General features: G+C 37.0%; 1 non-coding gene across 1 annotated transcript; it reads left to right on the top strand.

The window, feature by feature from the left end:
- Positions 1-28,031: 28,031 nt before the first annotated feature.
- LOC136401652 (small nucleolar RNA SNORA53) lies at positions 28,032-28,169 on the top strand. Its single transcript, XR_010750669.1, has one exon. It is a non-coding gene; the product is annotated as a small nucleolar RNA SNORA53 (small nucleolar RNA).
- Positions 28,170-72,089: the final 43,920 nt, after the last annotated feature.

The following is a 72,089-nucleotide window of genomic DNA, read 5'->3' as shown; positions in this document are numbered from 1 at the left end:
GTAGATTCAGATCTTCTTTTATTTTTGCGATGTTTTAAAAAATTGCACTTAAAAATAATAATAATCCTGTTTCACTGCATTGTTTTGCTTCTTTAGGGTCTCCATTTATACATATGTTGATTTTTCATTACCTAATTTTTATTTCAACCCATTTCTCTCTGATTTCATTTAAAAAATTTTTTCTTTGTTATTTTCCTGTTTTTATTCAATGCTGCTCATTAAATTTTCACTCCAATCTATTTTAAATATTATCTAGGTGCCATATAATTGAGCTTACTTTATGATAGGTTATTATCTTTATTTCTTTCCTGAAATCAACCAACTACGCTTTCATTTCTTTTTATTTTAGGCCTAATTTTGGTTATTAGATTTTAAAGTTTTAATTTTATATGTCTTTTTTGTATCTTCAATAGTTTAAAGATAATAATTCAGTTTTGTCTATTGTGTAAGTTTACTTTGAATTTAAGGTAATTTGAGTAAATTTTATCAGCTAAAATTTTTAACTTAATTTTTTTATAATAGCTTTGTATAGAAGAAAACTGCACATACCTATGTATTTGTTTGATTGTTTTGGCGGATTAGAGTGGTTTCCCAGATTTTTTTGTCTAAGGTTGCTATCTTCTGTCAGAGTAGGAGATTGCAATTTTTTAAATAGGTGGCATAAGTGAGGGCAATAAGGTGTGATGTTGTTTGTATCTTTGATATTTTCCTTTAAAATATGTTGTCTGGAAGGATATTAACATAACCTTCTTCATTTTTTCTCTCATCAGTCTTTCTTTCCCTTTTATTCTCTTTTCTTGAAAAAAATTTCAAGACTGTCTCCTCTTTAAGCATTGCATCCAATTTGAAGTCTCTTCCCTGTAGTCAGTGCTCTGCTCCTCCAGTACTCTTAATTAATATTTATAGTTTAGAATGATTTTAACTTAATTCCCCCTTCCATTTTTTGCATACTTTGTCTAGATACTATTCCTTCTCCATTTCTGCTCCTCCCCCATCCTACTCTCTGAAATAAACTGAGTTAGGAGTTTCAGATTAAGCTTTGATGAAAAATTGGTATTTCTTTTTCTAAACACAGATACTTGGAAATTATAGTGTTTTTTTCCTCTATATATGCTGAAAGTATAATATTTATATAGATTTATTTGTATTTGTTGATCTGTATAGTTATTTTTGGAGTATGTGTGGTGAGATTTGTAGCTGCAATTTATCTTGGATTTCCAGAATCAGTTCTCTTAACCACTACAGCCCTCATTAATATTGTTGCTTTAGATTTTTCCTGCAGTTTCTCTTGTGATAGGCTCTGGTATAATTTCCATGAGATCTATTTATAAAACTGGAGAAATTGCTCAATTTGCATATGCTTTCCCCAGTGGATATATGCAACCTTGCTTTCTTTATAAACTTTAGATAAAACACTACACCAATATATACAATCAAAACATAACGAAGCTGAGAGATGACGTCAGAGTAATGGCACGGTAGGAAGCAATACTGATAAATCTCCCCAAAAACACAACAAGATCTTCAACCAGGAACAGAAAAATCTATCTTTGGAGCCTCCAGATGTTCCGCAATACACCCAAAGGTATGGTCGAGCAAAAAATTGGCTAAATATATAATCAAACCCCGAAGGAAATAGGGAGTAAGAAATGCTCTGCCTTCCTCACTAACCTAAATAGGGCTGCCTTCACTGGGAACTGAGAGTATAAAAACTGAGGCAGGCAAAGGGGGCACATAGATCCAGGCTGCGGCACAAATGGCCGAACCAGGCTTTGGCACAGAGATCCAAGCCAAGGAAAAACGGTGCCTGTGGCAACCCAGGCAATACAAGCTAACACTCATGCCAAACCCAGATGAAGAAAGACAAGTGGGGCAGCCATTTGCCCCATCTCCTGGTCGGCATGCGCAGATAGTGGGTGAGAGATTCCTTCGAAAGCCCCAGGAGTGGGCAACCGTGTTATCCCACAGAGAGGCAGAGTCAGAGGTCCTTGTGTGGGCTGAAAGCGGAATCTCCAGGCTTCCCCAGTGCCCTGAATAAAATGCGCATGGGAGGGAGCGAGAGCCAATTCCAACACTGGAAGTTTTCCGTGTGGGTGTGGGTTTCACTCAAAGTGTGACGCAGCTGGCCTGATATCCTGGTCTGCATACACAGATAGTGAGTGAGAGATTCCTCTGAGCACCCCGGGAGTGAGCACCCACCTGCCCGCCCATGTTACCGGACAGAGTGGCAGAGCCAGAGGTCTTTGTGTGGGTGAAAGCCCCACCTGATTATGCTATCAGCTCTGACTGACTGAGCCTTACCCAGAGCCCTGTGCTGAGTGGGAATAGAGTGGGGAGTTGCCAGCTCTTTGAGCCTCTTGCTCTCCAGGCAGAGGCAGCAGCAACGCCATAGCTGGATAATCAGGCTACTAATTGAGGAAGGAAAGACTAGGAGAGCATTAGACTACAAATGCTAATGAGCCTTGACTGCCAACGAGACTGAAGCCCAATACATGACATCGCCATAGAGACTTATCAACTGCAAACCTCTACCTGAGCTTGCCACAGGGGCAAAACCCGGGTTACAGAGTCACCGACCAGGAAGAGGGAAAGAAAAGAAAAAGAAAGAAGATAACCTCTCAAAATCAAGAATAATCCACAGACTTTATAACCTATCCCATTTTATTCTATTTGTTCATTTGTTTCTCTTATCTTCATTCTTGATTTTTTTTTTCCTCCTCCAATTTGGTCATTTAATTCTCTGCCGGTCTTACTCTCTCCTCTCCTTGAACTACACTACCCATAAGTGTTGCATCTCCCATTATCTTTTCTTTCCTCTTTCTTTCTCTCTATGAGGGTTGCACTCCAAAGCCCTTAACTCTCTCTCTCTCCTCTTTTTTCTTTTTTCTTCTTTTAGTGTTTCCCTTTTTTTTCTCTCTTTCCTATCTCCCTCTTCTTTTCTCCTTACGTCTCCTCTCATTCAATACTCAATAACAAACAGATTGTCTTATCTGGGACTCAAACTTATGTTTGTGGCATTTTAGGGTTTTTTTACTTAACTTTTTAAACTCACTAGCAGTGCTCCCATCCCTGGCTCTCCATTTTATCTAGTTCTTGTTCCACTAAATAAAATAGTAATTTTTTAATCCCCCCCCCCATTTTCCTGTTTCCCTCTTATTCCTCTCATCATATCTCTTAGTCAACCAACACCTAAAAGCAAATCATTTTATTCTTGACCCAAATTTTTTTCTTATTTGCTTTTTGGGGGTCCATATCCCCTTTTTTACCCCTTTATTACTTCTTCCCAATTCAGGCCCTCCATTACAGGCATTGTTTTTTCTATTTAGTACAATATAATTCACAGTTCACCACAAGATTTTCTCAAGAAAAAGGGGAGAGGAGAGGAGAGGAAAAAAGGAGGGGGGGAATAATTTCCTTTTTTATTTAAAAAAAAAATTTTTTTAAAAAAACTATTTTTATTTTTGTAACTTTTTATTCTTTATTAAATATCATTAATACTATCAACCAAACCACCCTCAGATACCATTAAAGGAGAGAAAATTGAATATCATGGATACAAAAGAAAGAGAGGTAACAGATAGATGGGGAAAAATCTATGGAGAAAAAATTTAATATACTGAAAACCATGGAGTTTAATGACAGAAAATTTAAAATAGAAATCCTAAAAATCCTCTGAGATATACAAGAAAACACAGAAAGGCAATTTAGGGAGCTCAGAAAACAACGCAATGAACACAAAGAATATATTTCCAAGGAAATTGAAACTATAAAAACAAATCAAACACAGATGAAAAACTCAATTCATGAGCTGAAAAAGGAGGTAACAAGCTTAGCTAATAGAACAGGCCAGATAGAAGGTAGGATTAGTGAAATAGAAGATAAGCAACTTGAAGCACAACAGAGAGAAGAAAAAAGAGACTCAATAATTTAAAAAAATGAGATAGCCTTACAGGAATTATCTGACTCCATCAAAAAGAATAACATAAGAATAATAGGTATATCAGAGGGAGAAGAGAGAGAAAATGGAATGAAGAACATACTCAAACAAATAATAGATGAGAACTTCCCAAGCCTGTGTAAAGAACTAAAGCCTGAAATTCAAGAAGCAAACAGAACACCGAGTTTTCTTAACCCCAACAAACCTACTCCAAGGCACATCATAATGATATTGGCACAAACCAATGGCAAAGAAAAAATTCTCAAGGCAGCCAGGGAAAGGACGAATACAACATATAAAACAAGGCCCATTAGATTATCATCAGATTTCTCAACAGAAACTCTAAAAGCTAGAAGAGATTGGACCCCAATATTTAAAGTCCTGAAAGAGAGGAACTTTTAGCCATGAATACTATACCCATCAAAGCTATCCTTCAAATGTGAAGGAGAAATAAAAGCATTCACAGATACAGAAAAGATGAGGGAATTTACCATCAGAAAACCCCTACTCCAGGAATTACTAAAGGGGGTTCTCCAATCAGATTCAAAAAAAAAAACAAAACAAAAACAAAAACAAAAACAAAGCCACAAATAAAAGCTCTAAGAAGAACACAACAAAACCAAATTTAAACTGTGACAATAACAAAAAGAAAGGGGGGGGGTAGAGGATGGACATTAACAGTAGCAAAGGATGATGGAGTCCAAAAGTACTCACAAGATAGTGCACTACAATAAACAGGGTAGGAACCCTTTTCATTACTTAATGGTACCCACCATTGAAAAAACCACCACAGAAGAACATGATTTAAAAAACATAGCAACAGAGGAAAGATGTATGTAATACAACCAAATAAAAACAAGAGATAAAAAATGAAAGAGAAGGATCAAACAAGACAAAAAACTAACAGAAAGCAATCTATAAAATGGCAATAGGGAACTCACAAGTGTCAATAATTACACTAAATGTAAATGGATTAAACTCACGAATAAAAAGGCACAGAGTAGCAGAATGGATTTAAAAAAATCCAACTGTATGCTGCCTACAAGAAACTCATCTAAGCAACAAGGATAAAAACAAATTCAAAGTGAAAGGCTGGAAAACAATACTCCAAGCAAATAACATCCAAAAAAAGCAGGCGTAGCAATACTCATATCTGATAATTCTGACTACAAGACAGCAAAAGTACTCAGAGACAAAAATGGCCATTTCATAATGGCTAAGGGCACACTGAATCAAGAAGACATAGCAATTCTTATTATATAGCACCAAACCAAGGTGCACCAAAGTATATAAGACAGCTACTTATTGACCTTAAAACAAAAACTGACAAAAATACAATCATACTTGGAGATCTCAATACACCGCTGACGGCTCTAGATCGGTCATCCAAACAGAGAATCAACAAAGATATATTGGCCTTAAACAAAACACTAGAGCACCTGGATATGATAGACATTTACAAGACATTTCATCCCAAAGTGACAGAGTATACATTTTTCTCCAGTGTACATGGATCATTCTCAAGAACTGACCATATATTAGGCCACAAAAACAACATCAGCGAATTCAGGAAAATCGAAGTTGTACCAAGCATATTTTCTGATCATAAAGTCTTAAAACCAGAATTGAACTGTGAAAGGGGGAAAAAACCCCACAAAAATGTGGAAATTAAACAACATACTTTTAAAAAATGAATGGGTCAAAGAAGAAATAAGTGCAGAGATCAAAAGATATATACAGACAAATGAAAATGACAGTAAGATATATCAGAATCTCTGGGATGCAGCAAAAGCAGTGATCAGAGGGAAGTTCATACCGCTTCAGGCCTATATGAACAAACAAGAGAGAGCCCAAGTGAACCACTTAAATTCACACCTTACAGAACTGGAAATAGAAGAACAAAGACAACCCAAAACCAGTCGAAGAAAGGAGATAATAAAAATCAGAGCAGAAATAAATGAAATAGAGAACAGAAAAACAATAGAAAAATTAATAGAACAAAGAGCTGGTTCTTTGAAAAGATCAACAAAATTGACAAACCCTTGGCAAGTTCTTACCAAGGAATAAAGAGAAAGGACTCATATAAACAAAATCCAAAATGAAAGAGGAGCAATCACCACGGACATCATAGATATACAAAGAATTATTGTAGAATACTATGAAAAAATTTATGCCACTAAATTCAACAACCTAGAAGAAATGGATAAATTTCTAAAACAATACAATCTTCCTAGACTCAATCAGGAAGAAGCAGAAAGCCTAAACAGATGTATTAGTAGAGAAGAAATAGAAAAAACTATTAAAAACATCCCCAAAAATAAAAGCCCAGGCCCAGATGGCTATACCAGCAAATTTTATCAAACATTCAAAGAAGACTTGGTTCCTATTCTACTGAAAGTCTTCCAAAAAATTGAAGAAGAAGCAATACTTCCAAACACATTTTATGAGGCCAACATAATCCTTATACAAAAACCAGGCAAGGATGGCACAAAAAAAACAACAACTACAGACCAATATTTATAATGAATACAGATGGTAAAATACTAAACAAAATACTAGCAAATTGAATACAACAACATATTAAAAAGATAATACATCATGATCAAGTGGGATTCATCCCAGAATCTCAAGTATGTTTCAACATATGTAAAACGGTTAACCTAATACACCATATCAACAAAACAAAGAACAAAAACCACATGATTTTATTAATAGATGCAGAAAGGCTTTCAATAAAATACAACACAACTTTATGTTTAAGACTTTCAACAAAATTAGTATAGAAAGAAAATATCTCAACATGATAAAGGCCATATATGAGTAACCATCAGCTAACATCATATTAAATGGCACAAAACTGAAGGCTTTCCCCCTTAAAGCAGGAACAAGACAGGGTTGTCAACTCTCTCCACTCTTATTTAATGTGACACTAGAGGTTTTAGCCAGAGCAATCTGACAAGACAAAGAAATAAAAGGCATCCATATCAGAAAAGAAGAAGTAAAGGTATTACTTTTTGCAGATGATATGATTCTATACTTCGAAAACCCCAAAGAATCCACAAAAAGACAACTAAAAACAATAAGCCCATACAGTAAGGTCGCAGAATACAAAATTAACATATAGAAGTCCATAGCTTTTCTATATGCCAACAATGAAACATTTGAGAACAAACTCAAAAGAATAATCCCCTTCACGATTGCAACAACAAAAAAATAAAATACCTAGGAATAAACATAACAAAGAATGTAAAGGACTTTATATAATGAAAACTATAAACCATTGTTAAGGGAAATCGAAAAAGATATAATGAGATGGGAGAATATACCTTGTTCTTGGTTAGGAAGAATAAATATAATCAAGATGGCCATATTACCCAAAGCAATATACAAATTTAATGCAATTCCCATCAAAATTCCAATGACATTTTTTAAAGAAATGGAGCAAAAAATCATCAGATTTATATGAAACTATAAAATACCCCAAATAGCCAAAGCAATCCTAAAGAAAAATAATGAAGCTGTGGGCATTACAATACTTGACTTCAAATTATATTATTCGGCCACGACAATCAAAACAATATGGTATTGATGAAAAATAGACACTCAGACCAATGGAACAAAATAGAAAACCCAGAAATAAAACCACATATATATATAGTCAAATAATTTTTGATAAAGTGGCCAACAACACACAAAGGAAAAAAGAAAGCCTCTTCAACAAATGGTGCTGGGAATGTTGGAAAGCCACATGCAAAAGAATGAAACTGGACTACAGTCTTTCCCCCTGTACTAAAATTAACTCAGAATGGGTCAAAGATCTAAATATAAGACTTGAAACAATAAAGTACATAGAAGAAGACATAGGTACTAAACTCGTAGACCTGGGTTTTAAAGAGCGTTTTATGAATTTGACTCCAAAGGCAAGAGAAGTGAAGGCAAAAATTAATGAATGGGACTACATCAGACTAAGAAGTTTTTGCTCAGCAAGAAAAACTGATAACAAAATAAACAGACAGCCAACTAAATGGGAAATGATATTTTCAACAACCATTCAGATAAGGGCCTAATATCCAAAATATACAAAGAACTCATAAAACTCAACAACAAACAAAGAAACAATCCAATAAAAAAATTAGAAGAGGACATGAACAGACACTTCTCTCAGGAAGAAAAACAAATTGCCTACAGATATATGAAAAGATTTTCATCTTCTTTAGTTATTAGAGAAATGCAAATCAAAACTGCAATGAGATACCACCTCACACTTCTTTAATTAGCTATTATTAACAAGACAGGTAATAGCAAATGTTGGAGTTGTTGTGGAGAAAAAGGAACCCTCATTCACTGGTACAACCATTATGGAAGAAAGTATGGTGGTTCCTCAGAAAACTGAAAATAGAACTACCTTATGACCCAGCAATCCCTCTACGGGGTATATACCCCCAAAACTCAGAAACATTGATACGTAAAGACATATGCAGCCCAATGTTCGTTGTAGCATTGTTCACAGTGGCCATGACATGGAAACAACCAAAAAGCCCATCAATAGATGACTGGATAAAGAAGATGTGCACATATACACTATGGAATACTACTCACCCATAAGAAATGATGACATTAGATCATTTACAGCAAAATGGTGGGATCTTGATAACATATGAAGTGAAATAAGTAAATCAGAAAAAAACAGGAACTGCACTTTTCCATAGGTATGTGGGACATAAAAGTGAGACTAAGAGACATTGATAAGAGTGTTACAGTTTCAAGGGGAGGGGGAGAGGGAGAGGAAAAGTGGAGGGGGAGGGGCACAAAGAAATATAGATAGAAGTTGACAGAGGACAATCTGACTTTGGGTGATGGATATGCAACATAATTGAACAACAAGCTAACCTGGACATGTTTTCTTTGAATATATGTATCCTGATTTCTTGATGTCACCCCATTAAAAAAATAAAATTATTAAATTAAAATAACAAAGCAGACAAAGAAATTTCTTCAGTTCAAAACCGATGTGCAAATCTCGCCCACCAGATAGTCCTGTTGGCCAGTTTAGGCTAATGCTGGGCCATTCCCTGTGGAATCATGGACCTCCTCCTGACTGTGTGACAGACTCTGAGAGAATGTGTGTGTATGTAGATGGGTGCGGTCAGAGAAAGTTTCATAAAGAAGGTACATTCGACTTCAGATTTAAAGGGTAAGCTGGATTTTTTCCAAAGTGAACAGGAAAGCCCCCCAAAATGCCCTTTAAAACAGAAATTTTACATAACCAAAACCATAAAGATATTAAATTAGTGAGCTGTTTACACAGTTAGTCATATGTGGCTTTCCCGCACGTGGCTGAGAGTGGGGAAGGAGCAAGGTGTAGGAGTCCTGGCAGGTTGGGGGGTAGTGATGAGAGAATGTACTGGAACAGTGGCTGGATTCTAATATGAAAGCCTTTGCTTGCCTCCTCACTCACTCACAAAGAATTATGTGATTCAGGACTGCCTTTTTTAAACTAAGAAAAATGATGAAAATTAAACGTCTGCTGATAAAGTTGATATGTTAGGATGATAAATTTGTAACCTCTGAAACAAACTGTTTTTCTGGGGAAAATAAAAAAATATATCCTACAAGCTTGTTTTCAGAACTAAGTGAACCATTTTAAGCAAGGGAATATCAGTTCATTGTTTTTAAAAGCTGGTTGATCAAGTTAAATAGTTTATTTTAAATTTCAGTTTAGGGCTATGAGAATGATCAGGCATTTGAGTCAAGGATCTTTCTCACTTAAATAAGAGACCTCTAGAGAGTGGTTTCACAAGTCCCAGTGGTGTTGACCTTTTTAACCTTGTATTCTCAGTACCTAGTACTATGGTGTAGACCAGTGGTCCCCAACCCTCGGGCCACGGACCGGTACCGGTCCATGGGCCATTTGGTACTGGTCCACAGAGAAAGAATAAATAACTTACATTATTTCTGTTTTATTTATACTTAAGTCTGAACGATGTTTTATTTTTTAAAAATTACCAGATTCCCTCTGTTACATCCGTCTAAGACTCACTCTTGACGCTTGTCTCAGTCACGTGATACGTTTATTTGTCCCACCCTAAAGGCCAGTGCGTGAAAATATTTTCTGACATCAAACCGGTCTGTGGCCCAAAAAAGGTTGGGGACCACTGGTGTAGACCCTAAAAGAATAATAAATATGAGTTGAAAGAGAGAGAGAGAGAGAGAGAAGAGAAAACAAAAAGGAGGAAGAACTTTGCCTTTCTTTGGAGACTAAAGTAAGTGGCCTGTTCAGCCATGACTTTCACATGGAGATTTTGGCTCAAGAACTATTGAGTGTTCATGCTTTTGAACACTTTAGAACATACTTTAGGTGGTTTATTTGTGTAAGGCAACATTCTTCCACCTCCAACTGAAGTATAAACTCTCCTGAGAGTTGTGAAGTTTTATCAACCAATGTAATTTAGAGATAATGAATACAGAGATAATAACAAATGGGCCACAAGATAGGTGCCAAAGGCCAAATCCCATTCCCTACCTTGATATGGGACATTTGATTCCATAGGGCACTGATGAGGGGAGTCAAGAGGAACTGCAGACAGAGATTTTCTCTGTTTTTCTTAGCATTTGTCCATACTGGGCATGGTTAAAATAATGCTCCATTGCTTAAATTATGAAATTATTTGAAAAACAATTTCAGAAAAGATATGAAAGTCATATGCTCTGTCAGTTTTTTTTCAGGATACCCAGAGTTAAATGACAATCTTATTCATATAGGGAAAGAAATAATTTTTGATGCTTACTAGGTACTCATTAATATAAAATTGGGGGTTTGTATTTGAAACAGAGCAAGTCAGACTCAACTATGGAGGAAGAATAGTTAACTTTTTGTTCAAAGTATTTTCCCAGATTTAGTACATTTAAATATCACCTGTTTCTATTTTAATAAAATTAAGAATATTCCTAAAAATTTATTTTCTCCAAAATAGAATGATATCTAATTTCTGAATATTGCACCATGTGTGTGTGTGTCTGAGGACTTAAAGAGTAGTTCTGCTGTGTAAGAATTTTACCCAGAGGTGGTAGACATGGAATTCAAACTGGCATGAACCTCAGGGCACATGGGAGTAAATTGTGAAGGGGACTAATGGTAGTGGTTGTTCATTACCAGTAACTTTTTAGAATTATAGAAGCAGGGCAGCAAGATGGTGAGAGTAGGCGGATTTTCCAACTCCCACCTCCCAGAACCAAAGTGGATTACAACTTAATTTTAAGAACAATCGTTTTGAAAAACCAACTTTAGACTAAACTAAGAGTATCCTATAATAAAAGACCACCAAAAAAATCACACTGAGACTGATAGGAATTGTGGTGATGTGGAAAGGGCTGCCCTACTCTCAGGAGTGAGTGCGGCCCAGAGGGACTCTCATGGCATGGTGAGTTTCCTGGAGAGTTGTGTATCCTCAGCCCCAGGACTGGATCCCCAGCCTAGAACCCCAGAGACTAGAAGAGGCATACAGACAGTACTTAGCTGAGAGAAGAGCTGGGTAACTGCTTACGAGAGGGAGACAGAACTCTCAGACCCAGGCTCCATCTTAAAGGGGTCATGCAGAAATACTTATTCACAGCCACTTACCCAGAACTCCTGGAGCGGGGAGTGCTGAGAGGACTGGAGTTGTGGGAGGAGAGTATACTCTCGAAAGCACAGGGAGAGACACTTTGAGGGACAGTCACCCTAACCCCTGGGCTGAGTCACTCCCCAAATCTAAAGTGACCATTTTTCCTGGAAGCAGCAACACCAACAAAGGGAAGAAATTACCCAGCACACCAGAAGCTCTCCTACTCAAGTCAGAGCAAAGAGGCACTTAGAAGCAGGGAGCATGTCTGGGACACAAGTAGTGAGAGCTGAGGTCTGAGCTACACCACCCTCACATGTTGCTGAGTACTTGCTAGAGGGTGGGCAGGTGGGCTATCAGTGGCAGGGTGCAGTGGCAGAGGACAGGGAAGCCAGAGCTCGCATGCACAAACCTGCCTGCTGTGGCAGCAGTGGTGGTGGTGGACCAGTGGACAGATCACACATCAGGAACACAGCAGCCACACTCACTGGACTCCTGTGGCCACACCCTTATGAGGGCTGAAAAAGAAAAAAAAAAGTCTGAATAGAATGACACCTGAGGCTAAAGGACAAGCCACATCGAATACCATACCTGATCTCTGAATTATAGTACTGAGCCCAACAAGTAGTGAGCAATAAGAGGCAGAAAAAAGTGGATCTCAGGGGAACTTGAACTTTTAAATGAATTTCCTCAAGGTCAAGAGTAGATAAAAGCTAGCTTAGGAGTGCCGCTGATATTTACAATGGCACCTAGTCCCAGCAGAGGCAGCTACAAGATCAGGATCGCCTGTATCTCCAAAAAGGTTGATAAGGGCCAGTCAAAGGTAGTGAACCCCACTGATCTGTGCCAGACTCTGGCCAGGGAGGTCCAGGGAGGGCACATCCAGTGGCCAGGTACAAAGAGCATTGGTTTGGGACCTAATAACCCTTGCTGGAGTGGTATCTTAAGGAAAGGACTCCTCACACCTGACCCAGCTAAGACATAAAAAACGCTGACACAAATAGTAAAAAGAACAGCGACAGCAGACAAGTAGCCCACAGCAGATTACAAACAACAGCTGATGTCAACCCAAGAAGATCTAGAGACAACAGAGCTGAAAATTGGAGGCAGACAAACCAACCCTAGATTTAGCTAGCTACACAAACAACACACCCAAAGGAGGAGTCTATACACAGACAAAATGAAAAGGCAGATAAATGCAATCCAAATGAATCAACAAGAGAAATTCCCAGAGAAAGAACTGAATAAGATGGAAATAACCAAATTACCAGATGCAGAGTTTAAAATAATGATTGTTAGGATGCTCAAAGATCTTACAGCAACAGTGGATGGACATATGATCATGTAAAAAAGAGATAGCAAGCATCAAAAAGGACATTGAAATCATAAAAAAGAACCAGTAAGAAATGACAAATACAATATCAGAAATGAAGACTACATTAGAAAGAATTAAAAGTAGGCTGAACAAAGTGGAGGATCGAATCAACAATTTAGAGGACAAGATAAATGAAAGCATGGAAGTGGAGCAGCAAAAAGAAAAGAGGTTCAAAAAGTCTGAGCAAACTCTAAGAGAACTCTGTTACAACATGAATGGAAACAACACCCACATCATAGGGGTTCCTGAAGGAAAAGAGAAAGAACAAGGGATAGAGAACCTGATTGAAAAAATCATAGCTGAAAACCTCTCTAAATTGATGAAGTAAAAAGTCACACAAATTCAAGAAGCACAGAGAATCCCATTAAAGCGGAATCCAAAGAGATCTACACCAAGACACATCATAATTAAAATGTCAAAATTAAGCGATAAAGAAAGAATACTAAAAGCTGCAAGAAAAAAGCAGTCAATTACCTACAGAGGAACCCTCATAATGATGACATATGACTTCTCAAGAGAAACACTAAAGGCTAGAAGGGAATGGCAAGAAATATTTAAAGTAATGCAGAACAAGAGTCTAAAACCAAGACTTCTTTATCCAATAAGGCTATAATTTAAAATTGAAGGAGAAATAAAAGCTTCTCAGACAAAAAAATACTCAAGGATTTAATTACAACAAAACCAATGCTGTAAAAAATGTTAAGAGGCTTGTTGTAAAGAGAACAAAGGGGGGAAAGCATCTAGAGAAAAAAGAATGTAGATTTAAAGAACAAAATGGCAATAAACAACTACAAATCAATAATAATCTTAAATGTAAATGGATTAAATGATCCAATCAAAAGACACAGGGTAGCAGCATGGATAAGAAAACAGGACCTGTAAATATGCTGTCTACATGAGACCCACCTCAAAACAAAAGAGGCACACAGACTAAAAGTGAAAGGATGAAAAATAATATTTCATACAAATAGAAATGACAAAAAGAGCTGGTGTAGCAATACTTATATCTGACAAAATAGAATTAAAAACAAAGGCTATAGTAAGGGATAAAGAAGGTCACTACATAATGATCAAGAGAGCAATCAAACAGGAAGATATAACCATTATAAATATCTATGCACCTAATATGGGAGCACTTAATATTTATAAAGCAGATTTTGATGGACATAAAGGGCGAGATAAACAGCAATATTAAAATAATAGGGGATTTTAATACCCCACTAACATCAATGAATAGATTCTCAAGAAAGAAAATTAACAAAGAAATAGCAGCCTTAAAGGACATAGTAGATCAACTGAATTTAATAGATATCTTTAGAACCTTTACCCTAAAGTGGCAGAATATACATTCTTTTCAAGTGCTTATGGTACATTCTGTGGGATAGACCACATGTTAGGACACAAAACAACTCTCAACAAATTGAAGAGGATTAAAATTATATCAAGCATTTTCTCTGATCATAATGGCATGAAACTAGAAATCAATTACAATAGAAAAACCAAAAAACATTTAAACACTTGGAGACTAAGTACCATGTTATTAAATAACGAATGGGTTAACAATGAGATCAAAGAAGAAATAAAAAATTTTCTTGAAACAAATGAAAGTGAACATACAACAACTCAAAATTTATGGGACACAGCAAAAGCAGTCCTGAAAGGGAAGTTCATAGCATTACAGGCATACCTTAAGAAGCAAGAAAAAGCCCAAATAAACAACCTAACCCTATATCTAAAAGAACTAGAAAAAGAACAACAAACAAAACCCAGAAGAACTAGAGGGAAAAAAATAATAAAGATCAGAGCAGAAATAAATGACAAAGAGGCTAAAAAAAAACCCAAACAGAAGATCAATGAAACCAAGAGCTGGTTCTTTGAAAAGGTAAACAAGATTGATGAACCTTTAACCAGACTCACTAAGAAAAAAAGAAGACTCAAATAAATAAAATTAGAAATGAGAGTGGAGAAGTAACAACTGACACAGCAAAAATACAAAGGATTGTAAGAAAATACTGTGAAAAACTGTATGCCAAAAAATTAGACAACCTAGGTGAAATGGAGAAAGTCCTCAAAACATATAATCTTTCAAAAATCAATCTGGAAGAATCACAAAACTTAAATAGACCAATTACATCAAATGAGAGCAAAACAGTTATCAAAAAAGTCCTAACAAAGAAAAGTCCTGGGCCAGATGGCCTAACAGGGAAATTCTACCAAATATTCAAAGAAGAACTAACTCCTATCCTTCTCAAGCTATTTCAAAAATTCAAGAGGAGGGAAGACTTCCAAATTCCTTTTATGAGGTGAGCATAATCCTCATTTTAAAACCAGGCAAAGATACTACAAAGAAAGAAATCTATAAGCCAATATCCGTGATGAACTTAGATGCTAAAATTCTTAACAAAATATTAGCAAATTGGATCCAGCATACATGAAAAATATCATACATCATGATCAAGTGGGATTTATTCTGGGGAGGCAAGGCTGGTCCAATATTCGCAAATCAATCAATGTGATTCATCACATAAACAAAAGGAAGGAGAAAATTCACATGATAAAATCAATAGATACAGAAAAAGCATTTGATAAAATTCAGCACCCATTCATAATCAAAACTCTCAGCAAAGTGGCAATATAGGGAACATACCTCAACATGATAAAGACCATCTCTTATTCAACATAGTTCTGGAAGTCCTAGCCACAGCAATCAGACAAGAAGAAGAAAGTAAAGGCATGCAAATTGGAAAAGAAGAAGTAAAACTATCATTATTTGTTGATGATATGATACTGTACATAGAAAACCCTAAACCCTCAGTCACAAAACTACTGGACCTGATAAATGAATTCAGTAAGGTGGCAGGATATAAAATTAATATTCAGAAATCAGTGCTATTTTTATACACCAACAATGGACTGTCTGAAAGAGAAATTAAGAAAACAATCCCCTTCACTATTACAACAAAAAAATGAAGTACCTAGGAGTAAATTTAACCAAGGAGGTAAAAGACTTGTACTCAGAAAATTATAAAACATTGATAAAAAAAATCAAGGAAGATACAAACAAGTGGAAGTATATACCATGCTCATGAACAGGAAGAATAAACATCATTAAAATGTCAATATTACCCAAAGCAATCTATAAGTTTAATGCAATTCTTATTAAAATACCAATAGCATGCATACTTTAAAGATATAGAAGAAATATTCCAAAAATTTATATGGAACCAAAAAAGAACACGAATAGCCTGAGCAATCTTGAAAAGGAAGAATAAAGTGAGAGGCATCACACTTCCTGATATCAAGTTATACTACAAAGACATTGTACTCACAACAGCCTGGTACTGGCATGAGAACAGGCATATAGATAAATGGAACAGAACAGAAAACCCAGAAATAAACCCACACCTATATAGACAATTAATATTTGACAAAGGAGGTAAAAACATACAATGGAATAAAGACAGTCTCTTTAACAAATGGTGTTGGGAAAATTGGACAGGTACTTACAAGACAATGAAACTAGACCATTAACTTATACCATACACAAAAATAAACTCAAAATGGATAAAAAATTTAAATGTAAGTCGTGAAACCATAATCATCTTACTGCCTAGGCAGTAAGCTCTCTGAGATCTCTTGCAGCAATATATTTGCTGATTTATCTCCACAGGCAAGTGAAATAAAGGACAGGATGAACAAATGGGACTATAACAAGTTAAAAATCTTTCACACAGCTAAAGACAATATGAACAAAATAAAACGACAAACCACACAATGGGAGAACATATTCAACAATATATCTGATGGAGGTTAATAATGAAAATTTATAAATGACTTGTAAAACTCAACACCAGGAAAGTTAACAATCCAATCAAAAAATGGGCAAGAGAACTGAATAAACACTTCTCCAAAAAGGACAAACAGATGGCCAATAGGCATATGAAAAAATGTTCAACATCACTAACACTAGAGAATGTCATTTCAATTCTTGATGTTAGTAAATTGATTTAGGGAGTGATGGAATCTTAGGACATTAAAAGGATTCAAAGGTTGTGTTGTTACCTTTCAAATTCCTTTTTCATTGTTGATAAAAACACTAAAACAATTATTTTAAATTGAGTTTTACATAACTTTAAACATCATGAAGCAATCAACAAAATAGTAACCAAATAACTCTGTATGTTGAATCTGGTTGTTGCAGCATTCTCTCTGTGTGTGTGTGTGTGACAGAGAGAGAGAGAGAGAGAGAGGGAGGGAGGGAGAGAGATCCATCTATGCTATAGCAATGAAGTTTGCCTATTAGAAAATGCAGGAAAGAGTTACATTGTCTGCATTGCAGGAGTTGGCATTTACTGTTCCAATAGTCTTTGGCGGTTTGCAGCTGTGCATCTACTTCAGAGATAACATCGTATCAAGTTCAATACCTGTTTTCCCCCTTAACTGCTGTGGAGGAGCTTTTCAGCTCCTTCACAGGCTTTGCTCTTGCTCTGGACAGTCTCTTTAATGGGATCTAACCAATTTTTTTGACACTACTTTTGTTCAATTTACTCAGAAAATCATGGTATGTTTGTCCTCTCTCCTTTTATCTTTTCTTATCTCCCCCAAATGCAGGAAAAAGAAGAAAATATAATAAAATTATAGAATTCACTATAAAAAGAAAGAGAGACTGAGATCATGAGTTACTAAACCAATTTTCCTGCCTAGAGCGTGTAATTTAGTGATATTTTTATAAACGTGATTCAAGCAGTGGCTTTTGTAAAAGATCAGGAGCCACATTACAAAAAAGGGAAGGGAGGGTCATAACTTCTCACAAGCAAGATGGCCCTAATTTTACTGATAAGAGTTATGTAATTTCAGTGACACTCATGTCGACATTCATTTATAAAATACCTAGCTGGAAAATGAAGCTCAAGATGAAACCAGGACAATTAAACAAGTAGAGAGCATTTACCTACTTCTGTCTTTGAAGATTAAGAGCATTAGGAAGTATCTATAGCATGGGTGTGTGCTCTGAGCAGAATACTGGGCTTTGCCTTAGAAAACCTGATTTGGTAGCAGAAATTTTAAACATGTGGTTTAACATCTTTAGATGTTTAACTTGACTTTATTTTAATTTGCTCAACAGTTAATCATGTGAGGGTAGAAAAAAACCCCAAATTTTAAAGTGATACATGAAAGTTTATGTTACCGTATATTTTTGCAGCAAAGTAAGTGTTGGTTGCTTTGACCTTTCAAGGTGGTCTAAACTCAAGGGGTGGGAGAGGCTCCTGCTAACTTCCCAGACTAGGATATATCCATTTTACTGAAGAACTGAATTTAAATACAGGCTTACTTTGTAATTTCGAACGAATTACCTAATTTCTTTGAATCTCTGTAAAAAGAAAATAATACCTCACCTAGTGAGCATGAAATTAAAAATGTTATAGGTAGAGGCATTACTTAAAATTACTTAAAATTGTTGTCCTTCCACACCCTCTCCCCAACAGTTGAATTGCTTTGGGAGATCAGCCCAAGTAATTCTTTAATGTGGCAACACCAGTTAACACATTTAACCAACACTAATGTTTAGTTAGCTCAACTTCAAAAGTGAAGAAGACAAGTATTTTATATATTCTGATACATCTTTTATCCCAGTCAACCCTGGATCATACTGATTCTGTGGTGATGCTGGGCTATTTATTACTGCCTGTGACAGTGTTTGCAATAGTTATGTGCTCAAACTCTGAAGTCAGGTTCATCTTGATTCTAATCCTGGCTCTACTGCCTATAAACCATGAAAACCTAAAACCACTTCTCTAAGTTTCTGCATTCTGGTATTTGTCAAACATTTTTAATAATAGTATTTACCTCAGAGCATCTTTAACAGGATGATAATGCATATAAACATTTAATGAAGGAATTGTACCTAGTAAGAATCTAATAGGCATTGGCTATTATGACCACTTCTATTATTACTGCCCTCCCTCCATAGGGAGCTTGCTCTGTTTTGTTTGTATTAGCAGTTCTAGCTCTGTCTATTGCAGAGATTTCTCTTATTTATTTATTTTTTTGTTTCTAGCTTTAATGAGATATAATTGATCACTGAAAATTGTGTATATTTGGCCTGACCTGTGGTGGCACAGTGGATAAAGCATCAACCTGGAACATTGAAGTTGCCGGTTCGAAACCCCTGGCTTGCCTGGTCAAAGCACATGTGAGACTTGATGCTTCCTACTCCTGCCCTTTCTCTCTCTCTCTCTCTCTCTAAAATGAATAAGTAATAGAAAGAGAATTGTGTGTATTTAAGGTGTACAACTTACTGATTTGGTATACATATACATTGTGAAATAATCACTGAATCAAGGGACTTAATATATCCATCATCTCACATAGCCGCCTTTTCCTTTCTTTCTTTTTTTTTTTTGTAATGAGAAAACAAATAATATACCCTTAACAAATCTAATTGTACAATATAGTATTACTATAGTCTACTTGTTTTACATTAGATCTTCAGAACTTTTTTCATCTTGCAATACTGAAATGCTATACCCATTAAACAAAATTATCCATTTTCCTTCCCTCAGCTCCGTCTGCTTCTATGAGTTTGACTATTTTAGAGTCTATGTATTAATGAGATTGTGTGGTAGTTGTCTTTTTGAATCTTCTTTTTTTCTTTTTTTTAAGTGAGAAGAGGGGAGACAGAGAAACAGACTCCCACATGTGTCCCCACCGGGATTTACCAGCAAGACCTCTATTGATGATGCTCTGCCCATCTAAGGCCATTGCAGGACAACTGAGCTATTTTTAGCTGCTTGAGGGGAGGCTCCATTGCGCCATCCTCAGCACCAGGAGCCAACCTGCTGGAACCAATCGAGCTATGGCTGCAAAACCGGAAGAGAGAGAGAGAAAAAAAGAGAAAGAGAGAGAAAGGGAGGGGAAGGAGTGGAGAAGCAAATGGTCACTTCTCCTGTGTGTTGTGTGACCAGGAATCTAACTTGGAACATCCACATGCCAGATCCGTGCTCTACCACTGAGCAAGCTGGCCAGGGCCCTGAATCTTATTTCTTGAAATATATTCTTTATTTCCTTATTTGATCAAGTCTTGGCGTTTTCTCAGTTCCTGAGCTGTTCTGCACAGTTGCTAATGTTTTAAGGGAAAATTTTCACTTTCTTTGTTTGCAAATGGAAATAACAATAATATTTGTTAATTTGCACAAAATAAGCACCTACCAACAATTGTTAGCAAATAAAATTATAAACCAATATACATTTGTGCTTAGATTTTTAATAAATATTGCTAAATTTCTTTTAAGAGGTGTATCAGATTATATATTACAAAACATTTTAATTGATGACAATATAATTAAAGGAAAATAGTTTATCATAATTTTATTTGCATTTTTATTAATGGAACTGATTTAGTGTCTTTCCATGTGATCAGAACATTTATGTTTTTCATGAACATTTGTTCAGATCCTTTGCATAAAGTTTTTTAAAGATATCTTTATATATTAAGGAAATTAATATAAGGTTCTCTGTGCTGTATTCTTTAGAAATTTAGAAATGTTGGCTTCTCCTTTTTTTCTTACTTCTTCCCCACCACACTCATTTATATCTTTTGACTTTAACTATAGTACTTATGTTTTAGCAAAAATATGTATTTTTATGAAATCAAATTTATCTTCCTTTATGGCTTCTGGGTTTTGTACGATACTCAGAAAAAATTTTGTCATTATGCTTGTATAGTTTTAGTTCTTACAATTAATTCTTTGAGTCATTTAAAAAATGGCAATAAATGTAAAACTGGAGGAACAAACTGTTTCATAATTTTTAAAATCAAACCAATAAGGTTTATTGTATTTTTTTTTGTTTACTATAATGGCAAATTTTTACAAGACCCATAGTGTCAAATAGTGTTGAGAAATTTTACTGTAGCCCCCTCCATACCCTCCCCCATGGTTTTGCTTTCTGTAGTTTCAGTGACCTGTGGTCAACTGTGGTCCACAAATATTAAATGGAAGGAAAAATTTTTGAGCCTTTAAAATTTTATTTTGTGAAGTAGAAAATCCAACACATTTTTTTGCGTTGTCTACCCATTTGTCAAAACACTGTTTACAGAATAATTAATCTTTATCACAGTGATATATAATATTATATTATATACTACATTCATATTTGGATCTACTTATGACCTCTCTTTTCTGTTCTATTCTCTCCACATGTGTAGCAGTATTTCCAAAAAAATATGTGCATGAAATATCATGGTTGTATTTTTTAAATTGAATTTATTGGTGTGACATGTTAATAAAATTGTGTAGTTTTCAGGTGTATTAGGGCCAGGTGAAAAAGATGAAGGAATTAAGCGAAGCAAAATATTATAATTTTAATTTCTATAGTTGGAAAATATATTTTGATATCCAATCATTCTGATCTTCTATATTTTTCTCTAAACAAATGTCTTTGAAAGTCTTATACATTTTTTTTTTTAAATTGAACTTAAGAATCAACTTAATAGTGGTGACAGTGAAATCCTTGCTTTGTTCTTGGTGGTGGAGATGGTGGAGGAGGAGGAGGAGGAGGAGGAGGAGGAGGTAGTGGTGGTGATGGTCATGGAGGAGGAGGTGGTGTGAATGTGTGTGTGTGTGTGTGTGTGTGTATGTGTGTGTGTGTGTGTGTGTGTGTTAGAAAGAGAATCCTCAGCATCTATGGAGATAGTGTGTGACTCCTCTTTAAACCTATTAATGTAAAATTTTTCTTAATAGTTATTCTAATAATGAAACATTTTCACATCTCTGATATGAATCCCATTATCATGGTGAGTTAATCTTTTTAATGTCTTCTTTCATTCTATTTTTTAATATTTTCTTAAGTATTTTTGCATCAATATTCATAATTGATACTTGTGTATAATTTTCATTCTGATCTCTCTTGTTATATCAATATTATGCTAGATTCATAAAAAGAAATTTTAAAGATTTTATTTTTTTATCTCCTAGAAAACTTTTAAAATTTGAACTATTCTTTCTTAAAAGTTTGGTGGAAGTCTCCTGTGTAACAGGGTAGGCTTGACAGAGTTTTATGGGGAGCAGTTTCTTGCTACCTCTTTTTTTATTTTCATGGTAACTGTTATGTTTAGATTTTCCAATTCACTAAAAGTGTTATTTGATAATTAATAAATCATTCATTCTATCTAAATTTTATGATCATTTCATTGATTTTTGCATTTTGCTACTTTACTTATAGGTGTAGATTTGTATTATTTATTCTGCTCTTAATATACTCATTTATTCTGATTTATACCTTCCTTAAATTTTGGAAATTATGTAATTTCCCCTCAAAGATAGCCTCTTCCTCCTTGTCTTCTCCTATCAGGCATTTATTGGACAGTACCCTTTCTACATTTGTGTCTCTTACTTTCTCTTTCCTTTTTAACAATCTGCATTGTATTCTTGGTAATTTTATTAGATTTATTTTCTAAAAGACACACTCTCTTCTGTGTGTTTGTTTAGTTGTCAATCTAATGCATTTTTATTTCAATGACTGTCTTTTTCATTGCTATAATTTATTTATCTTTTGTTTTGTTTTAATCAAGTCACCATGTCTCTTTAAAATCTCTTCTATTTTGCCTTATTATTTCCATTCTTGATTTTATTCCTTTGAATATTTTAAACATGCTTCTCATAAGAAATGATGACATCGGATCACTTACAACAAAATGGTGGGATCTTGATAACATCATACGAAGTGAAATAAGTAAATCAGAAAAAAACAAGAACTGCAGGATTCCATACATTGGTGGGACATAAAAACAAGACTAGGAGACAAGGACAAGAGTGTGGTGGTTACGGGGGGCGGGGGGAAGGAAGGAAGGAGAGGGGGAGGGGGAGGGGGAGGGGCACAAAGAAAACTATATAGAAGGTGACAGAGGACAATCTGGCTTTGGGTGATGGGTATGCAACAGAATTGAATGACAAAATAACCTGGACATGTTTTCGTTGAATATGTGTACCCTGACTTATTGATGTCACCCCATTAAAATTAATAAAAATTAAAAAAATAAATAAACATGCTTCTTGAAAATTTCTATAAGGATGTTTATTATTTCTAGTTTTTGAGGTGTTGGATGTTGTATGACTCTCCTCATGATTGTTAACACTTGACTCGGAACTCACCTACAATGATGACTGTTTGCAGTAGGAGTCCAGGTTCTCTGGAAGTATTACTATAGCACAGTTGCATATTTGTCTTCTAAAGGGAGACCTCATGAAGTTTACAGGAACCAAAATTTTCTTGTTAAATTCTGAACCTGAAATCATACCATGAAGTTTGTACATGTTTGAAATTCACACAAATAAATGATACAAGTAGTTGCTGGAAAAAGATTGTGCAAATGACTATTTTCCTGCCTGATGTGGGCTGGCACTGGGGAGTTTTTCTGGATCCTGTTTCGGAGACTGTGATTACTGCTGGTACTTTAGTTCTAAGTTGCCAGGCTTACAGAATTTGCAACTGAGATAGATATTCAGTTCCTCTGGGTGGTATTAGCTCTGTACCTCACGGAGGCCCCTGAAAGCCATCTGTGCATTTGTTTCCCATTTGTTCTTTGAATTGCATTCCTTCCTCATTTCTGGAGCTTGAGGATTTCATGTTTCTTATTTTAAGTTTTAAAATATAAACATTTTTCTTTGAAAGTATTTTTTTTTTCAGAATTCTGGGAGAAGGTAGTTCCTTCCCTATCAACTCCAAAACACATATTGACCAGGATTGGATTTGCAGTTGGACAGTTGAGTTCAGCATAAAATGTATTTCTCTATATATTTAGGTCTTAGTGTCATCAACTACAAAATTATATACAGGTGTTTGGAGTGGAAGACCAGTTTAGCGTCAACATTATGTGCTATGACCTCTTGTGTACATTCTTATAGCCCTTTTCTCAGTAAGCCCTTTTGAGAGAGCCAGCTCCTTCTGGTGAATGCTCCAGTGCCAGCATTCACATCTGTAAGAGAGGCAGAATGCCTCTCCAGTCGCATCTGTAAGAGAGGCAGGCTGACAACTCTGCTATTATTCACACTGCAGGGAGTACTGAGAAGAGCTCAGTGAGAAATGGCAGCCTAAAATTAAAGATCCATTTGGTGTGCGTGGTGTGTGTTTTCAACATGTTTCTTCCCCTGTTAGCAGTAAACTCTATGACTAATATTTTAGCCAATGTTAAAAACATAGAAAGAAAAGTTGGAATTAATGTAAGACAAGATGGTAAAAAACCACTCATAAATCCAAAGATTCAATAAATGATGAAGAGGCTACACCAGTTTGTAAAGGAGTTCACTCTGATGTTTCCAGGTACCATATTTTATGCTCTAATTGGGCTTATTGATGCTGTAGTCCAGGCTCAGAAATAATCCCCAATAGCTCCTGAGTCTCTGATTTTAGCTTCTTGATCTATTTTCTTATGTGGGTAGTCAGGGTTTAGGTTGGGTGAACCAACAATGAACAAAGATCCTGAAAAGCTGAATTTACAGCTTACTAACACTTATGAATATCAATCTTTCTGCTTGACAAATGAACAGATTTATTTAGTGTTTTTAATGACAAAATTCTAAAAATTGGAGAAGTTAGATGATTCAAGATTGTATTGCAAAAAAGAGGACAGTAATAATAACAGTAATAATAATAGTACATGAACTGCTTCCAGTGTATCACATATTTTTCTAAGTGCTGAATTCTCACAACACTTAATCTTCACAACAATCCTGAACAGTGTTTATCAGAAGGACTAGGTGGGAATTTGGGCATTCCAAGCACAGGGTGTGTAGAGAACTGCTAAATGAGTTGGCAGGTGCTGAGACTAAGGAGAGTGCTCAGAGTGGAGTGTGGAGAGAGGAGAAACAGGGTCAGATCAGAGGAGGCCTCATATGTTTGTTGAGGAATTTGGATTTTTGTCTTCTGAAACAGAAGCAGACCAGCATTTTATTTCAAGAGCCAGATAGTAAATATTTCAGGCTTACTGGGCCATGTAGTTTTTTTTGCAGCTACTAAGCTCTGCTGCTATAGCACAAAATAGTTACAGACAGTATGTAAACAAATGGGCATGGCTGTTTTATAAATAATAACTGTTTACAAAACCAAGCAGCAAGTGAGCAGAATTTGGCCAATGGCTTATTATTTGCTGACCGCTATTCTGGAAAACGTGAACCACTAAATTTAAAAGTAATAAAGCATGAAGCATGCACTGTTTCTTCAAAGAGAAGGTTTTCCCTGCTTGATGGTAAATACAGCAATTAAAGTGAGGAAATGTAAATTATTTTCCCCACTCTGCCAAGGATGAATGATTCCATAGGAGTAATGGTTAATGGGTAGGGCTTTTCTCTGGCTAGAGGGACCATAGGTCCATGCTTTGCTGGTACTCAGGATTATAACTAATAACACTTTCTTTTACCTCAAAAGTTTTTATGTTTGGAGAAGTTATATATGGTCACTTTATTTTAAACCTAACAGAGTTCATTTTAGAACTTCCACATAGGAATAGGCCTCATCTTTCATACATGGTGTAAGAGCAATGGTTAGGAACCACAGTATCTGGAGTCCCAGCAGGCTTTGCTCCTTATTAGCTGTGTGATCTTGGGCTAATTTTCTAGCCTCTCCAAGTCTACGTTTCTTTAATTGAAAATTAGAGTAATATTTCTTTCTTATATTATAATGCTATGTGAATAGAATAAGATGATGTTTATAAAAGTTCACAGGGGAAATTATTAATAAAATGCAATCCAAGTAGAAGAGAGGTAGACTTGTTGAGTGGGAATTGTTTTGGACCCAGACTGTGAAAGCTTAACCCAGTCTCAATCATTTACAGTCCTTGGGAGCTTGCAGAAAGCACACAGCCTTTCTCTGAGCTACAGAGCCTCATTTGGGCTAACAATACCATCTCTTCAGAATTGTTGTGACTGTTAAAAATAATGTGGGTACACTGTCAAGCACAGTGCCTGGCTCATAGTTAGCATGTGGTAAAATGCAGTTACTATTTTTTAAACAATTGTATGCCATATCAACACTATTATTTCTCAAATTTGGTTACCCCATTTACCTCCTGTAGTGTCAAAAAATTTTTAACTGTTCTTTAAGCCACACTGATTCAGCAGTGTTCCACAATTATGATGATAATATTGATGATGATGATGATAATAGTAACTTACTGAGCAATTTTAGGATATAGGCATTTCCTGATAGAGCATATATTATGTGTAGTCAAATGTGGCTAAGGCTAACTTCATCTGACTTCTGAGGCTTTGATGAGCACTTTTGAGTCCTTGATTTCAGGGCCATTCTTGGGTCATGGCGGAGCTCCCTGTGGTTTTTCTTCAATAGGGAAGGCCAGATGAGATCACAGACTGAGCAAGCAGGGCTGTAAATACCATGTTATTTCTCTTTTAATGCTTGAAGACCTGAAAATAATTGGTTGAAACTGTTACTCACTTTTAGCCTTTTATTCAAATTTGACAAGTATGTGACTCTAAAATAACTCACACCATAAATGGCTTGAATCTAATAAGTAGTCCTTTTGGACATGTGGTCTGTTGTCCTTCTTCCTTCCTTGTGAGGGAAGTTACAATCTTCCAAGATTCTCCTTCTATATCTATAGAATGTGGGTGCTAATTTGGAAGCAGTCTCATAAAATAGAAGCAAATAGGCTAATTAGAAATATTTATGGGCCTGTTAGTGAAAATATGTCTAATTAAAATAACAAGACTCTGCTAGAAGGAGAAAATATTACTTTGGTTGCAGGAATAATTAACTTGTGCTACTACACTGAAATAGGATAAAATCCTTTTTATCCAGATCAGATTCATTTTTCCTTGATCAGACCCAGGTGTCTCCAGAAGGATTCATTAGTATTTTTATAATTTAATTTTTATTATTTTATCAAAGCTACATTTGAACATTTCTTATTCCACTGAGGTCCTCACTTCTGACTTTTCTAGTTGATTATTATGATATTTACCTCCATATCTCTAGGTAATAAGTTTATACATTTTTTTACATAAGTTCAATTTTTATTTTTTATCAAAGTTACATACACACATTTAGTTAAAAGTAGCAACTATTTCTACATTGCTTGTTAGTAAAACCAGCATATTTATAATCAGAAGCAGATTAAGGTCAGTTGAAGCCCTGGGCACAGACGAAAATATTGGGCCCCTTACATTAGAAAAAAGTGTAAAGCTGGGGTTTTGTGGGCTCTTCAGAAGTTGGGGTCCAGGGCATGTACCTGATGCACCTGCCTTTAAATCCACCTGTTTATGTTGCACCCCATACTTTTCTCACCTTCCTAAGGGAAACCACATTTTGTTTTACTTCCATAATTCTATTTGACATGACATTATTACTACTTTTTAACTTTTTGTTTTAAAAATTATCTATTGACTTAGCACTCTGGAAGCTAAGAATTTACTTTTCTTTTATGTGAAAGCCAGTAGTCCCATCTTGCACATGAATCTTTCCCTTCCTCCTGCCTCCCAATATTTATTGTTTTATTCTCATTTTGGATAGATCAGTATTCTGTACTTCCATTGTCACAAGTACCTTAAAACTCTTCCTAGTTGAGCCATGTAATATACTATGATTATTTTTTGCAACCCTGAACAACATTTGATTTTTTTAAAAAAAAATAGTTTTAGATAATCTTAAAAATATGTTTGCTTGATTTTCTTTGGATTTAGCCTTAATTCCATTCTATGCCAATATGTTAATCAGTACTAGATTTCACATCTGGTATTCTTTCAAGTTGTCGTCTGGAAGAAACATTTCCTTGATTCCCACTGGCATGTCCTCATCTGGGTTAATTTCTGTGTCCTGTCATCCAGAAACCCTGTTTCCTGGATCCATAGTCCTCCTCTTTGTTGACTTGCTACATTGTTTTGATTGAGTATATCCTGCAGTAGTTTTCTGAAAAAGGTAGAAAACTATACGCAAAGTGGGTTGTTTGATATTTTGCATGCCTGAAAATGTGTTCTTTTTATTGTTGTACTGAATCAAAAAATTGGCCAGGTCAGAATTCTCAGAAATAAATTTCTTCAGAATTTTAGAATACATTTTATTATGACAATATCTGAACATATAAAAAAAGCAGATTTTAGAGAAATTTTACATGTTCATTAAGAACTGTCAGTTTTGTGGCATATGAGATAAATATAACTGCATTTTAGTCATTGGTTCTGATAGAAATGACATGGAATTGTGCTGACATTTTTTACTGTCAGGACTTGACTGGTGTGTAGACAGTTAAAAAAAAAAAAAAAGAACTGTCAGTTTTGGCCCTGGCCAGTTAGCTTAGTCAGTTAAGAATGTCATCCTGAAACAACAAAATTGTGGGTTCGATCCCTGGTCAGGGTACACACAGGAAGCAACCAATGAATACATGACTGAGTGAGACAACAGATGATTGCTTCCCTTTCCCCTCCCCTCTCTTTCCCTTCCTTTCTCTGTCTCTTTAAAAATTGATCAATAAATAAAAACCCTGGCTAGCTGGCTTCTGTGTCATCCAGGTCCAAAGGTTGCTGGTTCGATTCCCTGGCCAGGGCATATAAAGGAGCAGCTTGATATTCCTGTCTCTCTCCCTGTCTCTCTTAAAAAACAAAACAAAACAAAACAAAACAAAACCTGCTAGTTTCAACAACTATTAACATTTTGCCTACTTGTTTTATCTATCCCTCCACCTATCTTTTTGTTTTACTGTAGTATTTTAAAACACATCCTAGGTACTATCTCATTTCACCTCTGATTCAGAATGAGTCTTCGGTGTAAAAAAAACCGGTATTTTCTTGTATAAGCACAATGCCATTGCCACACCTAACAAGATTAACAATAATTCTTTTATATCATCCTAAATAAGTCCCTATTTAATTTTCTCTGATTGTGTGGGAGTTAAAAAATACTTTTTCTCTCAACTTTCTAAGTTCTTCTGGCTAGGCTATAATAATCAAATTAACATGAGACAAATTAACAGGAGAAAATACCCAAAATTTATTATGGATGTAGATGCTGATGTCCTGTAAGAACATGAGACCTGAGGACACATTGGGCAGATAAGGCTTATAAGTTGTTCTGGACTGAGGAGAAAGATGAGGTTGTGATTTGGGACTTCAAAGGGCAGAAAGGCAATTTGCATAGTGATGGAAAGAGAATGTTTGCTGGGTGTAAGGCCAGAGGCCTCTGCTGTGGCCATGCAGGTTCTCATTGGATTCGGGCACGTAGTAAAGGAACTGTGGAGCCAGAAAGTGGTGGGCCATTTCGTTTATTAAAGTCTCGTAACAGCGGATGAGCAAACAGAAAGAAAGGGAAGACCACTTCCCTTTCTCTCGGGGATCCCAAGCTTCTCTCTCTCTCTCTCTCTCTCTCTCTCTCTCTCTCTCTCTCTCTCTCTCTCTCTCTCTCCCCTCTCCTGCCAAAAACAGGCTGGGAGAAAAAAACCCCTTCTTCAGCAAACAATAGCAAACAATCGCCCTTCCCCATTGCAGTAGGCAGTCCACAATTGGCAATCTACCTCCCTGAGGGCAAGCACCCTCAGGCTGGGAGAAAAAAACCCCTTCTTCAGCAAACAATAGCAAACAATCGCCCTTCCCCATTGCAGTAGGCAGTCCACAATTGGCAATCTACCTCCCTGAGGGCAAGCACCCTCAGCCTTCCATAGACTATACACACACGACAGCCTTCCACAGACTATACACACATGGTACTGCCCTAATACAAGCGAGCAAACTTAAAAAAACATTTGTTTATCCAATACTGGGCCATCTTTAATGGTGGGACACAGAAAGAATTTTAAACAAATGGGCCTTGATGGGTTCTTTTCTGACTATCACATGCTAATTTATGTTAAACTGCAGTCATCTGTGATGGTATCTCCCTTCTTGGAGCAAGTCCTCTACCTACATTTCTTTTAGGCAGTTAGGGGAAATATCAAAGATTTTTTCCTAAATTTTTTGTTTCTTAAAAATAATAACCAGCTTAAAATAGTCAATATTTCAAAGAGGCAAACTGCTCCTTTTCAATTTGTCTATAAATGCCTTTTCTAAATGCTTTAAATACCCCTCCCCCCCGTTATTTCTCATTGTATTTGGTGGTTATATTATTGAGGTCCTTTTTAAACCCAAAAGTCTACTTTTCTCTCATATTCCTATCCCCGCCCCTTACAATTGGCAGGAGCCAGACAAACCACCTTCTCCCCATTTCTGTCTGGAAGGATGGGAATCTCAGGCACTGACTGATAATCTAGCACTGCTTCAGCCCTGCAGCCCCAAGCAGAATAGACTTCCACCCAAAACTGAGTCCTTCCACTTATAACTTCCGCCCCCTAGTGATTTCTTTCCTGCTGCTATTTCTAGCTCCAAGCTTTCATATACCTGAATCTTGTCCTCCTTTGATATTTTAAGTTCAGTGATTATAGCCACTGCTGTTGCTAAGTGAAGTTAGGCAGATTTCATTGTGTCTGGATTGGTTTTCAAATGAGGTAAGATAAATTAAATTATAGTCATCTGTAGAGGAGTGGAAGAGAAATAATATTTTGGATGCATGTCCTAATGTCACAGCAGTAGGGAGCTCTCTGGGTCTTTCTTCATTCATACTCTCACTCTTCTTTTTTTTTTCCCCAGATGAAAGAATTCTTTATCTCTTCTGCCCACCCAAGCCACCACAAGCCAATGACCAGTGTGTTACAGGAAAGGGTTACTTTTACAAACTAAGGCCTGTTGTAAAAGGCATCTGAGGGACTCATCTAGCTGGTTTCTCAACTTTTTTTTTTGACAGCTTTAAAGGGCCTTTTAAAATTGCCAGGAGAGTAGACTCATATTTTTATCATTCCACCTGCATAGTATTTAAACACATTTATATTCCTGAAAGCATAATAATACATAACATTTAGCATTAAATTTATGACTCCTGCCACATCTGGTATAAAACTCCTTCTGAAGCAATAAATCAACCTCTTCATGTCAAATTGCCATTCATTCTTTGACCTCCTCCATAATTTATGGTGTATGAGTGCAAAATGGGAGAAGCAGCTTAAATCAAGTGGATTTTAATTAACAGTCTTAGAAATTTCAGAAGAATATTTGCAATTTATTCATGAGGGGGAAAGACTTTGTTGGTAGAAAAAAGGGGGGGAAAGCAGCTCATTTCTATGGGAACAAATTGACATCTATTCTCGGTACTTCCAAACCACAACACAATTTTTCTCTACTTTGAGTTAGAAAGAGAAAGCGATTCTGATAAGAAAAGCTGTCCAAGCTCCTAGGGCAGAATCCATTTTCTAGGAGAGATTTTGAGGGAAAAGAGTAGGGGGAGACATGTCACCATCTTTGGCTTAGTGCAGTTTTCCTCAGACTTGCCTGGCTGCTGACACGGTGCCTTTCATGTCAAACAATTTTATTTCTAAGCTTTTCACAGTTTGTCCTAAGTAGCTCCTATTAGCATTGTCCTGTCTGTTTCCTTGGCAACAGAGCCGGTCAATTTAGACACCATTTAAGACCTGTGGAAAAAGCCACAGCCAGCAGTGTGATGGACAAAATTACAGAGAACAAGCTGAATACAATCTTCTCCTGAGGAGATGTATTTTCTTCCAGGGCTCATTTTATTTTAATTAAAATCGAAAAGTGCTTTTAAACAATGCCCTAGATTGAGCACACAGGCCAGAGTAATCTATTGTACAACAGTTGCAGCTGCATTCCTTAATGTTATCTCTTTAAACTAATGGATTTTTTGCACTTTTTCAAATAAACAAGGAGAGAAAACCTAGGGGCAACATGGTAGCTTCTCATTAGCCATCTCCAGAGTAAATAGAGAGAAGGAAGAGAGACAGTTCTTTTCATGGCTGGGGCCATGTGTAAATGAAGCATAGGAGACCCTACAGTGTACGGCCAATGAGTCCAGTTTCTCTAGCATGAGGAAATAAACTTCTATTTCACATAGCAAAGGTGATCTCGTATGCCATTTATCTCATTTCATTGGTTGTGGTGACTTGATGTAACCATCTTTTCTCCTTCAATGAGCTTATATGGATCATTTTGATCCTGGAACCAGTGAGAACTCTGAAATGTTCAGGACCAAGTTTTATGTTGACAGTTAGCTTTGCCCTTACCATTGCATGCACAGCTTTCCACATGGAAGACAGGAAAGACTATGATCTAGGGCAAGGAAGCACTTTTCTCCCACAGAGACTGTGATAAAAATTCCTGGTTCTCTGGGATGGAAAAACCTTATTTTAATTTATATGTGTGCAAATTTGCCAACACGACAGGGAGATTTATTCTTTCTATTGGGACTTGAAGCTAGCTTTAATATCATCTTCACCTTGCCCTGGCTGAATAGCTCAGTTGGTTAGAGCATCTTCCCAAAGCACAGAGGTTGCTGGTTTGATCCCCAGTCAGGGCACATACAGGAGCAGATTGATGTTTCTGTCTCTCTCTACCTCTTTCCACTCCTCTCACTCTCAAATCAATACAATCAACATTTAAAAATATATCATTTTCACTTTAAGGAAGTTAAACAAAGGAGTTTGCATTTATGAATAGAAAATTTTTGCTAATACTGTCTGTACTATGGTGATTGCCCAACGATATATTGGGGCTTGTGTCTTCTACGCTTTTAAATTAGTCTCATCTAATGGAACCCTGTAAAGCTGTGAATGCCTCTTTATTGAAAGTATTAAAGCAGAGACATAAATCTTGTTATTGGAGATTTCTTAAGTAGGATTCATGCCCTAGGACAATGTTAAATTCAATGACTTCTAAATTCCCTTTTTACTCTGACATGTTGTAATACCACCCCTGAAGTTGGACACATGCATTTTCTCTAAAGTAGCCCAGGAAATAGGGAAGAAAAATGACATTTGTACTTCATCTTCCACAGTTATTAGGGATTGCCCTTCACCTTTTTCTCCAGGCCTCCTTTGTTTTCTGGGGGAAAATACAGAAATGTTTATCTCTAAGCTTTTTGGATTTCTGTATTATTTTATCAACAAATAAAATAAATGACTGTCTTCATCAATGTTTTTGATCAAATGTAACTAGGATCATAGAGTTTTTGTGATTTCTGTTCATTCAGTAAGAATCAGCCTGAATCACGTTTTCTGTTGAGTTACTGGAGGCTTAAAACCATTCCAATCAGGATCTCCATTGCTAGATAACAAAGATGGCAATTAATGTTGGTTGTAGAGGGAAGCAGGGCTCACCAGTCATTTTCCCATATGGCATACAAGAACAATGAGATATATAGGCTGACATTTCATCTGAGGTATTTACATAATACACACGATGGTGATTGATAGGAAGGAGGTACCTACATGGGACAGACTGACAGAGGGTGGGGGCAGGTGTCCTTCATCTTTTTCATGATGATGACTATTTTAATGAACAGACCAACTTATGTCTGCAGTCCATTAAATCATTTGACAGTCTAAACATCTGGAGAATAGCACTGGGAATTAGATTTGTCAGGTGAGGACTCTGGCTGACAGGGAGGGGGTGTGGGGCTCCTCTAGGGCTGCTGATTCTGGGGAAACCTCAAGATGCCCATCACAGGAGACCCAGCTTTTCATGACACCAAGGGCTCAGATGTGGAAAAGATTTCTGTCACCAAGATGGCATCCAGCTGAGAGCACTTGTCTGTTCTTTCACACCTTTCAGAGTTCTTCTCTCCAGTGTCTGGCCTGTCTTGGTTTCCTGAGCTTTGAACCACAGTCACTGAATAACCTTGAGCAAATAACAGCCTTCTGAGCCTCCTGCTTTCTCATCTGTGAAATGAGGACCCCTTTCAGTCCCAGGACCCTCTGGCCTTCTCCTGGTGGAAGAACTTTCTGAAAAGCATTTTGATCTCCACAGGGACAACACAGAATTATATTTGATTCTGTTTCACCCACAAGTTTAATATGTTTGTCCCAGCCTGCCTCCATAAGCAAGCTAAGTGTTTCTTGGAGTGTGTAAGTAATAAGACCTGCAAGGGAAAACTGTATATTTCCAAGTTGGGAATATTCAGTGCTGTTTTCCTCATGCCCTTGTCTCTCTACCACAGGATGTCTCAGCTTTGGCATTGTCATCCTTTGGGGATGGATAATTCTTTGTTGTGGGGAGCTGTCCTGTGCATTACACACTGTTTACTAGATACTAGGAGCACCCTTCTCTTCTCTCCCAAGTTGTGACAAGCAAAAATGTCTCCACATATTGCCAAATGTCCACTGGGGCACAAAATCGCTTCCAGTTGAGAAACCTGCTTTAAAATGTGCTTGGATAGCCATCCTAGCAACTTGGGATGAGGCTAATGCTTGAATCTGGCCTAGGCTGATGCTTATATAAACAAGCTGGCAGCCTCCAAGGTTTGAAGCAAACCCAAGAAAGCAAAACAAATGAACAAACAAAGAAAAACCCATTTCTATATTTGAATAAGCTAGTTAGTTACATGATAGTATCGTGGCATTTTTCCCACTGGATTGCTTCTGTCTTTCATAGTAATGAGGATAAGCAAGAATGCTGTCCTCTGCACCCTGAGCTTTTCTCAGAAGAGACTAAAGGAACAGTTAAGCCTATTTGAAATCTATGGATTGAAAAACAGATGCCTAGTCTTGCTATATGAGAGACAGTCTCTTCCACTAATGTTATATATTTTCTTGGAAAAGCTTCCTGCATCACAGTTGCAGCCCATTAGCTAGTATTGTATCTAACAAGCACACCGCTGATTCTTCTCATATTTAGGGTGTGACAGAAAAGCATGCACTGTGCTGGGCCTGCATGTTCTATAAACATGATGCAATCATTGTAATTAAGTCATAAAACAATCAGGAAGGGGCCTGGCTAAATAACTGAAAAATAAAATATCGCATCTACCATAGGAGGCCCAGAGCAGAAAGGTGTTTGGAGGTTTGGTTAATTATTCTGTCTGCTAACTAAAAACGTTGGGCATAGTTTTCAAAAAGCAAAACTAAATATTATTGGAAGAGGATACCTTTTCTAAAAGGAGTCAAATGATTATGAATTTAAAATTCTTTTTTTTCCCTCAAAGAAAGTGCCACTGTCACAAACCTGTATTCACTGAATGCTATTTTCTGTGATGTAACTTATCAGGCACCTTACCTAACTGGAATTTAACTGATAGCTTCACCTTCCCAGAAATCAGATGTAAAATCAGGAGTTAAAAAAAGATTCTCTTGACAATCAGAAAAGATTCCAAAAAACCCATGCATTTAGGTTTGTGTGCTAATCAATGAAATAAATATTTATTTTATTTTATTTTTTGAGAGAGACAGGGAGAGAGAGACAGAAACATCAAGCTGCTCCTGTATGTGCCCTGACCAGAGGATCAAACAGGCAACCTCCATGCACTGGGACGATGCTCTGGAGATATCGGGCCAAGGCTTAACTTTTATTGATATTTAGAGAGACAGAGAGAGAAAGGGAGGTAGGAAGGAGAGGGATTGAAGCATTTGTTGTACCACTCAGTCATGCATTCCCATGTGTGCCCTGACCAGGAATAGAACATGCAACCTTGTTGTTTCAGGACTATGCTCTTAATTTAATGAGCTAACTGGCCAGGGCTAAATATTTCATTTTTTACATCAATTTCAACACATTCATTCAACAACTATCAGCTCCCAGGGAGGAGGAAATGCAGACCTTTGGAAGCAGGCACCATATTGGCTAGGCAGACTCTAAAGTCTCAGTACCAGGAGTATTGGGTCTAGAGCGGGGCTGTGGGCCTCGGGTGGGTATATTCTCCTGGCTCTTTGAACTCTGTGGCCTATCGAGAGAAGCATGACTGGAAAAAGAACAGACTAAGGTCCTTTAAAGGACAGACCCAGAATAAGGATCCTTTTACCTACTTCTCTTATTAACACAACCCAAAATCTGATTGAAATAAGACAGAAGCCTTAATGTCTTCAATAGGTTCTGTGTCTTTAAGCAAAATAACATATAATGAAACTAATTTTACTGCAGGCTAACTGATATAAACAAGAATTAAGTATCTATGGCATCTCATCAATGTGAAATGAGATTGAACAAAATAACTTTGAAGACCTGATGCAGCTAGCTGGCTTAAGTTAAATGGGTCACTTACTGTACACTAACCACAAATAAGGGTATCTGGTATGTGTAGGCATTCTGTAGGTATTAAATATATATATAGTGTTGAGAGAACCAACCCAGGGTATATATTTTGGATATACTTCAAAGCAAGCAAACAAACAAACACCCCCAAAACACAAGAGATTGCTTGAAAAAAGTAAACGTGTTTTTTTTTTTTAATTCCAGCACAGTTATCTTTAGATGGTTGTTCCATTGTCATAATATAGCATTTAAGTAATTCTGTGAACTTTTAGGTTTGGGTTTATAGCTCTGATGACATACTAATGAATCCCTGAGGGCTGACACCCTGTGGTCTGTCACACCATGTCTCTAGATCAGTGCTTACTTCAATCAGTTCATGGTCACCAGCACCTTACAGTGGGGCTTGTTTTAACATCTTACAAATATTTGGCTTGGTCAGGTGAACACAATGATGACTGTGTGGACAAACCAGCCTATAGTCACCAATACTGTTGGGTAAAGTCTTCAAAGTATATCCTTTAAGTGGTTGGCCAGTTCTTCACCTTTTAAAGATTGGTTATGGCTTTGTCCTTAGCACTCAGGTGTTTGGTCAGGTGTTTATTGTTCTGTATTCAGACTGTGCTCTCAGAGAAATCGTGGGCTTGCTTCATTGTTACCCTTATTCTTTAATATTTTAAAAATTAATAATTTTCTGCCCATGGGAGTTATTGATTCTTTTATTCTCAGAAATATGTTTTGAGACTCCTTTAAGAATATGACTGGGGGCCCTGGCTGGTTGGCTCAGTGGTAGAGCATCGGCCTGGCATGCGGAAGTCCCGGGTTCGATTCCCGGCCAGGGCACACAGGAGAAGTACCCATCTGCTTCTCCACCCCACCCCTCTCCTTCCTCTCTGTCTCTCTCTTCCCCTCCCACAGCTGAGGCTCCACTGGAGCAAAGATGGCCCGGGCGCTGGGGATGGCTCCTTGGCCTCTGCCCCAGGCGCTAGAGTGGCTCTGGTCGCAACAGAGCAACGCCCCGGAGGGGCAGAGCATCGCCCCCTGGTGGGCGTGCCGGGTGGATCTCGATCGGGCGCATGTGGGAGTCTGTCTGACTGTCTCTCCCCGTTTCCGGCTTCAGAAAAATAGAGAAAAAAAAAAAAAAAAAAAAAGAATATGACTGGGCTAGCTATGTCAAAAAACAGATGATAAATTGACTTCCAAAACTTAAAAGTGGCAACATTTTCTCTCTTAATCACCTTTGCATTGTTAAACCCCATATGTATCCAGCATGGGACTGACTGTGAATCTCTCTGAGTTAACAAATCAAGGTGTCAAGTCTGGCTCCTTTATTACTTTCGAATACCAACAGTTCTGTCCAAAAGTCCTAAAATAACAAGAAGCTCCAGGATGAATCACCTCAATTTATTTTGGGCTTTCAGTTTCCACTGAGTAATTTTTATAATTCAGTTCATCTAGCTGGGGAGAAGTCTAGCTGGTAGGGCTGTGACAAATCAGGTTCGGAACCTTGATAATGAATTGAAGGACTTGGTAAAAGCAAACATTTTAATTTTAGAAACAAGGTTAGCTTTTATTGTTGGGCCAAACTTGTTGCCATGTGTGCAGTAAGCGGTGGGATGCCCGTCCAAGAGCGAGCAGTCCACAGTCAAAAGCTGCTGGTTTTACTTTATGGCATGTTGATCTCTATAATGTTATCAGAATTAGTTCTCTAAAAAGATACTTGTGTGACAGCATAAAATGCATCCAAAACATAAACATATTTTTCTTTTAAAATAATTAGGTCATTCAGTAGGGAAATGCATTCCCCCCCCCCCCTCTTGTTCTTGATTCATTTCTCCTTAAACTTACCCTTTTCTCTTTCCTCACTAATAAATTCCTTTGTTTTCCTATGGAGGAGAATAAACAAACCCTTCATTTCTCCTCACAGAAAAACCTACCATGTGGATGGTTTTCACTCATTCTCATTTGTGATGAATTTCATTAAAAGAACCTCACATTCCCCTGTTCAGTCAGTTCGCTGAAGGAAAGCCAGTTCACTCATTTAAGCATGTGGAAGTGTGGTCATGTATTTTGTTTAATATCCTCATTTTATAAGAATATTGACAGAATAATCACTATCAGTTGTTGCTCTGGAAGACAGTCACTTTTACAAACCTCATATAACATGATGGCCTCTTGAGATTAGAAATTAAACTGAAACTCTTGACTCAGAAATAAAACTGACTCAGAAAAGATTTTTTGAAGTGAATTGAGCTTTACTTTGGGGAGATATCTCCGTTTGTGGCATGTGGTAGTGTCTCATTCTTCTGGGCTCACTGCGCTCCTTAGAAAGACCTCAGGCCCCTGAATTTTTCCTTTTCTCCTGATGCTTGACTTGAGCACATGTCCATCTTATTATCTATCCTCTCTGCATTGGTCTTGGTTTTACACAATGACATCCATCTAAACTAACAAATTATGCTGATGGAATTTAGATCTGGGAAGACTAATAAGGGAGTCTTAGTCTACCCTTCATTTTGTAGAGGAGGGAATCAATTCCAAAATAAGGCAAAGATCATGCCCAAGATTTCATGACTACAGGAGGAGTTCTGACAATGGAGCCTGGGTGCAGTCTGTGCTCTTGTCATGGCCACTTCAGCCTTTCCAGTTTGCCTATGGCTGTCCATCCCCTTCCATATTTTATGAAGGTTAATTCCAGAGGACACATTTCTAGAAGCTGAAGAAATGACTCCAATGACAAGAACACAGAAACAGTAGCAGGCTGGTTTTGGTGCACTTTTAGGAAAGAACAGATACTTTGGAGAACAGGTTTTGGCATCCTTCAAATTAACACTGCTTGCTGACCATAAGATCTGCCTAACCCTAAGCTTGGCCACAAGAAGATGCTTCTTAGTCTTCATCATTTTTTTATGGTAAACTGTGGAAACTGTCCACCAAGATTACTTCTAATTAAATAATGACAATTGTTCACCCATTTTCAGATTATTAAAATTAAATAAGGCAACATTTTCCCCCTAAATTTTCTTTGTTCCTCAAGGTACTCATTAATTAAAAATATTTGTTCTCTATAGAAAGTTTGGAAAATACAGAAGAGTTTAAAGAAAATAAAAGGCATTGCTCACTTTTCTGTTGAAGCCAATCACTGTTACCACTTTGGTATTTTTCCTTTCTGTTTTATTTCCATTCCTTTTCAAGTTAAATACTAATAGCAATATATACATATATATTTTTTGACAGCTTTTTCTATGGGTATAAAAGTAATATATGCCTATAAAAAATTGGAGAATGCAGATGAGCATAAAGAAAAAATATATATCATTAATAAGATTGCACCTAGAGCTAGCCTGAGTGACATGTTTTTTTTTATCTAATCTCTTAATAAAAAATGTCCATATTTCTCTATTTCAGTTCTTAATCATAAATAAACCAGTACAAAGCTAAACAAAGTTACTGATGTTTTCTACTTGGGCAAGATGAAGCCCTTTCAGTTAGTTAATAAAATTTGTTTCAAGTTGAGACAAAGTTGGATATAGGGTGAGCTGTCATCATTTAATAGAAGAATTCAGTCCAGACTTTATACTGGTTCACATTTTTTTGTTTGTTTTTTATTTTATTTATTTTTACATTTTTTTTATTTATTCATTTTTTTAGAGAGAGGAGACACAGAGAGAGAAAGAGACAGAAAAGAGATAGAAAGAACAGAGGGAGGAGCAGGAAGCATCAACTCCCATATGTGCCTTGACCAGGCAAGCCTGGGGTTTTGAACCGGTGACCTCAGCGTTCCAGGTCAACGCTTTTACCCACTGCGCCACCACAGGTCAAGCAATACTGGTTCATATTTTAACACCTATGATGGACCATTCCAAACTTGGCAGAGATGCATTCTAAAATGTCCACAATAATTGTAGCTGCTTTCAGCTAGGGTTTTTCATTCTTTTCAGACTGCCTAGGGATGTGGCAAGCAGAGTCTGTGGTTATAGGTGGGCCTCTCAGTAATATATAACATGAAGAGATCTCTTATAGAAATGATGCTCATAGCTTGAGGGCACTCTAAAGACTCCAGCCTATTGCTGTTAGCTGTCTCTAGTGAGCACATCCTATTGTTAAACCCGGAGCACCAACATCTTATGTGCTCCCTCACTTTTTGGCTGCTTGTCTTTCTTCCTTTCAATTAAGGGGACAAAGTACATGTGAACACAACCTTTGTAATGGGGCCAGACTCTTTTCCAAATGTACTTCTTGTTCAGTTTTTGTCTTTGAACTGAGGTACATTTGTTTATCTAATGCAATCACATACAACATTGAAAACAATGTGAAACACTTCCTGCTCATGCACCCAATATGGTGCTCTCTCTCAGTTCCAGTGGCAAATTCTATTGCTACTACTTCTTCGGCACTGATTTTTACTGGGGGAAATAAAGCTTAGGGCATATGTGGGCATTGTTTCTATACCTGTCCCTTCTCCTTTGACAGTCATAGATCTTATACATATTTGCCCACTCTATTAAATTCCTAAAGACTGCACTGTAGTGGAAAGGAAACTGTAGTTCATTTTCTCCCTATTCAGTGCCATGGGAATGCTGCAAAATTTAACCCAATTCTTTGACAATCAAAACTCCCATTCTTCTTCTTTTACAAATAGTTTGTTAGTTGCATCTTTGGCCAAATGAAGGAATGCTCATCAGACATCAGTGAAACACTGGGTTGGCACAGACTGATATGTCTTCCTTGGATGGGATGTCATAGGCTTTTAAACTTGTTTCCATGTTAGTGAAAAGAATGAATCCTCTCTAACTCATGATAGGATAAGAATAACCTGTTCCAAGTGTTCTGAACAGGGAATATATGGTCTCAGTGGGGGCAATCCATTACTCTCAAAATATGTCTCTTGTTCCATCATTCCTCTGACAGCCCCACCTCCTCCACCAAGTTGACTTTCTCTTTCCTCTGGTGAAGAAAGGAAAATACTGTGGTCAAGTCTCAGTGACAGATAAAGTGAAGGGCTACATATCCTGATATTTACTAAGATCACCAGACAAGTGACTTAGTGTAAGTCAACAGTGACTATTCCTTTATTGCTAAGAAGGCCTAATGGGTACCCGTTAATTTGACATGTACTGTCTTTGACACATATCTCTTCTCCTCAAATGTCAGTGACATGAGCATGAACAGCTTTGGCTTTGGATAGTTGACTTTCAACTGATCTTGCATTTCACCCTTAATATGCTTTTTTTTCAAGTATCTATCTGTCTATCATCTTTTTTTTTTCTAGCCATTTATCTGTCCCATCTATCTGTTCATCTATTTTTAAATCCACAATTGGTTTTATATAAATTCACTCAAAAAATTAAAGTATAAAACAAATGATACCTGCAGAATTTGTTAAGAGTAATTGAATGGATGTTTGTGAGTTGTTTCCTGTCATGTGTGGCTTAGCTTGGATTGGAGACCAGCTGGTCAAACCAGTTCCAGCTCTGTTCATGGGTGCTTTATTTAATTTTGTTTTGTATTTTCTAGATACAATTATTAGTCATAAATGAAAGATCAGTCACTTTGAGTCCTTTAGGTTTATTTCAGCTGTGTGTTGAATTGTAAATCTGTGTTAGTATAAATGCGATGAGATGGGCAAGGGGAGCATCCACACTGCATATGAGGGATGTGTGGTTAGTATATTGCCAAGGGTCTGTGATATTTAGTATCATGGAAAGCTAGCCAGAGAGCTGAACAGTCATTCAGTGGTTCTGATCAATCTGAAATGGATCATCAGATCAAGTGGATAATTTGCTTAATGCAGATGCTGAGTAGCTCTTCTCCCTGTAGTAGCAGATCCATAACTCTTTTCAATAGAGTAGAGAAGGTATTTGCCCTGATGATAGATAACTGTTTCCACTCTTCACCTTTCCTGGAGCAGTACATAAATTGTTCACCTCCTCTTTAAAAAGTAACTTTTAAATGTTAGTGTGATTTCTGTGACTAATCTTAGTGAACTCAGACTTTAAATAAAGACCTAACCTGTTTGGATATATTACCCTACAGGTCACTTACCAATTTTGGAAGACTATCATGTCATATTTAACAGTGCAATTAAATGACTGTAGATAACAAGTAACCAACATACCAATGCTGATAGTTTATGAGAACAAATGCAATCTATTTATTCTTATTTGTGTTCACTTTTATTCGTGTCCTTCCCAGGTACCTGTTGACATAATATATAGGTGAATCTTTTTAGAAGAGAATAAAGGCTTTCTAACCAGAGCCAAATCTAACCACAGCTCAATCTAAAATTAAATCTGTGACAACAAGCCAATTAAAGCATAAATCATAGAAACAGATAAATTCTGATTATAAAGCCAAGTAAACTCAAAAAGGGATTTCTTTGAGATTATTACAGAATATAGAACTGTAATTTCAATTACGGATCCAACATATTTGGGCAAGTTCTTAACTATTGATACATTGGTATTGGAAAAGTAATTAATACAATGTATGCACACTGTGCAAGTTACCTTGTATGTAGTGGTTTGAGAGAACATTTGAACATTTAATTCCCAGTGAGCCAGAGATCATGGATCCACAGAAGGATAAATTGTATTGCTTGGCATAAAATCTAATTGGACAGTTTTAAGTTTTACAACCTCTCTGGCATGCTACGCTTCTAGGAAATGAAAGTGGAGTGTTCTGTTACTCAGAGATCATTTTCTAAGACACCCAGTCTATCCTCCATACATTTATAAGGACTTCCTTTTCTATTTATCTTTCTCTTCCTTTAAGATGAAATACGAGAGAATGAACAATTATTGGATTTTTTTTATCTCTACAATTAACAGGTTTAGTATAGGGTAAGAAGTATGAAACGAACAAATCACATTTTTGAAATGAAATCTCAAAAGTGTCAATTGAATTTATTTTGGAACCAAAGGATTTGTACAAGCTAGTTCAAATAGTATAATTTAAAGATATTGGACCTCAGTGTTTCTTGACCAAGAGAACTGCCTCATAATCTTCCAAAGGACAGTGACCATGGCTTTTACTTTTTAATTTGGCTTCTCACCCCATGAACACCTAACACAAAATAGATAAAGAAAGAACACCCAAAAATACACGCGGGAGTCACACTGATAAGCCTTCTAAAAAGTACAGGAACCAAATATCAGTTCAATCACTAGTGAATTCCAGAGAAGTGTCCTTACAGTTTTGAATGAAATAAGAAAGGTAGCCCCTGTCTCCGCAGAGGCCTCAGACTGGAGATACTTCAATGCGAACTCCCCAAACTCTGTCTCATATGGCGATACTTTTTAAAAGAGATAAAAGTCGACCCCTCTTCCTGCTCTATAATACCTTTTCACAGTATTTTGGAAACAGCACGAGAAGTGACTCCCAGTGAAAAGCCACTTGTAGCATCACTAAGTCTCGAATGGTAGCCCGGTCCCAGTAGGCTTATTTGTAAAAATATGACTTTGAGTTTAATCTAGTGAGCTGCTTCCTTCTAATAGCATGTGGCAGTCCATAGCTGATTTTGAATATACCCCAGGTTTCCAGTGAATCATGGAACTAAATCATCTCTTATTCCAGCCTGCTCATTTTGAACCAACTCATTTTACAGTGTGGTTAGCATAGCCCTTGCAGTTAGGGATGATTGCTCAAAGCACTTAGGGCAATGTTGTCTTAGCACAGCATCTAGAATGAGGCAGTTGACACAAATTGCATTGTACGCTGCTTGAGATTTAATGTTGTTACTGATAGGAGGATATTTTTGCAAAGGTTACTGATGTATCACGAAATAAAGTACTCACCAAAACCAAACCCTCAATCAGTGTTCCTCTTTAGTTCAAGATTTCAGGCCCTGGCCGGTTGGCTCAGTGGTAGAGCGTCGGCCTGGCGTGCAGAAGTCCCGGTTCGATTCCCGGCCAGGGCACACAGGAGAAGTGCCCATCTGCTTCTACACCCCTCCCCCTCTCCTTCCTCTCTGTCTCTCTCTTCCTCTCCCGCAGCCGAGGCTCCATTGGAGCAAAGATGGCCCGGGCGCTGGGGATGGCTCCTTGGCCTCTGCCCCAGGCGCTAGAGTGGCTCTGGTCGAAACAGAGCGATGCCCCGGAGGGGCAGAGTATCGCCCCTGGTGGGCGTGCCAGGTGGATCCCGGTGGGGCGCATGCGGGAGTCTGTCTGACTGTCTCTCCCCATTTCCAGCTTCAGAAAAAATACAAAAAAAAAAAAAAAAAGATTTCAATTATGCTGCTTTTCTTAAATGTAAGATATTAACCAAGAAGACAATAAACAAAATATGCATTTCTTAATTAATATCAAAATTCTTTGGTATAATAACATTATGAAAAAAAATACTGTTCATATAGCTTTTTAAAAGGCTTATCAGTGTGACTCCCGCATGTACTTTTGGGTGTTCTTTCTTTACCTATGTTGTGTTAGGTGCTCATGGGGTGGGGAGCCAAATTAAAAAGTAAAAGCCATGGTCACTGTCCTCTGGAAGATTATGAGGCAGTTCTCTTGGTCAAGAAACACTGAGGTCCAATATCTTTAAATTATACTATATATATATTTACCTCATATAGTTGTTTGCTCAGAATGAGAGTGGGTGGAAGACAGAAGGCAGATTTGGAGTCCAGAGTTTGCCACCACGGTAAAATAAAGAGCAGAACCTGTCCCTTCACTTTCTGTCACTTGCTGTCATAAGTTCTGTTGATTCTATGAAAATAATGATTATTGTTCTAGAGCCTACAAAGTAATGTGTAAACAAATTAATCAGAGACACCTCTAAGGTTGTAGAGATTGATTTGGGGGTGGGTGTACACAAGAATTGCCATTTTTTCATGTTTCTGCCAAATATTGGTGGTGAGGGGCTGCACCAATATCTAGTTTGGATGCGAGCTGGAGAGTTACTCGTTTTATTAAAATGAATGAAATATATCTACTCTTTATTGTGCACCTATTAGCTGCTAGGTTGCCTGATGAACTAGGGTGAAACAGCTCCTTCTCTTGGAGGTTATAGTCTGAATATAAGAACATTATTGATGACAAGGCACAAGAATAGAAAAATACAGGGAAACTCCTCCCAGCTGAAAATTACAGTGGCAGGTACCTACTTTGCAGAGTGTGTGGGAAGGGATACATCTCTACACATACAAATCAAGGCATTCTTGGTACAGAAGAGGAAAGCTGTCTCAACAAAAATTCATGTCACATATATTAAAAGTTCAAACCCCAACCAACAAAGAGATTGTGAATATTGACCTCTGGTGGACAAACATGGCGGCTCTCTTTATATATATCCAATGTTCTACTCCTCCAGATAACACTGAGCACCCTTTACAGAGCCCTAACACTCATGAGATCCACACTGTAGCCACTTTCAGGTGTATGTGATCAGTAGCCCTTTCAAGTAGCCTTTCGGGATCATTCTAACTTATGACTGCACAATATCATTACTTAAGCTGACCAAAGAGCAATCCTTAGAGGAGTTTGGATTATACTTATGTATAAGGGAAAACTTGTAATCTTCCTATGTCAAGAGATCAGGATAGAGTGGCCCCCAGCTTCTGGCTAAAAAGCCCTCTGCTCCTTCCTACCCACAGTGCAGTTCTTATACATGGAAAAGCCTTATTTTTAAGTTCTGAGTCTGTGATCAGTTTTTTTTTTCAAGTGAGCTCTAAACAATTGAACTAAAAAGTAGGACAGGTTGTCAACTACAGAGTGTCAAATATGGTGACAGAAACATGAAGTAAGCCTGATGTGGATATGGAAGAGGATAAGAAAGTCCTAGAAGAAAGGATAAAAAGATGAGTCAGATCAGAGGCCACTCCTTTAAGGTAATGGGTTTTGTATACCCACTGAATTCAATCCTAAGGAGTACTCAGAGATGGTGGTTTGTACTTCTGCTTAAGGTATTTCTATAGTAAAATGAATATAAGAGATTTTTTTCTTAATGAACACATTTGATCATATTCATGAAGTCTCTAGTGAAGGATATCTCCAGGTATTGTAGACACTCTGAATTAAAGTCATCCCTATCTAGTCTGGTACCCTAGTGGGTCCACCAGGTGAGCCACATCAATTATAGAATTGTATTAGACAGGGTTCTCTACAGAAGTAGAACCAATAAGACATATAGATAGATAGACATTTATTGAGGAATTGACTAATGAGTTATGGAGACTGAGATTCCCCCAAATCTGCCATCTGTAAACTGAAGGCTCAGGAAAGTCGGCGGTGCGGTTCTAGTCCAAACCTGAAGGCCTGAGAAGGGAAGCAGTGGTATAACTCAGTCTGAGTCTGAAGGACCCTGATGTCTGAGGGGCAGGCCACTCACATGGCCTCCATGACCCACACACCTACACAGGACCTACCGCCCACCAGCACACACAGCTGAAACAAATGTTTTAGAAATTATATCTACTCTTACTTTATGTAATTCACTCTGACATTTTCAATTCTATTCTGTTTCAAACTTTTAAAGGCTAGTTCTGCTACACTAAATTGATTTTACCACCTACTAAAGGGTTGTTACTTGTATGGAGACTGCAGAATGAAAAACACTGCAGTAAACTACAAATAAAAGGCAGGTTCTACTCTGTGCGATAGTGGGGATAGACCGCAGGCATCTCAAACCAGAAGGCATATTTACCCAAATAATAACTACAAGAGCTATTCTGGTTAATTTTTAACTTTTTTCTTTATGTCTTCCAGTGCCCAGAAGGTACTGGAACTAACATAAACATCATGTCACTTGACAATCAGTGCACTTCATTCAGCTTGCCAATTAATTGTCTTATCTCTGTTCAGTGAATTTAAACTTTATTTCTGACTTTTTTTTTCTCTTTTGGAGATTTGTTAAATGTTGGCTCATTCTTGGGAAATTATATTTTTTCCAATAAATGCTTTAATGTATGTTTGCTATTTTTTCATTCCAATATAAAAACGAAATTAACAGGGAAAATGATGTGTCAGCAACCAACAGGGCTTACCTGAACAAAAGCCCAGTGTGAGCTGGTGATCATTATGCCCATTCTCTTTGAAAGTATTCCAGGAAAAGGAAACATGGGAGAAATTAAATCCACATTCCATTAAAAGTAGAAAACTTTTGTTTTTGTGGACTAAAACAAAGGATCCATTTGGAGATAGTTATCTTAAGTCTGCAAAGGTTCTTGCCAAATAAGCTCCACAGAGTGCTTGCTAAGTAGGACATCATGATTAGTGAAGGATGTTTGTTATTCCCCAGTATTGAAAAAAAAAAGATACTCTATTCCAAACTGGTCACTTTTTCTTTTTTGCTTTCTGATTTGGAAAAGGCTAAATCTAGTGGCAAATAGTCATAATATATTATTAATCAAGATAATTATGACACAAAAGATCTATGTAATAATTGCAATTTTTAAAAAATTATAATAGAAAAATAAATGACCAGGAGGTGATTTTTTTTTAACTTTTTTTTTTTAGTTTTTAGTTATTGATTTTTTTGGAGAGAGGTGGGAGAGAGAGAGAAAGAGAGGGGGAGTGAGAAAGAGTGGGAAGAGATGAGAAGCATCTGCTCATAGTAGTTTCTTCCTGTCTGTGCCCTGACCAGGCGAGCTCAGGGATTTGAACCAGCAACCTCAGGGTTCTAGGTCGACACTTTATCCACTGAGCCACCACAGATCAACCACGAGGACATTTATCAAAATAATGACTGTGTTAAGAGTTACAGGTAATTTTTATTCTTTTTCTTTGGGGTTTTCAGTATTTTCCACACTTTCTATCATAAACATATAGTTATTTGGCAATAAATTGGTTATTCTTTCTACAAAATCTAATAAAATCACAAAAATATAAGATAAAACCTGATAAATGACTGTAGAAAATATTAAAAACATTTTATTACTTTACCTGTAAGCTCTAAGAAGTAAATATTTTGAGACCAAAGCTATGCTCTTATTCCTAATTGTTTCCAACTGTCTAACCCAACACCATAGATTTAGCTTTTCAGAGTAATTTGGCCAATAGCATCAAACAAAATTTTAAGTCAGGATTTTATTAATATCTATTTTTCTCAAATCACTAATTCTTTAGTTGAGCAGTAAATAAAAAGTTTGGATTGAAAGAAGTTTGACTAATTTTTGACCAAAATATGTGTGTTGAAGAGAGCTTTGTATTAAGTAATTATATGTATTGTTATTGTTCAAATCTGTAAATTCTGTCTTAGGTACTCTCTGAGAGTAAGTTCATGACTGATCCTTAAGCTCAAATGTTTTAACCAAGATTCTATTTATGATTTTATCTTTCAGACTTGGCTTTGGAAAATCTTTGAGAAGTTCTAAAACAAATAAAATTACATCTGTCCTCAAAGGATGAACATTAGCTCCAACCCCTTGCCTCTTCTCAAGTATACCATGTGTATTTCCCGCTTCCAAGATTTGTGTCTTGAGATAGGCTGTTTTTTCTCTGAAATGCCTCTCTCATTTTCTCTTGGTAAAAGTCTTACTTGTCCTTGAAGGCCTAGAACCTCCTGGGTAGAACAGGCTGTGATCTCTATGCTGCTGTAACAAGTGGTGGTGGTACTCCCCTCAATTTTACTACGTATCCCTTTGTAGTACATATTCATGTATGATTTCATCCTACATATAGTTTATAGGTTTCTTGATACTTATTCTACTTTGAGTCCTCAGTGTCTGTCAAAATTTTTTGTTCATGATAATTTATAACAATTTTTTTGAGTAAATTAAAATAATATGAGCATAATGAAACAACATAATAATAATACATGTTATTATGCATGTATTGAGTAATAAAGGTATCTTTGAATAAATATGTAACATTCAAGCTTACTACCTTGAAGGGATATATATTCATAAGAATGCTTACATTTTAAAATGTTAGTTAAAAAATATTGTTTTAGGTATAAATTTCTGCTTCATGAATGCCTGCCTGCTCTGGGCAAAGCACTGTCCTGGGTATCAAGGGACAAAATTTAGTTTTTATTTTTAAATATAGTGTAAGAAGTTAATAATTATTCAGATAAAAATAATATTGTATATGTTAAGTACCAAAAAGCATAAATAATAAATGCTATAATTTGTTTAGAGAACAGAAAGTCTAAATTAGGGATAGGTAATCAAAAAAGATTCTCCAAAAGAGGAGGACACAATTTAATTCCTAAAGCTTAAAGAATAGGTGAGACTGGTTGTGTGTGTGAATAAAAGGATGAGCCTTCTTTTAGGCATAGAGAGCACGAGTCCTGTGTCTTTCTGGATCTCCAGGGCACAGTTTGGTGGCTGCCCTATCATTGGGCACATTGCCCTATCATTGTGCACATCTGAATAAGAGGGCCTTTGTGGACACGTGCATGTTTTACTAGTTCTTGCTAAAGCATTATAAACTATTGTGGTGAAAAGAGGTCTTTCTAATGAGTTATGAGGAATGTAGAAACTTACCATCTTTCTTAGTGAAAACTTCATTTTCTGAAGGTGCACTCTGTAAAGAAAGGATGGTAGATAAACAAGACATGCAAACTTCAAATGCTGTGCAGAGCAGTTCTATTTGGGACAGACTTATGACTAAAAACAAGGCTATGTCAGGAGAAAAAAGTGCTCTGGCTAGAACAATCTTCCCCTCCTGCATTCCTATAATAGTAATCCTCAAAGAAGATTCCATGCTCTGGAAAAGATTCCAACCTCTTCAAGGAGGTTGGGCTTCAGAGGAGCTAAAGAAGTATGGATAGCAAAGAAGAGCAACTAGTAGAAGATGGATATTATTCTGCTTTTAGAATGAACAGTATGAATATTTTAAGACACAAGAGGGAATGTGATAGATGAGATGAAGAGAACTTGTTCTTTGCAGAGTGATCCGAGTGAGCTGGGATGATGTTCATTGTGGAAAGATTAGAGATTGTATGACCCATAAATACCATTTGTGGACCTCAGTATCTTTGATGCTACTTTGGTTTGTTAGTCTTCTTGTAAATAATTTCATTTTAGGTACTCACAAGAAGACCTTGTAGTATAAGGAACCAAAATGACCTGAGTTCCTATATGGCTTTACCAGGGAATCATGGTAGGTAACTTAATCTTTCTGAGCTTCAGTTTCTCCTCCTGTAAAAAGTAGAAATTACATTTACCTCTTAGAGTCATTGTGATGGTTAGAGAGAATTTATGCAAAATGCCTACTGTTGTTGTTAGCACTTAAGGGGACACAATAAATGGTAGAGGAAATGACAATAATAATAATGACATCAAGTGGATAATTTAAGGCTGTACATGACAATCTGTTTTCCTAGGGCTGTGGACTTTGACTTAGTGAAATGCGCTCTCCCACAAAGTCTCTAGGGTCCTGTGGTCATATCAGAGTCCCACCCTGCACTTTTTCTTCTGTAGCACATGGCATGCCTGTGGCCTCCGAATGGGAGATTTGTGGTAGGCATTCAGGAGTTGCTCAGTGGTACTCCCCTGCCTCCTTCTACATTTAGGTTCTGGTTCCGCTGTTTAGAGGGAATATGCCCATGCCTGGAGGAAATATAAAAATGTCCTCTCACTTGCCTAACTTCTCTGAGGCATTTCCCACCTCAAGGAAGAAGTTCAGTAGTCATCTGCAGGTGGCTGCCTTCCACACAAGGAGCGCAGAGCCAAAGGAAGAGCTGGTGCCCCACCTTTCATCAAAGCAGTCTTACATTTATTTGCACACAAATACAGACCTACTCCAGGCTTTGCAAATTATTTCCCTTCATTTCAAAAACAATTTAAATTTCAGATATATTAAAAATTCACCTCTTAACTAAGACAATGCTCTACTGACTACAGAAAACCATGTTTCTTCACCAGTTCATGCTCTTTGCAAACACTGAAGGTATCTGGGAAGGCAATGAATTAAAATATTTCTTAAAGAATACTGAAGCCAAAATATAACTTGAATAGGCTGTGGATGGATCAAAGTTTCAATGAGATATTCTGACATTTGTGGATTAATGAAATGATGTTATTTTTGTAAGAGATTTAGCCATCAGATATGGACCAGGCAATGCCTGGGCAGAGGACTGAGCAGTTGGGAAGTATGGGTGTAACAACACCAGTTACTTCTAAAGGGGCTAGAGTAGAGAGTCCTTTTTCGACTGTCAGTATCTCTTTTGTTTATTTATTTTTGAATTGCATTTATATTTTGAATAAGGAAAACATTCCCATGGTTTAATAATATTCAAAACTTATACAAGTTATATTGTAGAAATATTTCTTTCATGGTGCCTTTTTCTAGCCTTCTGTGTTTCTTTCTTTGTGTACATTTTCAGCTATGTTTTATGTGTAGATAAGAAAATGTGGGAGTTTTGTGTGTATAAATTTGCTAGGCATTGTCAAATCACTCTCCATAGAGGTGGTACAAATTTATAATAGCACCAGCCTGAAAGTTTCTATTCTCTACATCCTTGCCAAATTTATAGTATTCCCCAGCTGGCCAGCATAGACTCCTGCCTTTGTCATTCCTCCCCTAGCAAGCCCCCACTTACCCTCTACACAGAAAATTTACCCAGATATTCCTTCTAGAAGTCTTGTGTCTTTTAGATATTTTCATTCCTTGAAAATATTTTTATGTTGTAGAAAAGGGGTGGTTTTTGAAATCAGAGATATTTAAATATTCTAAAAAGTACAGCACATTTCAAAACCTGGGTTCTGCAGGCAGGTGGCATGGATTTGAATCTAAATTCCAGTCTTACTAGCTGTGTGGGCTTTAGGTAATTATTTCACCTCTTTGAACCTCAACCCCTCACATAAAATGGGGAAAATTGCTGCCCTCAATGACAGTGTGTTAGGAATAAATGAGACAATGCATATAAAGTGTCTGTAACTTGGAAGATGCAAAAACGATAGTTGGTGTTGTGAAAGGTATTATAAAATCTGTGCCACAAGCCTGTCAGTGAAGTATGTGCTGTGTATAAATACATTTAGGTTAAATGTTAATGGCAACAAATGAAGTTCACATTATAAAGAGAAACTTTTATCCTTGAATACAAAAGACCATATAATGAAGAATCAAGGTAGCAGAGAAAACAAACAATCGCTGACTTTGGGGTCAATTTGTGTTTGTTGGCTGTGGACAAGCCACCAAAAAATTCTGCTGATGCAGCAAAGCTAAGTTTATTAGATTTACTACAGTAAAGGGGGACACCGGGTAAGGCTTACTTAGTAATGTCTCCATAACTGTCAAGTTAGAGAAGGATATTTATAAGGTTTGGGGGTCTGGCTGGGAATTTTACCAGTTGGCATTAGACAGAATTTATGACACAGACTTTGGATTGGTGACAATAGGTAGGTAAGGATCTTGAAGTAAACATTATATAACCTGTGGGCTGCTCATTTTGGTAAGTTAACTATTTTAGTTTGTTTACAGCCTTACCACCCAGGAATAAGTGTTTGCTAGAGTAAATAGCTAGGATTTTTGCCTATGCCCAGTTATTGTTTAGAAAATTGGATGTGGCAAATTAAGAGATTAGGACACTTTGGAAATTGGAAAGAATGGCCCCAGAACTCTTTTACACAGGGACAGGGGAGAATGTTTTGTCTCAGAATTGGTGAGCACAGGAAACTAGGTTGGTTCGGTTCTTAATCTCAATTTTGTTGCAAGCATCATGTAACTTTGGGCAACATACTCAATATGCCACATACTTGTTCCCTCTTCAGTGTCTGAAAAGCCTTTGGAGGAAGATGAGCTTGAGGGCAGGAGGCCAAATGCAAAGTCTTCTGGGCCCTGGAGGAAAGAAAGGTATAGAAAGGCACACAGTTTGAATGGAGATCCAGAAATAGTGCCGCACAATTAAATGGAAATTTTGAAAAGATAAAAAATGAAGTGAGGAGCCCATTGGCAACCAAAATGTAGAAAAAAGGAAATCAGGTGAAACAGTGGGGAGAACAGTTCAGAGCCAAAGACTGAATGCAGAATTTGTGCTGGGCCAACCTTTTTCATGCTCCTAATCTGACATTTTGCAGGTTGGTTTAGTAATTAACAGAGCTGTTCAGCTTGGATACAACCTCAAGTCTCATTTCACTCATCTGAACAATGACTACAATGTGACTTAACCTACCTAACTAGCATTGATTGAGGAGATCAAACAAGAAATAGAACACACTATATATCATAATGTTCTTTAACCTAAGATGTATATCCTGACAGTTTTGCATCACCATTATAAAGGAATGGTTTCAGAATTAGGAAATTTGTTTGTGTACTTTGGGCAATATCATAGAAAAAGCTTCCTGTCCTAATCGTATGTCAGTCCCATCCAGGTTGTAGGATAGAGTACAAGAATGGGAAAAGATACACACTCGTTGGTGTACATCAGGCAATGGGTTGAGAGAAGTTAGCAGCTGACCAAAATTGTTCCTTGAAATTTGGTTAAATTTTATCCAACTCCATGAGGGATAATGATTCATTTCAAAACATTCTGATTCAAGTAGTGTTTATTGAAAATCTACTGCACTCTTCTATCCATTATCTCGTTAAATTCTTGCAACTGTGGCCTGACTAGGCGGTGGCGCAGTGGATAGAGCGTTGGACTGGGATGTGAAGGACCCAGGTTCAAGACCCCAAGGTCACCAGCTTGAGTGCTGGCTCATCTGGCTTGAGCAAAAAACTCACCAGCTTGGATTCAAGGTCGCTGGCTCGAGCAAGGGGTTGCTCAGTCTGCTGAGGGCCCACAGTCGGGGCACATATGAGAAAGCAATCAATGAACAGCTAAGGTGTCGCAACAAAAACTGATGATTGATGCTTCTCATCTCTCTCCATTCCTGTCTGTCTGTCCCTCTCTCTGACTCTCTCTCTGTCTCTGTAAAAAAAAAAAAATTCTTGCAACTGTGTATGTGAGATAGGCATGATTGTCATTTTGCTAAAACAGTATCTTGAAATGTTTGCTTAGACAGGGATATTTCAATTGTTAAGATTTACTGCCAGGAACTGTGTGTGATGTTTTATTCTGTCTTAAAACATTTTTCTCATGTGATGTAATCACAGGCTTAAAATGTCATGCCCTGGACTTGGTTCATAGAGCAACAAATGGCAGAAATGAACAGACACCAACTATGGAGCATTTGATAATTTACTTTAAAATAATGATCTCAGACTCTAAAAGGAAATGGCCTCAGATATAAACAATTTTGCTTGGTGAAGCCAAGGACAAGATAATGTTTATTCAGTTACTTTTGGTCCTCTGTAGTATAAAGATAGATGATCAAGAGAAAGAAAAGGGACATTCAGACAGGTCAGTATTCCCTAGATCCTGGCTTGAGTGTGGTGTTTCTTATTTTCTCCTATCTCTGATAGTATTAAATAAATAAAAGTCTATTTAGTTACTACTTTAAGTTAATTCAATAATAATCATAATCATAATCATAGGGACAGAGCCTAATACCGGAATTTGAGTGTATGAATGGGTACTGATATGTGGCTAGTGTTGGAGATGGCTTAATACCTTTTTGTGTTCTGAAAGAAGAATAATATTATACTTCTGGCACCCTATCCCAAAGAGAGTGTATGTGTGTATGTGTGTGTGTGCATGTGTGTGCATATGCAAGGAGAGAGAATAAGGATTGTATGATTCTTCTCTTACATAGATAGGGCAAAGCCACGCTGTTTTTACTAAAGCAGCATTTTTTTTAAGTCATTTTTTTAAAAAATTTATTTATTCATTTTAGAGAGGAGGGAGGGAGGGAGGGAGGGAGGGAGGGAGAGAGAGAGAGAGAGAGAGAGAGAGAGAGAGGAGGGAGGAGCAGGAAGCATCATCTCCCATATATGCCTTGACCAGACAAGTGCAGGGTTTTGAACTGGCAACCTCAGTGTTCCCAGGTTGATGCTTTATCCACTGCGTCACCAGAGGTCAGGCTAAAGCAGCATTTTGGATGTGCAAATGGATAAGACTTTTAACTTTGTATATTTTTTTTTAATGAAAGAGAGTCTTGCTCATTTGGCTGCTATGAAGGGCTAGCGCTTTGGAATTTAGTTGTGTGCTGTACATGAACGGTGAACCTATCTGTATGTTATCGCATAAGTTTGTGTTTTCTATTTTCTCCTCTAAAGTTCCACTCTCATTACATGCAACCTTTGGCTTCAAGCCAGACACCATGGGATCATGTTAATGATCTTATGCTCAAACTGGCAACCCCATGCTCAAGCTCAAGCTAGATGGATGAACCCACACTCAAGCCGATGACCTCAGGGTTTTGAACCTGGGACCTCAGTGTTCCAGGTAGACGCTCTATCCACTGTGCCACCACTGGACTTTTCTTTCTTTCTTTCTTTCTTTCTTTCTTTCTTTCTTTCTTTCTTTCTTTCTTTCTTTCTTTCTTTCTTTCTTTCTTTCTTTCTTTCTTTCTTTTCTATTATAAAGAAGAGGCATTCATGTGTCAGCACAATTACATTTGTTTGAGCCTTTAAAAATTATATATGATTTTCTACTACTCACCTCAGTGTGTGTTAGCATCTGAGTCTTTTAAAGCCAGAACTGCTGTTATAAATCATTTAGAAACACTGACTAGCTTTACACATGAACACTCCTCTACTGCTTTCTCCAAACCAATATCCTGTTATCTTCACTGGAATGTGGCTCCAGTTATCTTCCGAGTGCCATCACTTCTCAAGCCTCTGTGTACTTCAGTATGCTTTTGCTTATAATCCTATAATACAGGATTACCAGAACAAAGTTGTTTCTTTATAGAAGTACATATCAAAGAAACTGGAAAAAGCTTACTTTGAATGACTCAAAACAAAGTTAGAAAATATCGCTAGGGTGTCATGAAAAGGAAAATAACTTTTATTGATTGCTCAGTGTGGTTGCTCAAATTTCCTGTGAGGCCAAAGAATGACACATCATAACACTAAGAAATTTAACACATATGAGGTGGCTTGGAAGTGTGCAGTTTTGAAGTGAAATAGATCAGTGTTGTTTTCCTTTATTTTATTTTTTCTTGGTTATAATTTATAAAATTCTAGAGTCTGAACAATTCTATCTTTCTCATCAAGATACACCTGTGTGGCAGTTAGTGTTTCAGAAGAGAAAGGGCTATTCTTGCATCAAAAGCTAGAACTCTCCCAATCCAGAATACATGATGGGACTTTTTTGGTCAATTTTATTCCAATATCTGATCAGTTCATTTCTGAAGGGTGGTTTCTATCTCTGTGTCATCTTATTTCAATTAATTTTTATGGATTGCTTAGTATGTTCAAAGCACTTTGCATTAGTATAGAAGTTAAAACTCTTTCTCTGCATTTCAGATATAGAAATGGTTACTACAGGGGTGGGTAAAAGTAGGTTTCCAGTTATAAGTACGTGTAATAGTTTATTCTTGTATTATTATTTATTAATTATTCTATTATCTATTGTGAACAACTGTAAATCTACTTTTGCCCACCTTATATTTTGTAAAGAATTAGTTTTGGAGATTTTGGTAATAAAGAGAAAGTAGTAAACCCATAGGATTTCAAAGTCTTGATTCTTCAATAGTGAATACACTCTTTAATCCAACTTAATGAAATAGTACAAAAAATGTAGAAAGTAAAGGTAACATTTACTCTCTTAATATCAATTTTATTGGCATCTTTCCCAAATTTCCTTGTGTGGAAAACCATAGAATTAGACAAGAAGAAAGTTTACTGAGTCCCATCAGATTTCTAAGCGTGATCCAGGGACTTTTTGTATCCTTTACTATTTCAATCTCTTGTAAAGCTATATAAATGAAGCCTCCATCCATTGTAAGGAACAAAGGGAATAAAGTGAACATCAGGGATTGTTGCCCAAGAAAGAACTGCAGAATTTGACTTTGCTGCTTTTTAAAGCTAACAGTTAGCCTTCACTGATATTTCATAACAGTAAAGTTCAAAGTTTTATATTAGGAAAAGACCTTCAGGTCTCTGCCACCTGGGGCTTCATATTCATTTCCTATTATGATGAGAGACCAGGGCCCTTCCTACTGTGCTAAGCTAAACAAAAGGTATTTCTCCAATTGCCAACTCGAAGAAAAACCGAGCCATGTTAAAAAAGTCAAACCCAGCTAACTGAAAGCCGCAATGTGTATTTGTGATTTCTGCCACAGTAAGCCTGCGGTGGTGTGCATTCACAAATGTTCAGATCTAGGCCAGAGGTCCATTTGTGCCTGGCATCCTTTTTTGGAAGGCTGACATTTTCATGAATAGTGAGGGCACAACCCCCAGGCTGTATTCTTGTTTTGGAAACTTCAAACTGATACTGTGTTTTGGAAATTTCTTTAGCCTTTATGTTTCCTGAGGTTTTACTGATAAAGATAGACTATATGAAGAATTATATTAGTGCAAGGGGATTTTCTCTCAAAGAAGTATTTCAAAGCTACAATATTATGCAGGAGATAGAGAGAAAAATGCCTGCATAGTCTGTGCAAACCATATACTAGAAAGTGTGATATTATCCTTCTACACCAAAACACACTACCCTCTGTTGCCTTTCGGAGCCTAGACAAGCTCTGCACTTGTAAATCATGGAGCAAGAAGAGCATTTTCAGTGGGTTGCATGATGTTGAATGAGGTTCTCCCAAAATTCATGTCTGCACAGAAACTCAGAATTTGACCATTTTTGGAAATAAGGTCTTTGGCAGATGTGATTAGATAAGGATCTCGAGATGAAGTCATCCTGAGTTTAGAGAGTCCTTATAAGGGAAGACGTGGTGACCTGACCTGTGGTGATGTAGTGGAAAAAGCCACAACTTAGAGTGCTGAGGTTGCTAGTTCAAAACCTCAACCTTGCCTGGTCAAGACGCATACAAGGAGCAACTATGAGTTGATGCTTCCTTCTCCTTCTATCAATATTTCTCTTTAATATCAATAAAATCTTTCTTTTTTTTTTTAAAGAGACGACATGGTGAGACTCAGAGAAGGCCACGTGATAACGTAGGCAGAGATTGGAGGGATGCTTCTAACAGCTGAGGAATGCCAAAAATTTCTGGAAACCATCTTTTGACTGGCTAATGAACAACAGAAAATTCTTTTAGGCTAAGAAAAAGAGGCATTGAACAGTCCTTCCCTCAGAGACTCCAGAAAGAAACAGCCTCTTGCTTTTGATTTCTGGCCTCCTGAAATGTGACAGAATACAATTTTCTTGTTTGAAGTCACCCAATATGTGGTAGCCCTAGAGTAAAAATATAGCATCCCATGCAGACCTGGTCTTCTAAGGAAACATCTTGACCCTTCCCTTCACCTTTTTGGGGGATATAATATTTCAGTGTTCTGGGATATATTAGACTAGCATTACACAACACAGAATGCCTTTACTTTGGCTTTAATTCTCTTTGTTTATTTTTATTTTTATTTTTAAAAAAATTTTAGTGAGAGCAGGGGAGGCAGAGAGACAGATTCCCTCATGGGTCCCAACCGAATAGATCCTGCAAACTCACTAGGGGGCGATGCTCTGCCCATCTTGGGAGTTGCTCTGTTGTTCAGCAAGGGAGTCATTTTTTTTTAGCGTCTGAGGTGAGGCTACGAAGCTATCCTCCCTGCTGGAGGCCAACTTGCTGGAACCAATTGATCCATCGCTGAGAGAGGGGGTAGAGAGAGAAAGAGAGAGAGGAGGGGAGAGGGAGGGGTGGAGAAGCAGACGGTCGATTCTCCGGTGTTCCTCGACCAGGAATTGAACCCAGGGCATCCACACACCCTGTGGGCACTCTACCACTGAGCAAACTGGCCAGGGCCTAGCTTTAATTCTTTAACAATACAGTCACAAAATTTAAAAGGATAGTGGGAAGATGCTATTTGAGCCCTTTCCTTCAATGATGCATCAACCGTTTAGTGCCATAGGATTTTGATAGCTGCAGTGCCTGGGGTTTCCCCTGAGAGCACTCTTCCCAGGGCTACACATCTGTCAAGTCGAGTAATCGAGTAATGGTATATTACACACACACACACACACACACACACACACACACACACACACACACACACGGAGAGAGAGAATAATAGAGTGAGCTTAAAGAACTACATAGAATATAGAAAACACTAAATACAATTCTTAGTATTGGTGTTAGTGTTGCTGTTGTTCATTAGCCAGTCAACAAATAAATATTGAATATTGGCTCTGTGCCAGGTGCCACCTCAGTTGTTGGAGACAGAAGAATGAACAAATGCAAAGCTTCTGCTCTTAGTGAGTTTATTTCTAGAGAGGAAATTTGGCAGCCAGAGCAGTGGTCTCCAAAGACCGGCATACCCTAATCCCTGGAACCTGTGCCTAAATTATGTTACATCTCAAAGAGAAATTAAAGTTTCAGATGGGATTAAGATGGCAATTATAGGTGAAAATAAAGGACAATTATCCTGGATTATACAGGTGAGCCCAATGTATTCCTTTAGAGTGGAGGAGGAAGACAGAAGAGGAGAATCAGTGAGAAAAAGCCATGGTTTCCACTCCTGGATGAACACAGGTGTTCTTCCTCAGTTCCCGGTTCACCAGGGAATCACAGAAGTACACAAGTAGAGATGCATCCAATCTCTTCATACAGAAGAGAAAACTAAGAATTTAAATAGCTTTTCCAGGGAGAGACATGTAGTAGAAGAAGAAGGTAGGCTTAGCATGTGCTCTCTAAGCTCACAGTCCTATATTCTTTCTATTCTATCAGCTATTCCTTTATTCTACAAATATTCTTCTTTTCCTTCTCCTTTTACACTTTAGCTATCTTCCCAACTCATCCATCCCATCCAAAAGAAGAGCTATGGACTGGAGTTAAGGTTGAGTTTTGTTTGGTTTAGAAAGAAATTATTAATTTGAGTGAGCAGAAAACTATGGGAGCTGTCAAAGGATTCAGAAACCCACACATTTCTAAAGCCTGGGATAGGATAAGACTAAAACCATTGAAAAATACAAATTAAAGCCACAATGAAATATTGCCTATACCTCTCAGAATGGTTATCATTAATGAATCAACAAATAACAAGTGTTGGTGAGGTTGTGGAGGATGTGCACTATTGGTGGGAATGCCACTTGGTGCAGCCACTGTGAAAAACATCTTGGAATGACCTCAAAAAATTAAAAATGGAACTGCCTTATGATCCAGTTATTTCACTTCTGTGTATATAACTGAAGAAACCTAAAACACCAATTTGAAGAATATATGCACTCCTATGTTTATAGCCACACTATTTACAATAGCCAAGATATGTAAGCAACCTAAGTGCCCATCTATAGATGAATGGGTAAAAACATTATGGTATATATATAGAGTATGAAATATTACTTGGCCATAAAAAAGAACAAAATCTTACCCTTTGTGACAGCATGGATGAGTCTAGGGGGTGATCTCGAGGCTAAGTTAAATAAGTCAGTCAGAGGAAAATAAATACAATATGATTTTACTTATACATGGAATCTAAAGAACAAAATAAATAAAGTAACAAAACAGAAACAGACTCATGGACACAGAGAACAGACTGACGGTTGCCAGAGGGGAGGGGAGAAAGGGGGATGAATGAAAGAGGTGAAGAGATTAAGAAGTACAGATTGATAATTATAAAATAGTCATGGAATGTGAAGTGCAGTGTAGGGATTATAGTCAGTATTACTGTAATAACTATGAATGGTGCCAGGTGGGTACTGGACATATTGGGGAGACCCTGTTAAAAAGTATATAATTAATTTTCTAACCACTATGCTATACACTTAAAGTTAATCCAAAATAATATAGAATGTAAACTGTTATTTGAAAATTAAAATTTATAAAAAGTGAATTCATCTGAATTCAAGCTATTTATTAAATAGATTCTACTGATGTTCTTTGGAAGAACATCTGTTTACACTGTCTCTCTGTGTGAGGGAAGTGACTGTAGACAATGAATGGTGAAGTAATGTGCCTTTTAATTTAAAATTTACTGGTCCTGTTGTTCTAATGTGCTCTCCTCACTCTTTTCTATTTATCAAACGCACATCTAATCTGTCTCTTAGTTTCTTCATCTGTATAATTAGTATAATAATAGGTATTATCACACAGGATTGTAATAAGAATTAATGAATTAATGTATGAAACTGCTTAGGATAGTGCCGGGTATTTCATCATCTTCATAGAGATCCTTCAATATCTAGCTCAAATCTCTTTTCCTCTGGCTAGCTTTTCTGAATATCCTAGTGGAAAGTCATATTTCTCCACCTTGACTACTATGGTAAGCATTATTTATGCTTATTTGGAATGAGGTTGTCAGTTATTTTTTTATGTGCACAGTATTTCATGCAACATAATATTAATTGAACCCTGCCATGAGTTGAACACTGTGCCAATCTTCGTGAAAAGAACCACGTGGTTCCTGCTCTTGTAGATTTTACAGTTTAGTGGTTTAATTTACTTCTGGACAAAATGTGCTAATGTTTATCTTACTTGTAAGCAATAGTTTCCTCAAATGGAAATGCAGATTTTCTGGGGAGAGTCTAGGGTGTAGAAGTGAACAAACAGGTCAGAAAATGGTAGATTTTATCTGTGGTCCTAATAGTTGGGTGGTATTTTATATGATTACATCACCTGATGGCAATGCAGACTTTTCCCATTTCTCATTGGGACACCCACTTGCTTGTGGTGAAGGAAAGCATAAACTTCCCGATGTTTCTCTTAGGTTGAGGACTCTAGAAACAGACATTCAGTGACTTGTGTCCTTCATCTCTGTCTCCTGCCCTAGGGTTTTTCACCTGGTGACATCACCCTTTTTCCTTTCTTTCTTTCTTTCTTTCTTTCTTTCTTTCTTTCTTTCTTTCTTTCTTTCTTTCTTTCTTTCTTTCTTTCTTTCTCTCTCTCTCTCTCTCTCTCTCTCTCTTTCTTTCTTTCTTTCTTTCTTTCTTTCTTTTCCTTCTTTTCTTTTTTTGTGTGTGTATGATAGAAACAGAGAGAGAGAGACAAAGAGAAGGTTAGTTAGGGACAGACAGGAAGGGAGAGAGAGATGAGAAGCATCAATTCTGTGGCGCCTTAGTTGTTCATTGATTGTGTTCTCATATGTGCCTTGACTGGGGGGTTACAGCAGAGCCAGGAACCCCTTGTTCAAGCCAACGTCCTTTGAGCTCAAGTCAGTGGCAATGGGATCATGTCTATGATCCCATGCTCAAGCCAGCGACCCCGCTCTCAAGCTGGTGAGCCCACACTCAAGCCAGATGAGCCCGTGCTCAAGCCAGAGACCTCGGGGTTTCAAACCTGGGTCCTCTGCATCCCAGTCCAATGCTTCATTCACTGCACCACTGTCTGGTCAGGCAACCATTTTTATGACTCATGTAGCCTTGTATGTAGCAGTTCAGTATCTTGAACACTTGGCTGGTTATTTCTTTATCTAAACCAGTGAACACATGTATGACTTGGGCTGACAGTATATATCTATTTCTGCTCTTAGTAGTTTTTGATATAATCAGAACTGGTTTAGTGGAGCATGGAGACAATTTGTTTGTACAAGGACCTTAGCTCCTCAGTATAATTTTCTGTGAAATCTCCCATTGCAAAGATCTTTATTTTTCTCGGCAAATTCCTTTTAGACCTGGCTCAAATACAACTTCTGATGCTTTTGCACTTTACTATTCTCCTTCTTTTTCAGCAGAATTATATGCTTTCTTTTTGTGCAAATACTTACCTGATTGTACTAAACTTTCACTCTTTCAATTGGTTCAGAGTTAAAACAAATAATTATATCCTTGACTACTGCTGGTGATCTAGGATCTATTGCCTAATTTACCACGCCATGCTTATCGCTTAGTTCTCTCCCCATTGCTCATTAAATTCCAGCCCTTCTTGCCTTCTCTGTGAGTTTTCACCAGAGAAAGCTCTTTCAGCCTTATGACCTTTTCCATTGGCTTTTCTCAGTGCCTAGAATACATCTTCTATTGACACCACCTCATACCTGATGCATCAGCTTCCCTGACTGTATTATATCAAACAAGCTTTTCTCAATTACAAAACCTTGACAATCTTTCTTATAGTGTCTATTATGATCTTTACTTGATGAATGTGCCTTTCCAATACTAACATGTGGTTCCATGAGGATAAGGACTCTGTCTTGTTTCCTGTTATATTCCCAACACATAGTGCAAGTAAACAATCAAGAATATGTAGCTCTGGCCGGTTGGCTCAGTGGTAGAGCATTGGCTGATGTATGGATGTCTTGGGTTTGATTCCTGGACAAGGCACAGAGGAGAAGCAACCATTTGCTTCTCTATCCACCCCTTCACCTTTTCTCTCTTTTTCTCATCTACAGCCATAGCTTGATTCGTTCAAGTGCATTGGCCCCAGGTACTGAGAGTGGCTCTGTGGACCCTCCACCTTAGGTGCTAAAAATAGTTCCATTGTAAGCATGGCTCCAGGTGGGCAACGCATTGGCCTCAACAGAGGTTGCCAGGTAAATCCCTGTCAGGGCACATGCAGGAGTTTGTCTCTCTATCTCTCCTTCTCTCACTTGGAAAAGAAGAAGAAAAGTAAAAAGAACACGTCATGTTGTTGACACATAAGAATATGGACATGGATCAAATATTTCTACTAATTTATGGTTACCAACTGTGTTACATGCTATATATAAAGAAACAATCTTAGAGCTTTGAGGCCGCAAAACAGGGAGCTAGCAATGTTAATTCTGACACCTGTAGAATGAGTAATATGTACCATGGTAGAGACAGAGAGCATTTTCCAAGTGAGAAGAAAGAGCACATCATCAGTTTTAGGATAGGAGAGAGCATGAGGCATTTAAGGACCTAAGAGAAGCTGGGTACGCTGAAGTTCAGGGTACCAGCTGAAAACAAACAAAGGAGAAGAACAGACTGTGCAAATAACTTTCTTCTCCCAGGAGATTATAAACCTTCTAGGTGGAGGCTGAAATGTGGGGGTTGAGGATGGGCTGGGCAATGTTTGTTTGCTTGTATCTCCAGCACAATGCCTAACAAGCAAGAGGAGCTCAGTTAATGATATTTAAGAATAAAGGGCTTGGAGTTCAATAATTATACAGCATGGAGAGTAGCTATGTCTGTAGGGAGCCTGACTCCCATAATTGTTGGTAAACAGAGTCATCATTTGTGCCTCGAATTCCTTGTGCTATTAGCAAATGTTCATTCTCTCATTTTCTTCCATATCATCTCAGCAGTCTCAACTTTTACTGGCTAATCAGTGAATGTCATGAAAATTAGATTTGGGTTCATGGTATAGAAAAATAGCTATTATTCAATTCCGAAAGGCAAAATAAAGCTCTGATTTGTGTTTTGGTTAAGGAAAAACATTCAAACTGCTACAAACAAAAAACCTTTCTCTCAAAATCTCATTTGTTTATTGTTTAAAGTATCCCAAATAGTCAAATTTGTTTAAAATAAAGCAAAATGAAGATGAGATGCTTTCCTCTTAAGTCATAAAATGCATTTTATTTCTGAAATTGTCAGTTCTTTGGATATGTTCTTGCTTAGTTAAAGATTCAAGAAGAATTAGAAAATCCAATACATTTAGGTAGCAATAGTAAGAACATGCAATTAATTTATTTTTGAGTAATAGTAAAACTAAAGCATTTTGTAAGAACCTTTGCTCTGGAAGCCACTCTAGTGATTTGAAAGCAGAAAGTATTAAAATTCACCAAATAAAGGGATGTTGCACATTTATTTTAAGACTTGTTTCAGTTGGTCATTGCTATTGAAGGTCATGTTAACTATAGTTAAGAATGCATTCTAACAAGACAAAATGGAATTGCACACTCCTATTGCCAAGTTTAATTTGTACTTTACACCTTAGCATTCAATATGATGGAGTGTTATTAAACTGTGAAGCTGGCACTAATGAAGTCACCTGGTTCCTTTCAGGCCTTTGTGTGGCATTTATTGACTTGACTGACTTCAAAAATTATACTCTGAATAATATTTTAAATGAAAGTGGATAAAAATGTCCTCATTTTTTATCTCAAACATAGAGTTTCAAGGGTTTAAAGAGCCCTTTATCCCATTTTCATTTTAAACAAACTTTCCTTTTTTTAAAAAAAAAAAAAAATTATGTTCCACAAAGTGATAATAAAATTTTTAAGTAGAGATGTAAAAACCTGTGGTGTTATTTTATTATACAGTTTGTACTTTTTAAAGTCCTGTAATGACCAGATAGAGAGTAGTTAATATAAATTATAGAATTCTCATTAAAATTTTACTAATAACTAATGACTGTGACTGATATCTAAATTTGGATTAATGACAAATAAAGAAGGTTGAAAAATAATACTTTTATTATAAACATCACTTCCTGATCTATTAATTATTTCCCTCCTCTGTGTTTCTTTTTCATTTAGGTATGACTAATTCTTTGGCATATAAGCTTTAGAGGGTAATGTAGAGTATATTTTTTAATCTCCAAAGCATACCAATAGACCAAAAAAGAAATCTGTTTATTCAATATAGTGTTTGACCAAGATTGATTTAAATAATCTGTATGTACGTGCAAATACTTTTCTTGCCCAGAAGATGATCTTGATACTAGCCAGACTCTAAGACTGAATGGTAATATTTATGACTGACTTAGAAAAATTGCTTCTAAATCTGGAGAACAAGATCAATGCTTTTCAATGACCTGAATATTGTAGTGGACATAGTGGCTGACACATGGTCGGTGCCCAATGGTTAATAGCTTTCTTCTTTGCGATAGCAGCATGTCTCAACCTTAAGTCCCAGACCAGCAGTGCCAGCATCATCTGGGAATGCGTTAGAAGTGCAGATTCTCAGTCCCCACTCCACACATACTGACTCAGACTCTGCGGCGGAGTTCTGGCAATCAGGTTTTAACAAACCCTCCAGCTAATTCTGATGTGTGCTCAAGTTTGAGAATCTCAGTTCTAGAAGTTTCAATGTATTGAGCTTTCACTAGTTTTCTAAGATATCCCTATAGAAAAATAAAACTTAAGTTTGCTCATTTTCTCACTTTCCTAATAGGGCTAACATTTGTTGAGTTCTTTACAATGCGTTTTGCATTGTGCTAGTCCCAGATGATCTCATTTAATCATTATTATAATGCACTATTATGGCCATTTTAGAGGTGGAAATCTGGGACTTAAAGAAGTTATGTAAATTGATGAAGGTCACACAGTTGGTAAGGAGAGCTGGAATTCAAATCCAAGGAGCCAGATATTTGGTCTTCATCATTGCATACATAGTTCTTAGTTACTGAGTAACTGTGGCTAGCTGAAGCTACTGATGAAACTTGTGTTGACAAATCTATTAGATTCTCCCTTATACTCTGATCTTTTCAACCATAATCTAAAATGAACTACTGCATTCTTGTACTACATTCTTTTTTTTAATATATTTAATATTTTTTCAGTTACAGTTGACAGACAATATTATATTAGTTTCAGGTGTGCAACATAGTGATTAGACATTTATGTAACTTATGAATGAGTTACCTCCAGGAAGTCTAGTATCCCTCTGACACCATAAATAGCTATTACAATATTATTAGTTATATTCCCTATGCTGTACTTTAACATTCCCATGACTGGTTTTTTTATAACTGGAAATTTGTACATCTTAATCCTTTCTCTGTTTTCACCCATCCTCTGACCCCTCTCTTTTCTGACAACCATCAAAATGTTCTGTTATCTAAGAGTTTGTGTTCTGTTTGTCCATTTATTTTATTTTTCAGATTCCTTGGTTTCTATTTGTATTAGTCACTGTAGTGCACATCGACATGCCACCAAAGGTCGGGGCTGGTTGGCGATAATTTTAAAAATGTACCAGCCAACAGTTTCACTCTGGCTCCATGCTCAGAACAAATATGCGTGGAGCACATATATTTTATTTCTTGGAAAACAGCAGCACATGCTGACTCAGCAGCTCAGTTGAAGGTAAAGCAGAGAAAAGAAAACAACAATTCAGGGAAACTGAGGAGCTTAGAAATGGGTACAGATAATAGAAGGAACAGTGCCCACACAGACTCCAGGGGAGAAGATGCAAGCACAGCGTCCTTGTTAGAAGGGTAGAATTCAAGGCTGGAGTGTTTCGTTGCAAAGTCCTAGTGAGCCATTTCAGTAAGCATTCTGACCACTGATTTTTATTTAGTGGCTGAAATGTGAGAAAACTATGCAATGAGAAGCTTCAGCTAATAAAGAAGAGCAAGCACCCTAAGGAAAATAGAACAGGTGACTGCAAGATTAGTGTAGTCAGAGGAAAAGTCTCTGCTGTTCCTGTCTCTTTTTTCTCTACATTTGCTCACCCTTCTCATACTTTGGAGTCAATTCTCCTCAACTTATTTATACATCCTTGGAATTTTTGTATAGTGCTGACATTCTCCTCTGTTTGTCACTTGTCAATAACTGGCACTGATGTTGGGATTCAGATGAGGAAAGCTATCCAATTATGTCTGGGGTCAGTTTAGGTCGGTAATAAGTGATGGAGTGGCCTTTTATCAGACTGTAATGAAGCTCTCGTTGACCTTCAGCTCCTTGGCTTGTGGAACCTCGTCAGAGATGCCTAGTAGGTCAACTCCTCAATGGCACACTTCAAGCACAGGACCTACAGGGCACACAAAAAGGCTTTGAACAATTGACTGTAATCATCTTTTTAATGTTATGTTTCCCCAGGATAACACCTAATTGCTTTGTAAATGGTCTCGGTTTTTGCCTGTAACAATCTTGCATGAAAAGTAATTACATATATATTTTTAATGTGTCTAATGCTTCCTCAGGTTTATTTCTTTCAACTTTTAGTTATGCTGCCCAGTTATAAAACCTGTATAGCTTGCAGTTATTATTCCTTTCCACCTTCCAAGTTATGTCCTTCATTCTTTAAGATTTTCATGTTCTCTGACGAAGAGGTGAATTACTGGGTGACCACATGAGCTGTATTTATGTAGCTTGTTACCGAGGTAGAACAAGACTCGCTCACTTTTAAGATAATTGATGTGACTCTCAATGCTTAGATCTCTGCTTCTATGATTGAACAGCAGCCTTGGGTAGAGAAGAAGCTGTGAAGATATGTTCTTCTTGGGAAGACAAGCAAGGTGACAAAATGACCTTCCTAGAAGCTATTAATTCCTAATTGCTGCTCAAATTTTAGAACTGACTTTGATTCTTAAAAGCAAGGTGCACCTTCCTTGTCAGCAGCACAGTGATCCGGAGTAGGGGAATGGGCTCTGCATATCAAATCTATGGGCAGATTGTTTTATTCTTTGGAGAATGAAACCATTATGTCGCCATCCTTTTCCTTTCCCTTTTAGGGCACTGTCCCTACTTTTTTCATAATTTTTCTTAGTGTTCATCACTAGAAGCCCAGCTTCCTTCCTAGTCCTTTATCATCCTGAACCTTAATTATTCTGCCCACATTGACTTGTCTGTCTGCTTATGAGCATACCTTTTATTATTTGAAGAGTTCATGAAAAGAGAATTTGGAATTCTTGCTTTCGTGATTAAAAAAGATCTCTGAGATTACATAAGTCATTTACTTTGCCTTGGAAAATTATAATTGTTTATATGAAAAAATATCCTCTTTCCAATACTATTTCTTGGTGACTGGGTATTTGTGACCATCAAAAATAAGAATACAAGTGTTAACTGTGCAAAAACTGAATTATAAGAGATTGGGGTTTTGTTTGTTTGTTTTGAATATTATTTTCATTTGAACAGAAAGGCAAAGCAGATTTAATGATTTGTAAATAAAAACTATTTTGGATTTAAATAACTTGTTTTTAGTAACTATGCTGGTCCTATGTCTTTTCCCCATTAATATATAATAATAATAATAATAATGCAATTTTGGTTCCGTACATCAATGTACTTCCACTTGCAGATTCAGATATTTGGAGAGATTAAGAGACCTGCAAATCACAAGACTTGGACTTTGATCAAGGTGTGCCTATAGGCAGGTGCTAGACTTTGTCTAGTCATACAACTTTTCTGGGTCTGTATTCTTTTTTTTTTTTTAATAATTTTATTTTTAATGGGGTGACATCAATAAATCAGGATACATATATTCAAAGATAACAACTCCAGGTTATCTTGTTCACTTATGTTGCATACCCATCACCCAAAGTCAGATTGTCCTCTGTCACCTTCTATCTAGTTTTCTTTGTGCCCCTCCCCCTCCCACTTTCCCTCTCCCTCTCCCCCCTCCCCCCGTAACCACCACACTCTTATTAATGTCTCTTAGTTTCACTTTTATGTCCCACCTACATATGGAATAATGCAGTTCCTGTTTTTTTCTGATTTACTTATTTCACTTGGTATAATGTTGTCAAGATCCCACCATTTTGCTGTAAATGATCCGATGTCATCATTTCTTATGGCTGAGTAGTATATTCCATAGTGTATATGTGCCACATCTTCTTTATCCAGTCTTATATTGAAGGGCTTTTTGGTTGTTTCCATGTCCTGGCCACTGTGAACAATGCTGCAATGAACATGGGGCTGCATGTGTCTTTACGTATCAATGTTTCTGAGTTTTGGGGGTATATATCCAGTAGAGGGATTGCTGGGTCATAAGGTAATTCTATTTTCAGTTTTTTGAGGAACCACCATACTTTCTTCCATAATGGTTGTACTACTTTACATTCCCACCAACAGTGGATGAGGGTTCCTTTTCCTCCACAGCCTCTCCAACATTTGTTATTACCTGTCTTGTTAATAATAGCTAATCTAACAGGTGTGAGGTGGTATCTCATTGCAGTTTTGATTTGCATTTCTCTAATAACTAACAAAGATGAGCATCTTTTCATATATCTGTTGGCCATTTGTATTTCTTCCTGGGAGAAGTGTCTGTTCATGTCCTCTTCCCATTTTTTTATTGGATTGTTTGTTTGTTTGTTGTTGAGTTTTATGAGTTCTTTGTATATTTTGGATATTAGGCCCTTATCTGAGCTGTTGTTTGAAAATATCATTTCCCATTTAGTTGGCTTTCTGTTTATTTTGTTATCAGTTTCTCTTGCTGGGCAAAACTTCTTAGTCTGATGTAGTCCCATTCATTAATTTTTGCCTTCACTTCTCTTGCCTGTGGAGTCAAATTCATAAAATGCTCTTTAAAACCCAGGTCCATGAGTTTAGTACCTACATCTTCTTCTATGCACTTAATTGTTTCAGGTCTTATGTTTAGATCTTTGATCCATTTTGAGTTAATTTTAGTACAGGGGGACAGACTGTAGTCCAGTTTCATTCTTTTGCATGTGGCTTTCCAGTTTTCCCAGCACCATTTATTAAAGAGGCTTTCTTTCTCCATTGTGTGTTGTAGGCCCCTTTATCAAAAATTATTTGACTATATATATGTGGTTTTATTTCTGGGCTTTCTATTCTGTTCCATTGGTCTGAGTGTCTATTTTTCTGCCAATACCATGCTGTTTTGATTGTCGTGGCCCTATAATATAGTTTGAAGTCAGGTATTGTAATGCCCCCAGCTTCATTCTTTTTCTTTAGGATTGCTTTGGGTATTCGCGGTTTTTTACAGTTCCATATAAATCTGATGATTTTTTGCTCCATTTCTTTAAAAAATGTCATTGGAATTTTGATGGGAATTGCATTAAATTTGTATATTGCTTTGGGTAATATGGCCATCTTGATTATATTTATTCTTCCTAACCAAGAACAAGGTATAGTCTTCCATTTCATTATATCTTTTTCGATTTCCCTTAACAATGGTTTATAGTTTTCATTATATAAGTCCTTTACATTCTTTGTTATGTTTATTCCTAAGTATTTTTTTTTTTTGATGCAATCGTGAAGGGGATTGTTCTTTTGAGTTCGTTCTCAAATGTTTCACTGTTTGCATATAGAAAGGCTATTGACTTCTGTATGTTAATTTTGTATCTTGCGACCTTACTGTATTGGCTTATTGTTTCTAGTAGTCTTTTTGTGGATTCTTTGGGGTTTTCGATGTATAGGATTATATCATCTGCAAAAAGTGATACCTTTACTTCTTTTCTGATATGGATGCCTTTTATTTCCTTGTCTTGTCTGATTGCTCTGGCTAGAACCTCTAGTACCACATTAAATAAGAGTGGACAGAGTAGACAACCCTGTCTTGTTCCTGCTTTAAGGGGTAAAACCTTCAGTTTAGTGCCATTTAATATAATGTTAGCTGATGGTTTATCATATATGGCCTTTATCATGTTGAGATATTTTCCTTCTAGACCCATTTTGTTCAGAGTCTTAAACATAAAATTGTGTTGTATTTTATCGAAAGCCTTTTCTGCGTCTATTGATAAGATCATGTGGTTTTTGTTCTTTGTTTTGTTGATATGGTATATTACGTTAAGCGTTTTATGTATGTTGAACCATACTTGAGATTCTGGAATGAATCCCACTTGATCATGATGTATTATCTTTTTCATATGTTGTTGTATTCGGTTTGCCAGTATTTTGTTTAGTATTTTAGCATCTATATTCATTAGAGATATTGGTCTGTAGTTTTCTTTTTTTGTGCAGTCCTTGCCTGGTTTGGGTATGAGGGTTATGTTGGCCTCATAAAATGTGTTTGGAATTATTGCTTCTTCTTCAATTTTTTAAAAGACTTTCAGTAGAATAGGAACCAAGTCTTCTTTGAATGTTTGATAAAATTCACTGGTATAGCCATCAGGGCCTGGACTTTTATTTTTGGGGAGGTTTTTAATGGTTTTTTCTCTTTCTTCTTTACTAATAAGCCTGTTTAGGCTTTCTGCTTCTTCTTGACTCAGTCTAGGAAGGTTGTATTGTTCTGGGAATTTATCCATTTCTTCTAGGTTTTTTTTTTTAAATTTTATTTATTCATTTTAGAGAGGAGAGAGAAAAGGAGACAGGGAGACAGAGAGGGAGAGAGAGAGGTGAGAGAGACAGAGAGAGAAGGTGGGGAGGAGCTGGAAGCATCAACTCCCATATGTGCCTTGACCAGGAAGCCCAGGGTTTCAAACCAGCGACCTCAGCATTTCCAGGTCGATGCTTTATCCACTGTGCCACCACAGGTCAGGTTCTTCTAGGTTGTTGAATTTAGTTTTTCATAGTATTCTACAATAATTCTTTGTATATCTACAGTGTCTGTGGTGTTTCTCCTTTTCATTTTGGATTTTATTTATATGAGTTCTTTCTCTTTTTTTCTTGATAAGTCTTGCCAAGGGTTTGTCAATTTTGTTGATCTTTTCAAAGAACCAGCTCCTTGTTCTATTAATTATTTCTATAGTTTTTCTGTTCTCTAATTCATTTATTTCTGCTCTG

The sequence above is a fragment of the Saccopteryx leptura genome, chromosome 3 (assembly GCF_036850995.1).
Source record: "Saccopteryx leptura isolate mSacLep1 chromosome 3, mSacLep1_pri_phased_curated, whole genome shotgun sequence".
NCBI lineage: Eukaryota > Metazoa > Chordata > Mammalia > Chiroptera > Emballonuridae > Saccopteryx > Saccopteryx leptura.
Note: the sequence above shows the minus strand (reverse complement) of the source record. Positions and strands in the feature narration are given on the sequence as shown.